Source organism: Schistocerca piceifrons, chromosome 9 (genome assembly GCF_021461385.2).
Source record: "Schistocerca piceifrons isolate TAMUIC-IGC-003096 chromosome 9, iqSchPice1.1, whole genome shotgun sequence".
NCBI classification, from domain to species: Eukaryota; Metazoa; Arthropoda; class Insecta; order Orthoptera; family Acrididae; genus Schistocerca; species Schistocerca piceifrons.
This window is the reverse complement of record NC_060146.1, coordinates 157125359-157197447: the sequence shown is the minus strand read 5'-3', so window position 1 is coordinate 157197447 and position 72089 is coordinate 157125359. Positions and strand designations below refer to the sequence as shown.

General features: G+C 41.7%; 1 long non-coding RNA gene across 1 annotated transcript; it reads left to right on the top strand.

Moving 5' to 3' along the window:
* The first annotated feature begins 36236 nt into the window (after nt 1-36236).
* On the top strand, nt 36237-51617 carry LOC124717370. Its single transcript, XR_007005745.1, has 3 exons — nt 36237-36373; nt 42244-42306; nt 51350-51617. It is a non-coding gene; the product is annotated as an uncharacterized LOC124717370 (long non-coding RNA).
* Nucleotides 51618-72089: the final 20472 nt, after the last annotated feature.

Genomic DNA, 72089 nt, shown 5'->3' with positions numbered 1-72089 from the left:
TGTACGGCCAGTGTAGGAGATCGCTCCCCACACCATGATGCCGGGTGTTGGCCCTGTGTGCCTCGGTCGTATGCAGTCCTGATTGTGGCGCTCACCTGCACGGCGCCAAACACGCATACGACCATCATTGGCACCAAGGCAGAAGCGACTCTCATCGCTGAAGACGACACGTCTCCATTCGTCCCTCCATTCACGCCTGTCGCGACACCACTGGAGGCGGGCTGCACGATGTTGGGGCGTGAGCGGAAGACGGCCTAACGGTGTGCGGGACCGTAGCCCAGCTTCATGGAGACGGTTGCGAATGGTCCTCGCCGATACCCCAGGAGCAACAGTGTCCCTAATTTGCTGGGAAGTGGCGGTGCGGTCCCCTACGGCACTGCGTAGGATCCTACGGTCTTGGCGTGCATCCGTGCGTCGCTGCGGTCCGGTCCCAGGTCGACGGGCTCGTGCACCTTCCGCCGACCACTGGCGACAACATCGATGTACTGTGGAGACCTCACGCCCCACGTGTTGAGCAATTCGGCGGTACGTCCACCCGGCCTCCCGCATGCCCACTATAAGCCCTCGCTCAAAGTCCGTCAACTGCACATACGGTTCACGTCCACGCTGTCGCGGCATACTACCAGTGTTAAAGACTGCGATGGAGCTCCGTATGCCACGGCAAACTGGCTGACACTGACGGCGGCGGTGCACAAATGCTGCGCAGCTAGCGCCATTCGACGGCCAACACCGCGGTTCCTGGTGTGTCCGCTGTGCTGTGCGTGTGATCATTGCTTGTACAGCCCTCTCGCAGTGTCCGGAGCAAGTATGGTGGGTCTGACACACCGGTGTCAATGTGTTCTTTTTTCCATTTCCAGGAGTGTATAATTTACGTAACCGTAAAGATGCGCATCTAGCGCGAAGGCTAATACATCGATTGCGCAGTCAAATAAACATTGTAACAGAATCTGAAATGAGCATTCCGCTTCGACCTAAATAAAAAATATGACGGTAAAAACCTTTGTAGATCTTCAGATTTTATCGTACTTTTTGTAACGTGAAAGCGTAAAAAAGGTCGTCTTTAAGACATAAAAGTGAGCGGTCTTGCCAGCGTGCAGAAAAATTATTAATTAATAAAATTCAAGTAATTTATGTTCGATACTGTAAACCGCAAGTTATTGTTATGAAGGTGTTGAACGGTGCAAGAATTGTCTCGAAGGAAGGAGAAAAGTAATGAATGTAATTTGTGATAAAGACGTGAACCAAGAAGCGAGCACAGGACAGGCTGAAATCTGATCGGACCAACACAATCAGAAAATTACGTATGTAAGTTATACTGCTTATACGAGGGTTATTCCAAAAGTAAGGTCCGATTGATTGCCAAATTGAAACCACAGTGAACATCAGAAATGTTTTACTTGTAACAATTAGCTACACCTTTCAGCTACTTCTCTACGTAGTCGCCGTTCTGACTTAGACTTTTGTCATAGCGTTGTACCAACTTTTCAATAGCCTCATCATAGAAGGCAGCCGCCAGTGCTTTCCGCCAATTCTCCACGCTGGCCTACACCTCGTTGTCTGTGTCAAAATGTTGTCTTCAAAGACAGCGGTTCATGTGACCAGAGATGAAACTCAGGGGGAGACAATTGCGGACTGTATTGTGGATAATCTCACATTTCCATTTGAAAACGATGCAGGAGCATCTTCATTGCCCCTGCAGAATGCGGCTGAGAATTGTCGTGAAGACGAAACAGCACGACAGTTATGTAATGTTGGCTGCATAGCTTCAGGCGAAATTTCTCACCAGGCCCTCGTACTTGGCGGCAGACACTATTTTCTAGACATCTTTACGCACTCACTGCGAGCTCAGAAATGAGAAGAGCGACGTGATGCTAACTGGGGTTATACTAGAGACACTACCCAACACATCTGTGCAAAGCTTTATCGGATTTTCATAGTCGTTTCCATTTCGCGACCGATCGGACCTTACTTTTGGAATAACCCTCGTAAATAAGCCCTAATTGCTTATGAGAACTATTTGAATATATTTAGTGTTTACCAGATTTCTTATTCTATTCTTTCCCTTTTTTTACTTCCATGTCATATTATTTTAATAAATGTCAAACAGCCTTTACTACAGCAGAGTTTACTGCAGAATCCTGGCCGTAGACATAAGGCCGCTCCTTGTCTTCTATACAACTCATAGCCGCCCCATTTATTAATGATTTCATTTGCAAATGTAATTTTTTTTATTGTTCATTGTTAAAAATCCCTTAGGTAATAACAATTCATACTGATTACGTAAAGGAATCCGGGTTGTTTTTTCCCAAATAATACAAGTCTATGTGTAACCAAAGCTAGCCTCCTTCCGACAGCGATCAGGAGCCGACCAGAAGACGGACGAGCTCTTTCGTGTTTCTTGTGGCAAAGCTGTGCCAAACTAGGAACACTTCATTCTAGTATGAAACACAATAGTCAGATTAAAATTGAATAAATTGAAATACATTTAATTTAATTTATTTTTTTCTTTTATCATACTAGATGTACTAGACTAAATGAGGACTTTTGAAGCAATTTGCCGGAGTAGCTGAATGTGTTACTCAGGAACCGTGTGCTCAAGATGAATGTTTTCATAATTAACTCCAACAGCAAGCTTAAGTTTCGAGTTTCAAGTGGCTGAATGCTTTGATGTAATCTGTCGTTCAAGGGGCTAATATCACGCTGATAAGTTCTAGTGATATATACACACAGCAGTGGACTATATAACTACCTCATAGCGCGTGCTTGATTCCCAGCTTGCGTTTAACTGCGAGCAAGTGAGAAGAGCCACTAAGAAAAACGCGAAAGATAAGAGCATTTGTATGTAAGAACTACGATAGAGTAATTGATACTGAGGACAGCCGTACAGAGTTGTGTGAATATCAAGTTTGAATACTTGTTAAGGCAATCTGTTTAAATTATGGGCCCGGGAACACCGCCGAATGGTGTTAGTAATCAGCATAATCGGTCCGCAAATGGATAAAGAGTAATTAAAGGTAAAAAAAAATGTATTTCTGTGCACCATACAAGATTTTGTTGCTGGTGCATCAATAAATTACACGGACAACCCACCATATGGGACAGCGTGGAAGAAGTGTGAAAATAAGGGGACACCTATTTTTGGTTAGTTGCCGACACTCGAAGTTTCCTAGAAATTGATGGTCGAAGTTTTCTCGTCGCTTGATCAAGTCAGTCACGCAGCGTGAAACCTAGTCAGCTGTATACCCTGGGTCCAAATGCAAAATAAATGGCTCTGAGCACTATGGGACTTAACATCTGAGGTCATCAGTCCCCTAGAACTTAGAACTACTTAAACCTAACTAACCTAAGGACATCACACACATCCATTTGTTTTTTATTTCAGTCTTTGATCACAAATGAATTCTTTAGACCATGACCGGTTTCAGTCCGTAATGACCATCCTCAGATCTATAATATACAAATATATACACCTAGTGAGCAGTGTGTCTTTCAACATGATACAGCAATACGTATCACAATATACTATAAGACAACCAGGGAGATGTACAGAAAATACGGTAAAACGTACCTTTTTCACACCATGTCCTAAAGTGATAAGGCCATAATGGCATCTCCCTGGTTGTATGATAGTATATTGTGATACGTATTGCTGTATTATGTTGAAAGACACACTGCTCATTAGGTGCATATATTTGTATTTTATAGATCTGAGGATGGTAATTACGGACTGAAACCGGTCATCGTCTAAAGAATCCATATTGTGATCAAAGACTGAAATAAAAACCATTTGACAGTACTTGATCACTGTTTGTATACGCGACCATGTCGCAGTTGGTGACACACATCCATGCCCGAGGTAGGATTCGAACCTGCGACCGTTGCGGTCGCGCGGTTCCAGACTGAAGCGCCTAGAACCGCTCAGCCACACCGGCCGGCTGGTCCAAATGCAATTTTATGTTTTTTTTCTTTATCATTTGCTGTCACGGAAGAATGTGATATAAGCATTTTTGTGAAGAAGAACTAGTTTTATCATCACAAATCTTATATAATCTTATATAATTACCAGTGAATGTATATGAGAAACATGTACATTCTAATACTTCACTCTTTGCATTGAGTTTATATTTTGTACTTCAGGACACCCAGTGCATTCTCCACGGTGATAACTGTCACAAAGCATAAAAATTCGGAGCACCACGGTCAACGTGCCAAGACAAATATGCCACAGTGACATTTTTCAGTGTTAATATCGTTGGGAAAAGGAAGCCCATCAACGACGCAAAGTACCGCGAGGTCTAGAGATAATTTAGCGGAAAACCACGCATATCGAAGCGTTTTGTCGAAAGCTGACGCCAGCAACTGATGATGGCTCAAGTGGCGTATTTTGAGTGCACAGCTTCCACTTGTGATTTCCCTCTGTTGTGCGATGAGAGCAGGGCGCTTCTGTAATTGGCGAACGTAATTCTTCACCTGTCGGTAGAAGTAAACGCGGGAGAGAAGACAGACCGGCGGAATCACTTATGTTGAACACGTAGCTATTCAGATTTCATCTACAATGAGTCTACCGTGTAAGGAGGGATCGCTTTGCTCGCCACACGAGTTAATAATGTACGCAAATGGCTCAGTTTTTACGTAAGGTTGCAAAACGTTGTCCAGAAACTGATGATACGTTTTGTTTTGTGAACCTTCCATATTTCGTTGCTGTTGCGCAGGTACACATTCAATGTCTAGCTGGTTTACGTCTTGTCGGACACGAGAACTAAATTTACCCCAGACTACTTGTACACATTAAAAAACAGTTGGTAAGAGTCTTCCGGAAAGTGATAGTCCGTATGGGGCAGTGTGCGAGTGCGGCAGATGATTGATCTGGCGGAAAAATATTTCTGTAACTATCCAGCCTCGAAACTTTCTATTACTAGAGATGTGGTACATTCGGTTTGAAGCGTATTTATAACAAAATCAAGGGCTGCGTTCCACAGTTATGATGCGGTTTGGAGTTGAAACAGCCTTGCCGTTTCCAGTCATTTGTCAAACCTACGCTTGTCTTTGGTGCTGACCTATCCGGTGCCGTGATGCTGCAGAGCTCAGAGTTTCTCCCTGGAAGAATTCGTCCATTGTTGCCGGCCTCTTCAAAGCGATCGAGCTCCCACCAACTGACGAATAGGGTTTAACATACCGTCGACAGCTCAATCATCAGAGACGGAGCACAAGCCCGAACTGCAAAAGGACGGGGAAGGAAATCTTCATTTACCAAACAAAAATCGCCAAACACCAGTATGTTTTGAGAAGTTATTTTTTTTAGACGACCAATTTCGGCATCTCATTAATGCCTCCTTCTGGCCCCTACATGTTAAAAACAAGTACACGTGTAGTGTATGTCAAGGTGTACAACAGCTGACATTACAGAAAATGAAGCATAACAATAAAAGTCCTTGAAACCTACAAAATTCAATCTGCAACGTTAAGAAGACTCCTTGTGTGCATAAAGCACAACAAAGCAGAATATGTACACGTACTGATTAGCATCGAAACTACGAGAGGTATTCGGAAAATTAGTTAAGATGGGCCGCAAAATGGAAACCACTATGAAAATCAAAAATGTTTTATTTGTAGCAGTTAGCTACAACTTTCAGCTACCTATCTACATAGCTGTCACTTCGACTTAGATCTTTGTCGTAGCATTGTACCAACTTTCAATGCCCTTGTCATAGAAGACAGCCGCCAGTGCATTCTGCCAATACCCTACATTGGTCTGCAGCTCGTTGTCGATGCCAAAATGTTGTCTTCATACCCAGTAGTTCATGTTAGCAGAGATGAAACTCAGAGGGAGCCAATTGGGGGTGTATTGTGAGTGATCAAACACTTCCCACTGAAAACGCTGCAGGAGCATCTTCATTGCCCATGCAGAATGTGGCTGATAATTGTCTTGAAGAAGGAAACGCATGACACTTATGTTATGTGGGTTGCATAGCTCCAGGCGAAATTTCTCACCAGGTCCACGTACATGGCGAGGGACACTGTTTTCTTGGCATTTTTATGAGTTCACTGTGCGTTGAGAATCGAAAAGAGCGGCGTGACGAGATCGACGAGCGTACTACAGACACTGCCAAACACATCTGTGCAAACCTTCATCAGATTTTCACAGTGGTTTTCATTTCGCGACCCATCTAAACTTACTTTCTGAATAACTCCTGAAATTATTTTGACATCACAGAGTTGTAACAGAACATGCCAAATATTATAAAAAACCAAAAACAGACAATACAGAAAATCAGAAGCACAAAAGAATAAAGTTTGTCTAGTTCTTTATATTTTAATTACTTTGGTGTATTTATTTATTTTGTATAAAAAACCTACATAATTCTTATAGACGAGAAACATCCTATTTCAGGAAAATCTGTTGTCACTTAAAGTTCAATGTCGTGACATAACCTATGAAGTACACTGTAGTGTGCATATCTGTCGCCTAAACATTATTGCTACTGGTGATATATCAGAATTAGTTGTCACAACATCAAAAACACTACCGAAAATTTGACCAGCTGCTGTCTCGTATTCACAATGGATCAACAGAGAGAAAATTTGTGTTCTGCCTTACAGCAGGTCTGGTCATGGGCAAAACCTCGTCACAGAGATCCAATGCATGAGCGTCTAGGGAAGTTCAAAATGGCTCTGAGCACTATGGGACTCAACTGCTCTGGTCATCAGTCCCCTAGAACTACTTAAACCTAACTAACCTAAGGACATCACACACATCCATGCCCGAGGCAGGATTCGAACCTGCGACCGTAGCAGTCGCACGGTTCCGGACTGCGCGCCTAGAACCGCGAGACCACTGCGGCCGGCGTCTAGGGAAGTGATTCCAGTGGTGGTTTCCCATTGCCTTCCACTGATAGATGATGAAATGATATCGAAGACAACACAACACCCAGTCCCTGAGTGGAGAAAATCTCCGAGCCAGCTGGGAATCCAATCCGGGCCTGTTGGCATGACAGACTGCCACTCTGACCACTCAGTTATTGGGGTGGACAACAGAGATAGAGAGCGAAGGAAACAGGCCATGCCTTTCCAGTGGAACCATCCCAGCATTCACCTGCAGCGAATGATGGTGGATGGGGAAGAACAGTCCAATGAAGTATTGCGAGCATCTCTTGGGTGTGCAGCACAACCAACAGAGACGTCGAGTTGAGGAGCGAAGTGTTTGACTGGATCAGACGGTTGCCTAGTACGAGAGTGTCTGTGCGTTCCAACACTGCAGGAGTCAAAGCTGTGTGAGACCGGCTGCTAAGCCGGAGATCGGACAGGTTTGCGTGATCTTGATGCGATGATGACAGATGCCTCGGCCAATGACTCTTCGTGCTTTTGTTTACTACCAGGTCTCAGTAGACATACTACAAGTACGTAGGAATATCCATGATGATCTGGTTTTCTGCCAAAAGAACCTCAAAGATACCTCTCTGCTCGGAATGCACCTCCATTACAGATGCCAGTTTGAAAGCTTGGTACAACACAGCCACCTATTAGAACTTCATGTAACTAAAGGGGCTGAAGCGGAAATATTCCACGATGACCCAAAAGAAATTCTGCTTTTTCCATCCAAAATTGAGAGAGAAAAAAGTTTTCTTGGTAGCATCAGGCCACTCGGGGTTCACGCCTCTATGAGAGGTAGTGAATGCCCCATGTCCACCCCTGACACCTAACGGTGAGGTGCGTTCACTTTTGTTCTGATATCCACCATCTGTCAGGAAATGTATGACTTTGTTAGCTGCTGTCTCGTTGCTCCCCCTCATCCCCTGGTTGCTCCTCGCCTCTCCAACCCCCGCACTTTGCCACGCCTTCACCATTGTGTTCCCCCTACCCTTCACCTTTACACCCTTCATTTCCTTTCCCAAGGTGGCTTTCGTCGACTCCCACTCTTGGATGATGCCCTCTCTCCCTCCATTTAACCCTCCTAACATCTCTGATCCTCACCTCCACCTCCCTTCCTTTGCCCTTCCCACCTTCCATCCTGGTTTTTCCTCACCTACCCTCTCTCTGCCTCCCTTCTCTCCCCTGAGTCCTTTTTGCTCTCCCCTCCACTGCCTTTCCTCCTCCTTCTCGCGTCCGCCCACCTCCCTTTTCTATGTCCCCTCCTTCCGTCTGTTCCCCTTTTTTTTTCTTTTCGTCTCCTCCCCCCCTTTTCCCCCCATAGGTCCAGGTCCTCCCTCCCCCCTCCCCCATCTGCCGCCATGTCACCTGTATAGTGCTGTTATTAGTGAGTGTTCAGTGTTGTGCGTTCCCTGTTCGCGTTGCGAACAGCCACCATACTGTCGCTAGTTGTGTTTTTATCTCGTGCGAACAGAAACCAGACTGTCGCCGTGTTTTTTTAATTGTGCATGTCTCCTTCCTGTGTGTCTTCATCCGCATCGTCAACGCCGTGTTTGTATTTTAAGTTCCGCAAGTTTCTGCCATTCAACTGTTATTAACAAAGTCACCATTTTACCGCCTTTTTATATTGTTTGTTCTCTCACCGTTGTTTAACTTCCTCTCGGCTGTAGAGCAGCGTATTAAGCCGCTGTCAGCCCGCGTCTCCCCAGGTGGGGGGAATCGAAAGTTAATAAAGAAAAAAAATCTCGTTGTTCACAAGTACAGGGCTAATATAAATGATTCATTCATTTTCAAAGTTCTATATTTTCCAAAGTATTACACGTAACAAATTTGATTGATGCATGAATAGAACGTACACTCACCGAGTTCGCATCGTACCCATCAGTTAGTACCTTGACAAAATTATGACAAAGCAAGACAGCAGTTTTTATGAGTTGGAAAATGTGAGATGTATGTCCGTTACAACAATGTGTCGTGAATTCACAAGGAATTTTGAAATAGAACCAACATGTTAAAACAGCGTTGTACATTGGTACTGACACAATTTAGGGACACTGGTTGTCTCTGTAAACAGAAAAGAACCGGTCGACCAAGTGAACCAGATGCAATCGTGGCAAAGGTAACGGAACTTTCTGTGAGTAGTCCAAAAAAAAAAATCAACGGTCCGCGCAAGGCACAAACTTGAAACACGCAACAGTGTGGAAGATTTTGCAACGGCGGTTACATTTCAAACCTTACCGTCTGCAGCTCGTGCAACAATTATTATATTTATTTAACCTGATCTGTTTACGGCCATCAAGGTCTCTCTTACATCGGACTAGGATTTCACACATGTAGTACCATTTTACATCATAGACACCTAAAAAATAACAATTTTAATAAAAAAGCATTAAAATTATCTGTCTGAAGTGGCAATGTGTGTAAATAATATTGGCAATGAACTAGTGAAGTTAATACTTGGAAGTATTTTACTACTGTAGCAGCTGTCCTAATAGTAACAGATGTGATAATAATGGTAGTAATAATAATGACAATAATATTGAAAACGATAGTGGCAGATACAAAAAGAATTTATAGCTGTACAAGATAGATGTTTTCTGATATAGCGAGTTCTGAGAAAGGAAATTTAAGGAGTCTACACCAGCTAAGAATACTTGAAAATGCAGATATGGATGGAAAGAAGGATGTACAAGGATAGACGAAAGATAATGGCCAGCGTCTTCAGTTTTACATCAAAATGCAAGAGGCACTTGCGGATGAACATTTCATCTCCATGCCGTTAAAATGTTCAAATGTGTGTGAATTCCTATGGGACCAAACTGCTAAGGTGATCGGTCCGTAGACTCACATACTACTTAAACTAACTTACGCTAAGAACACAATACACATCCATGCCCGAGGGAGGACTCGAACCTCCGGCGGGAGGGGCCGTGCAATCAGGGACATGGCACCTCTAACCGCGCGGCTTCCCAAGTTGTTACTCAGGGACGAAGCAACTTCCCATTTATCTTGAAAGTTTAATCGACACACTGTGAGAATGAGAGGCACTGAAAATCCTCACGAAATTCGGGCCATGAACGACATTCGCCGAATGTTAATATCTTTTGTGTAGTAATACTTGTTTTGGAAATAAAACCGCCTTTTCAGCCGGCTGGTGTCGCCGAGCGGTTTCTTGGCGCTTCAGTCTGGAACCGCGCGCCCGCTACGGTTGCAGGTTCGAATCCTGCCTCGGGCATGGATGTGTGTGATATCTATAGATTAGTTAGGTTTAAGTAGTTCCAAGTTCTAGGGGACTGATGACCTCATGTGTTAGGTCCCATAGTGCTCAGAACCATTTGAACCGCCTTTTCTTGCTCCACCTTAATTTATTTTCCCCAGACGCGTTTCGCCTTTTTATTATTCTAAGGCATCTTCATGGGGATCTAGAACGATACAGTTTTGTTTTCCTTAGATTATCAAACAGTTCACGTGGCGCCTTTTTATGTAAATAAGCAATTACTTACGGTTTGTTAGCACCTGCGTTTCCTCTCTGGTCTGGAGGTCGTACTACCACTTCATTTCCGAAACATAAGAACATTTTTATATTCCGAACTTTTTCTTTCATCCTGTTCACCACGTTTCTCCTTGTTTGTGGTGCGCTATTATTCTTTTGCCGCTAGTTTTAGCTATTTGTTCAAACACTGTGCTTTTAAAGACGTAAATATTGTGAGTCACAACGCAGTTTCAGTTTTTTCCTCACAGCTGTGTGGGCCGTTCCGACACTAACATCGATTTCCTGGACGAGTTTTCTTACTGACTTGTTCGGAATCGTGGACATTTTATCGGAAATATCGAATAGTTTATCCTCAGACAAAACGCTAGGACGACCACTTCTCGGTGCATCTGTCACTGAACCCGTACTTCGGAATTTGTGAATCAAATCTCGCACAGTATCGCGATGTGGGAGTGTTGTCTCCGGGAAAACTGAATTAAGTGGTTGACGAACTAAAACTGTGTATTTACCGCCAGCTTTGAATACTTGTTCGACTAAAAACTCACGTTCTTCAATGGTTAGCAATTTAACAGTGACAAAAACGAAATAAACGAACAAAGGAACTAAACTTAAACGTTCACGTCAACACGTAACGACACACACCAACGATACTACAGACGCTGGCTGAGATAAATGAAACAGTGGAATGTTGGGAGAGTCCACTTGAAGGGAAGTAACCCTGGCAGGCGAACAGTCATATGGCACGCGCGGCTAACAATCATATACCACTGCGGAGGGACTTTTTGAACACTCCGTACAAATTACTGAGAACGTTTAATTCGGGATAAAGTAAAAAAAAGGGACTGACGGATAATAGTGAAGGAGTTGCCTGCAGCAACTAGTCATTTACGAAGTTTTTGGATTCCGTTGAGTCTTCAATTTTTAGATCTGTCTTCTATCTTAAACTGCGCCACATATTACGCAACAGATGAGCAGATGAATAGTGACATATAGATGTGCGAGCAAATAATGGAAACTGATTAATAACTGCTGCTTGAACAATTAAAAAAAATGATTGGAAAGAATAATTGAAAGAAACTGGAAGGTAATTTATAAATCTGTACATGTATCCTGGGTGAACTTTAACTGGTACTAATATCAGCAGACCTTCAACGTCAATACATTTAAGATTAATATTCAGATTTTGAGTTACGTATTGCTTCACATTAGTTCCACTGTGCATAGTGCTGATTAAGACAACGCCGATACAGGATATCCCCTTCGCTGCTCGCGCAAATTCCTCTTGTCTGCTTCGAAACTCCTGATGCAGGATTCTCGGCGCGAGCGAAATGATGAAACGTTAGGTGTGATTGATGTAAGTATATGAATAAACTTGGCCTTCCTAATATCTTTTGTAACACTCTTTAATATACGGTTGGAATGCACATTTTTAAACAGTGCTGGTACGATGGAGCTAGTCATACGTCCGACCGCTACCACTTACAGAAACAAACAGGTGAAGGTACTGAAATTCATTAATTGAAGAGCGTATCTCTTCTCTTTTTTGTATCAAAACGTTATCTTTGCCACAAAACAACTCGTTACTTTACCTTTGGCTTTATATATATTCTTTTATAATCTTTTAAAACACTTTTTAATATACCGTTGGAATGCACATTTTTAAACAGTACTGGTACGACAGAGCTAGTCATACGTCCTGCTGCTACCACTTATAGAAACAAACAGGTGAAGATACTGAAATTCATCAACTGAAGAGCGTATCTCTTATCTTTTTGTATCAAAACATTATCTTTGCCACAAAACAACTCGTTACTTATTTTGGATTATTCCCTTTTAAGAGAGCGATTGAACTCGAGTAGTCATGATTTCCTCTTGTTTCTTCCTTCTTCCCAAATTCTCTTCATATGTTCACTGTGCTCTCTCTTGCATTCTTCTGACCATCTTTTTCCCGTTCTGTTCTCCGTGTGTTCTTGTTTAAGTGGGTGTTTCTTTGTGATGTTTCTAAACTGTTCTCTATTGTTTAAGTTGTCCTGTGTGGTCCCCAGTTCTCTAATGTCCTCTTCTGTTTCAGTGATCCACTTTGTCTTGACTTTGCTCTTGTTTACTTTCTCAAAGATTTGCCTTGTGAGCCTGGTTTTATTCATCCTGCTGATATGTCCATAAAATTTCATCCTTCTCTTTCTAATGGTGTCTGTTATTGTTTCTATGTCTTTCTAAATCTCTGTAGTTGGCCTCTTCATCCAAATTCCTTCCCGATACATTGGTCCACATATTTTCCTGAGAATTTTTCTTTCCTGCTTTTCAGTCTCTCTAATGTTCGTATGACCATGAATCACTGCAGTTTCTGCAGCATAAATTGCTTCTGGTAGGACTACTGTATTGTAATACCTTAGTTTCACATTGGCAGAAATAGATTTCTTATTATAGTGATTCCAAGTGAACTTATATGCTTTTTGTAATCTGGAGATTCTACCTTTATTGGCTATTCAGTCCTGATAGTTGGATTACCTCTCCCAGATATCCGAAGTGGTCAGCTTGTGCCACTTTCCCATAATGAGTAGTAATGGGGGGATTATCTACAGGTTTGTTTTCCATATACGGTGTATTCTCGTAGGAGATTTGTAGTCCAGTTTTTTTTTAGATTTTGCGTAGTTTTTCCAATGCAAATTTGGCTTCCTCTCTATTGTTCGTTAGAATGGCAAGATCGTTCACGAAAGCCAGACACTTCACTGATTCTCTGCTCTTTTTTAATCTCAAGCTGAATTCCTTTTATTTCCTTTTCCCGTGTCCTCACAATTTTTTCCAGAACCAATATAAATATATAAAGATAAGAACGTAGAAAGAAAAATAATAATAATATGATTCATCATACAGAGCAAACCGCTACAATGAATGGTGTTACTACAGAGTCTGGCAAAAAGACCTCTCGTATTTCAAAAGACAGTTACAAACATCCAGAGAAAGATACAGAGAAAATACTTTTATTTGTAAACAACAAATACTATGTCATTTTACATTAGTTGATCTTAAAACTTTTGTCCGGTAAATGACGTCCTCCATTGTTGACACATTTTGAATCCTTTCCCCGAAGCCGTCCATAGTTTTTCGTGGAATGGCAGCCACTTTCTGGGTAGTTGCCTTGCAGAGTGGTGGGGCGATTTTTGTGCACTTGAGCCTTTAGTTGTCCCCAAAGAAATAAAATCACTAGGTGATAAATAAGATGACCTTGGGGCCAGGCGATGTCTCCTCGAGAACAGATAAGACTTTGAGGAAACAAATCCTTCAAAATTTCTAGAGAATGCCGAGAAGTGTGACCGGTGGCTCTGTATTGTTGGAATCAAATTTCTCCCTCTATAGCCCCTCCCGCAGCAACTAATCTCTTGGCCTTGAAATCCATGATTCGGCCCCGGCCGTCCAAATTGTGTCCCCTGATGCTCTTTTATAGGAATTTTTCGATTCCTTTCCTGATGTCTTCTCTGATTCTTCTCCAGAAGTGTCCAGTTTTGAAGTGCACATTGAACTACTTCCCTCGGTGGTCCTGAAGTTTCACCACCAGTGCCTTTTGCTCTACAGGACTCCCTACACAAAAAACTGAGTCACCTCAAGGAGGCAGGAGTTCTGACACCAGTTCACCAGAGTCGCTGGGCTTCAGCCATTGTCATCCTTGGAAAACCAAATGAGTCCCTCCGGGTAAGTGGTGATTTTAAGGCCACCGTCAATGCCCAGTCTGTCATTGACTCTTATCCAATCCTGAAGGTCAATGATATTCTATCCAAGTTGGTAGTTTGAAAGATCTTTGTCAAGACTGATCTTCAGGAAGCATACCTGCAGCTGCCAGTTGATGCTCTCTCTCAATAGATCCTTGTCATCTATACTCCCTTTGGGCTCTTCCAGCACAACCACCTGCTCTTTGGGATCGCCAGCAGTCCAGCCATCTTTTAATGCTTTCTGGAGTCTGTGACTAAGGAGGTCCCCAGTACCGCCGATTACTTAGATGACACCTTAGTCGCAGGGACCTCGGCCCGAGACTTAGCGTGGAATCTTCGGCAACTTATTGAGGTTCTGCAGGCTGCGGGGCTGTGGTGCAACAGAACCAAATGTCAATAATTTTTGCCACTAGTGACCTATCTCGGCCATGTCTTGAGCACTGATGTGTTTGCCCAACACTGCAATACCTCGAGGCCATTCAGCGGCTCCTGATGCCGACTAATATCTCTCAATTCAAATCCATCTTGGGTCACCTCAACTGTTATCGGTGTTTCCTACCACATGCTGCAGCTCTGGCGGAGCCTCTGCATCGCCTGCTTTGCAAGAGTGTTCCCTGGGCCTGGTCGTCGGAATGTGATCGAGCTTTCCAGTGTCTCAAATCTGCTCTTCTCGCTCCACTGTGCCTTGTCTCATACGACCCTACCAAACCTCTTATTTTGGCTGCTGATCCGTCGGATTATGGGCTGGGCACTGTGTTGTCTCTTATCATCGACGGTGTTGAGCGCCCAGTGGCTTTCACCTCGAAAACCCTATCACATGCACAACGCAACTATAGCGGCTTCAAGAAGAAGGCCTTAGGCATTATCTTTGGATTCAAGAAGTTCTACGATTTCATCTACTGCAGCCGGTTCATGCTCTACACGGACCACAAGCCCTTGGTCTCCGTGTTCGATGCCACATCCGCCATCCCTGCATCCCTGCCCAGACCGCTCGTCGCCTGCAGTGTTGGGCTTTGTTGTACACCTATGTCATCCATTACCAGGCCATGATGCTCCATGCCAATGACAGTATTCTTTCTCGACTTCCTGTGGGGGCAGATTCTGACTTCGATACTGATCTGGTTGCTTGTCTTCATCTGGATGCCGCAGCCTCCTCCACTGTTGTCGCACTGCGCCTGGAAGCCCGGCTTGTTGCACAGAACACGGCCTTGGACCTGGTTCTCTGGACGATTCTGCGCCATGTTCAACTCGAGTGGCTCTCTGATCGTCGTCAGGTATTGGACCAGGAGGTTTGGGCTTATTGGCCTCAACGCAATGACTTCTCCATCCGCGACAGGGTTCTTCTACATCTACATCGACATCCACACTCCGCAAGCCACCTGACGGTGTGTGGCGGAGGGTACCCTGAGTACCTCTATCGGTTCTCCCTTCTATTCCAGTCTCGTATTGTTCGTGGAAAGAAGGATTGTCGGTATGCTTCTGTGTGGGCTCTAATCTCTCTGATTTTATCCTCATGGTCTCTTCGCGAGATATACGTAGGCGGGAGCAATATACTGCTTGACTCCTTGGTGAAGGTATGTTCTCGAAACTTTAACAAAAGCCCGTACCGAGCTACTGAGCGTCTCTCCTGCAGAGTCTTCCACTGGAGTTTATCTATCATCTCCGTAACGCTTTCGCGATTACTAAATGATCCTGTAACGAAGCGCGCTGCTCTCCGTTGGATCTTCTCTCTCTCTTCTATCAACCCTATCTGGTACGGATCCCGCAATGCTGAGCAGTATTCAAGCAGTGGGTGAACAAGCGTACTGTAACCTACTTTCTTTGTTTTCGGATTGCATTTCCTTAGGATTCTTCCAATGAATCTCAGTCTGGCATCAACTTTATATGATCATTCCATTTTAAATCATTCCTAATGCGTTCTCCCAGATAATTTATGGAATTAACTGCTTCCAGTTGCTGACCTGCTATTTTGTAGCTAAATGATAAGGGGTCTATCTTTCTATCTATTCGCAGCACATTACACTTGTCTACATTGAGATTCAATTGCCATTCCCTGCACCATGCGTCAATTCGCTGCAGATCCTCCTACATTCAATTTTGAATTGTTACAACCTCTCGATATACCACAGCATCATCCGCAAAAAGCCTCAGTGAACTTCCGATGTCATCCACAAGGTCATTTATGTATATAGTGAATAGCAACGGTCCTATGACACTCCCCTGCGGCACACCTGAAATCACTTTTACTTCGGAAGACTTCTCTCCATTGAGAATGACATGCTACGTTCTGTTATCGAGGAACTCTTAAATCCAATCACACAATTCGTCTGATAGTCCATATGCTCTTACTTTGTTCATTAAATGACTGTTGGGAACTGTATCGAACGCCTTGCGGAAGTCAAGAAACACGGCATCTACCTGTGAACCCGTGTCTATGGCCCTCTGAGTCTCGTGGACGAATAGCGCGAGCTGGGTTTCACACGACCGTCTTTTTCGAAACCCATGCTGATTCCTACAGAGTAGATTCCTAGTCTCCAGAAACGTCATCATACTCGAACATAATACGTGTTCCAAAATTCTACAACTGATCGACGTTAGAGATATAGATCTATAGTTCTGCACATCTGTTCGACGTCCCTTCTTGAAAACGGGGATGACCTGTGCCCTTTTTCCAATCCTTTGTAACGCTACGCTCTTCTAGAGACCTACGGTACACCGCTGCAAGAAGGGCGGCAAGTTCCTTCGCGTACTCTGTGTAAAATCGAACTGGTATCCCATCAGGTCCAGCGGCCTTTCCTCTTTTGAGCGATTTTAATTGTTTCTCTATCCCTCTGTCATCTATTTCGATATCTACCATTTTGTCATCTGTACGACAATCTAGAGAAGGAACTACAGTGCAGTCTTCCTCTGTGAAACAGCTTTGGAAAAAGACATTTAGTATTTCGGCCTTTAGTCTGTCATCCTCTGTTTCAGTACCATTTTGGTCACAGAGTGTCTGGACATTTTGTTTTGATCCACCTACTGTTTTGACATAAGACCAAAATTTCTTAGGATTTTCTGCCAAGTCAGTACATAGAACTTTACTTTCGAATTCATTGAACGCCTCTCACATAGCCCTCCTCACACTACATTTCGCTTCGCGTAATTTTTGTTTGTCTGCAAGGCTTTGGCTATATTTATGTTTGCTGTGAAGTTCCCTTTGCTTCCGCAGCAGTTTTCTAACTCGGTTGTTATACCACGGTGGCTCTTTTCCATCTCTTACGATCTTGCTTGGCACTACTCATCTAACGCATATTGTACGATGGTTTTGAACTTTGTCCACTGATCCTCAACACTATTTGTACTTGAGACAAAACTTTGGTGTTGAGCCGTCAGGTACTCTGTAATCTGCTTTTTGTCATCTTTTGCTAAACATAAAAATCTTCCTATCTTTTTTAATATTTCTACTTATGGCTGAAATCATCGATGCCGTAACCGCTTTATGATCGCTAATTCCCTGTTCTGCGTTAACTGTTTCAAATAGTTCGGGTCTGTTTGTCACCAGAAGGTCTGATATGTTATCGCCACGAGTCGGTTCTCTGTTTAACTGGTCAAGGTAGTTTTCAGATAAAGCACTTAAAAAAATTTCACTGGATTCTTTGTCCCTGCCAACCGTTATGAACGTTTGAGTCTCCCAGTCTATATCCGGCAAATTAAAATCTCCACCCAGAACTATAACATGGTGGGGAAATCTACTCGAAATATTTTCCAAATTATCCTTCAGGTGCTCAGCCACAACAGCTGCTGAGCCAGGAGGCCTATAGAGACATCCAATTACCATGTCTGGGCCTGCTTTAACCGTGACCTTCACCCAAATCCTTTCACATTTCGGATCTTCGTCAATTTCCTTCGATACTATTGCACTACTGTTCTTCCTCTCTTAGGGGATGCTGATCGTTGGCGTGTCGTAATACTGTCCTCCCTCTGTCAGTGGGTCCTCATGTTCCTGCATGTCAGGCACTGGCGGATCGTCCTGATGAAGCGCCTCGCCCACCAACATGTCTATTGGTGGGGCATGGACAGCTTCAGCAGTCGGCGCCGCCATGACGTCTGCTGCCATGGCCTGCGACCACTGCCCCATTGTCCCGGCTCCATCTGGATTTTGCGAGTCCATTCCTAGGGTCCTACTGGTTCATTTTGTGGATGCCGGCAGTGTTTTTCCGTATGTTGCACCATGTCTTCAACGACCGCCACTCACACCATTCAAGCCCTCTCTCGTATTTTCGCCATTGAGGGTCTACCGGAGGCGATTGTGACGGTAATGACCCACAGTTCACGTCAGCAGAGTTTACTTCCTTCTGTGCTGCGTCGGGCATCCAGCTGTTCCATACGGCACCATCCCATCCCGCATCCAATGGGTTGGCTGAAAGGTTTGTGTGCACGTTTGAGTCACAGATGGCCAAACTGTGTCAGCATCACTCCCAGGCAGCTACCCTCGACCTCTTCCTGTGTAATTATCGTTCTTCTGATCCCGCAGGGTCCTCTCTGGTGGAGAAGCTGCATGGCCGCCCTCATCGGACACCCTTGTTGCTTCTGTTTCCTGCTTCTCCTCATCTGGCTGCTCCTGTCTCGGTGCAGCTGTGATGGAAACCGGTATGAGGAGCAAACTGTAGATAACCACATGGCATTCAAACTACACATTCAAAAGAAGATTTGTTGAAGAAGAGAGACTAAATGATCTCAAAGTGTGGTATACACCACTTCTAACAAACACCGAACAACGCGCTCCAGTACGCGGCCGCCAAATACATCGCTGGCCGCACTTCTCTGGGCGGCCCGCTGCTTCCATCGCTGGCCGTCTTCACACGCACGCTCCCTTACGTGGCCGAGAAATACATCGCTGGCCGCACTTCTCCGGGCTGCTCGCGGCTACCATCGCTGGCCGCCTTTTCGCGCGCGCGTTTGTCAGCACACAGCAATTGGCTACGCCAGGAAACATTGCGATTGGTTTTCCCTGGAAAACAGCGACCCCAGCCGACGGCTCCATTAACTAGCAAGCCTTATATAAACCCGGCCGACGCCGCAAACGACAGTTCTCATCGGGAAATGCAGTACGCCGTGTTGCAGCTGCTTGTGGATGACTCGCCGCACCACTCGAGGTTACCTGGCTGCTCGGCGGAAATCTAGCGACTTCACTTGGAGAGACTGAACTGGGAATAATTACGGGACATGCACCCCACTATGCACATTTGGACATTGGTATAACCAAACTTTAAATATGCATTACTTCTGAGTGTGAGCCTGGGTAGACGCTTGGCTAACTTAATTGTTAAAAAGTGATTTGTGATTTAATAAACCAGACTGATCGAGGTTATTGTGTTATTCCTGGTTATAACACAAAGCAGCTCTGTCTTGTGTAAACTGGCAGCAGAAAATTGCAGAGTTAGTAGGCAGTGATTCTTTCTTATGTCTGTTCCAAACCTTAAAAGCAATATTTGATGTCATGTTTCTGGTGAGACCAGTGAAGAATCCTGTGGACAAATCACAAGGCAGGCAGAAAGTTATCAATGTGAATCAATGGTACACACCTGAGCTCAATAAATTGAAGTGTATTGTAACAATGTGCAAGGACCGAATGAAATCAGATTTAGACATTCCAGCTAAAGAATTACATCACCACAACTACCTAAAAGCCAAAAAAGCTTATAGGAAGGCAGTAGAGGAAGCAAAAAAGAAATATAATGATACATACATTAAGAGGCCCAAAATCCTTGTAAATCTGCCTGGAATCTTGTAAATGAGAACAGAAAGAAGACTACCTCCTGCTTAAATTCATGTAGCCCAGATGACTTCAATGAATATTTTGTCAGAATAGTGGAAAAGACAGTGAGTGAAATTCTACACTCTGACCTAGATCCGACTGCAAACATAAGAAATGCAGACAGTTGCAGTATTCAAAACTGGAAGAAAGTACACCCTGAAGACATGATAAAAATTGTGAACTCCTACAAATACTCAGGAAGTGTAGACATCTATGGCACGTCCTGCACACTGCTAAAGAAAATTATTGCAGAATTAGCTCAGTCACTAGCCATAGCAATAAACAAATGTCTATCTTCTGGTGTCTTCCCAGACTTCCTTAAACTGGCGTGCACATTACCAATATATAAGAAGGGGGATCCATGCGAGGTGTCCAGCTTCAGACCAATCTCAGTGGTACCAGTACTAGAAAAAGTTACAGAGTCTGTGATGCACTACCAGGTACTGAATTACTTTGAGGAAAACAACTTATTCCAAAACACACAGCATGGATTCCGCAAAGAGAGATCAACAGTGACATCCACACTGGACTTATTAAAAATGATTCGACACAGTTTTGAAGAGAGAGAGAGAGTGTGGCACTGACACTCTGTGACCTCAGCAAAGCCTTTGACTGCATCTCACACACAACACTAATAGCCAAGTTAAGATACTATGGTGTAGGAGGTGTTGTTCTAGCAACACTGCAATCTTGTTTGGAAAACCGAAAGCAGGTAGTATCAGTGCACAGAGCAACTTCTCTTGAACAAAAACTGGAACATGGAGTGCCCCAAGGATCAGTCTTAGGACCTCTCCTATTCCTCATATATGTCAATGATACGAGCTGTAATAGTCAAATGTTGCAGTTTGCAGATGACACTACCCTTAATGCCTAAGGACATACAGCCGCAGAAGCTCTTGGTGCATCAAATTTGATGTTTGAAGAAATAAAAGAATGGTTCATCATAAATAAAATGAAGATCAATGAAGAAAAAACCCAACATTTGATATGCAGTCTAACCAACATTGAAGAGCAAGAAAACATGGAGACTGTCAGACCACTGGGCTTCAAGATTGACAGCAAACTCTCCATGAATGATCACACTGCATATGTATGCACCAAACTTTCTCATGTGATATACTTCCCGAGGAAACTGAAGAGGATAATAACTGACCAGTTTCTCACAATAGTCTACCATGCACTCTTCCACAGCCACATTAGCTATGGACTGTTGTTGTGGGGACACTCCTCAGGCTGCAAAGATGTGTTGCTATTACAAAAAAAAAGCCATCAGGATCATATCCTCTAGCAAAAGACTGGACCACTGTAAGCGTATTTTCACCAGGCTAGGCATAATGACTGTTTTTAGCCAGTATGCGTTTTTCTGCCTCATTTATATAAAAGAAAATCAAAGGAATTTTAGCACAAGACAAGAAATACATAATCTTGACACTCGCTGTAAGAGGAACATTGAAGTGCCAAGGTGTCACCTATCAAGTACGCAAGACAGCTTTCCAACAGTCACCCTAAAAATGTACAATCAACTGCCTCCAGAAGTGAAATCCCTGCCACCTGAATTGGAAAAAAATTGCTCAGGACTTGAAACAACATCCACTATATTCCTTGGAAGAGTTTTTCAACAGTGGTTCTAGTGAATTGACAAAATAATAAACATTGTTATGTTTTATATACAATTTTGCCTAAATTTAATCTTTTTATGTTCTCAGTTAACTGCACATTTAATTTTGTGTTTTACTTAAAGTACATAATTTGCCAAAACGAAACTTTATGTGTTTGATTTACATGGTTTTGTAAACATTTTACTTTATGGTATTTTCATTTGCTGCTATGAAGTTTTACTTTCCTGTTTAGTTATATTTCATTTTCTCTATGTTCTATGTGTTTTTGTGCACTGCATAAATATTTTCTTTTATTTGTAATATAAATTTTGTATATGGTGTTGTATAAATGTTAGTTGATAAACATTGTATTTTTGACACAGTCTGTCCAGCCATGAATGGTAAACGACGAAGATATAGTAATTTTCTCTGCAGGATTCAGTCTGGGCGTCGTTATTTCCCAAGGCCAGCCCCCACTGGGTTCCCACCAAGATCTCCACACTTCTCGGCTGCACCATGGCAACTGTTGTCCTTGACGATGGTTCCCTCTGTCGGAAGCACTTCAACCAGCACCGTCGTGGGCTGGGCCCCGCGCTGCCATTGTCTCCGGCACTGTGCCTTCAGTCTGATGTCTTCCAGGAAGCTGCAGGCTCCTCGGACATCCCTTCGCTGCCATCGCTGCAGTCGCAGCTGCTGGCTTTCGCACAGACCCTGTGGGTGGGCCTCTCGCCTATGGATATCGATGAGGCTCCTCCCGCCACCAACACCTCTGCTGCCGCCCGTGGTCTCGTTCCACTGGCAGAACGTGGGACCAATGTCGAGATGTGCCTTCACCTCGCACCTGGGAGGAGTGGAGGGAAGGATTGCTGCAGACACCACAAACACCTACTGCAGTGGCAACTCCGATGACAGACCAGTGATGCAGGTTGCTAGCTCTGCTGTGAAGTCTGGCCAATGCAAAAGTGTTTATCAGCAAGTTTCACAGTTGACAACAAACCCATAGGTACAGCCAATGTCCATAAGAGGGCATCAACCAACAGCAGAGGAAGGGGGTGCGATGATCAATGAACTATTTCCCGGCTATCACATGTGTGCAAATAGTCCCGGAAATATCCTTCTGCCCAGGGGACAGATAAGCCAGCACCCAGCCATTCAGTGGGCCGTTCTCGAACCGCCGAGTGCGGTGAAGATTGGCCGTTACAGCAGTGTGCCATCCTCTCTTCCACAGCAATTGTGATACGTCATTTCCATTATGTTACACTATCTACCAGCTGCTAACAGACGACTTCGATGTGAAACAGTTGTATGGGTATAGAGTTGAAGGGAACTCTGATTGTAGGAATTATTAGTTATTTGATTTATCTGCAACAGGGGTCCATATTGTTTTGTTTGATTTGAAGAGTGTGTTACTGTTGGTGGTGTATTGAAGTCTCCATAATAAATAAGTTGGCAAAAATAGTTGGTTTTTGCCCTGTAGATTTAGCATAGAGAAACAAGATGTAATACTTAGGAACTGTGCTTAACAACAGACTAACCTGTAACAGTGATGAATACATAGCAGTTATATTGTCAATGGTGGTACGGCTTTGGAGGACACTGAGAGCCTGTATGACTTCAAAATATGTAAGAAGGGCATATTTTACATTTTTTTCCGCCTTTGTTAAGGTATGGATTTGTACTTGGGGAAACAGTGAAAATGGAAGCTATGTTATAGCAGAAACAACTTACAGGAGTACAGCTGGTGATGTCACTGAAATTTTATGCACCCTGAGAAACTCACGTTTCACATTACATTCTTGAAATTTGGAACGCAATGGGTAGATAGCAGTCCATCGGAAGTCTTTATTCATTAAATATAAGTTCTTAACACTAATTAACTTATATGTTTCCACCATTTTAATGCACCTGCATGTAACTACAGCACATAATTGTAATCAAACAAAAACACAAGGATAATATCAGAATCTGTACATCTCTTGTGTCACCACACAACACTGTAGAAAAAAAAAGCATTAGCTATGTTTATATAGCAGTTCAAGTGTTTAACAGATTTTAAAATTACACCAAGTGTAACCTTGTCAAATTGTTTAATGAAAATCTGGACAGTTTCTTATTACAAAATCATTTTTGCTCGCGGGTAGATGAATTAGAAAATTTCCTTAAAATTACACCAAGTGTAACCTTGTCAAATTGTTTAATGAAAATCTGGACAGTTTCTTATTACAAAATCATTTTTGCTCGCGGGTAGATGAATTAGAAAATTTCCTTCATATTCCCAGTTTTAGTCTCGCTTTGTAATAATATATTTATGACTGATATGGAAATCCTTGAATGGAATACTTATACATAAAATAAAGGAAAGGCATTCACTCACCTATAGCTGACTGATGTTTGGCACATAGAAACACATACCAGAAAACAGTGTTACTTGGACTTTTGAGCTCTTGCCCTTCCTCTAGTAAAAGTGCACACATTCACATTCACACACATACACAAACACACACACACACACACACACACACACAAGTGCACAAACCCACGATTGTGGTGGGACCGACTGTTGATAATCAATTATTGAGAGCAGTTGCTGGGTAGATGGAGATGGAAAGGGGGATAGGAAAAGATCACAAAGTGAGGAGGGGTAGTGGCATATTTGTGAGGCAGGTATTTTGACAGATGACTCAGTGGCTGCAAAACAAGACAGAAGGAGTAGAGAGTGTATAACGAATAGAGAAAGGTAGGGAGTGTAGTGGGACGCAAAATTGAAGCGTCACCCATCCACCAGTGTCAGCCCAGTTTGCAGGTGAATATCAGTTTAATTTAGTGTTTTGTTTATGTATTTTGTAATATTTGTATTGTTTGTGAATTATCTAAAGTTTTGTATTTATTTTTTGTTTCATGTATGGAGAGGGCGGTGCAACGAACGGAGACAGCATCTTCACTGCTGGGACCAGAGAGAAAATTGCTGGCCACTATACGTCGCGGGTTGACAGCCAAACAGCAACAGAAGATCCTGAAACCGAGTTGTTGCGTCGTGCTTCTAAAAACTGAAAAAATAAGAATTTGTAATGTTTCTACAACAATGACGTAATGGAAAGTTTAATCATGTTGTAAATGTTCAGTCCTATCTTGTATCTTGTCAAGGCTCATGTTCACGTCTATATGTAGTATATGTGAAGATAATAAACTAGTGTATACTACAAAAGTTTAAATACGTGTTCCAAGAATTTATTTATGAAGAATTATATTAAGGAAGAAGTATTACTGATTTATTTGACAAGATTATTAATTTTTGACAACGTTCATCACGAGTTTCAGTCTTAAAAGTTTATTCAATGTGGTTTTAATATTTATTAAAGCAGATAACTTGCATTAATATAATTTCTGAGAAACAAATGACAAAATCATTTATACAAAACTTACGTCATTACACTACAGGAGGAGAAGAAAGGAGAGGAAGATTGAGATAGGGATGTGGGAGAGAGAGGTGAAAAAATGAGGGAGAAAGGATGGAGGGGGGGGAGAGAGAGAGAGAGAGAGAGAGAGAGAGAGAGAGAGAATGGTTCCAATGGCTCTGAACACTATGGGAATTAACATCTGTGGTCATCAGTCCCCTAGACGTAGAACTACTTAAACCTAACTAACCTAGGGAAATCACACACATCCATGCCCGAGGCAGGATTCGAAACTGCGACCGTAGCAGTAGTGCAGCTCTGGACTGAAGTGCCTAGAACCGCTCGGCCACAGCGGCTGACAGAGAGAGAGAGAGAGAGAGAAACTTATGACTTCAACAGCTGCTTCACTATGTGAGTCATTTGGATGCTCCCTTCCAGCACAAATTTCTCAGAACAGTGCAGATGGAAATTCTCTCTCCAGCATGTCCCACACTCTCGCAATCACACAGTCACCTCCACTGAATTAATTCCCACTGCCTCACCTTACCTTTACCCTTCTCTCTTCTGTCCACCCTACCACTCCTCCACCTGCCCTCATGTTGACTTTTTCTCTCTTTCTCCTTTTGCACCCCTCTCTCTTTCTCTCTCCCCTCCCTTTCTGCCCCTTCATTTCTACCTTCCTCTCCTTTCTTTCCTTTCTGTCCCCTTTCCCTCTCTGTACCTTCTATATGCTCTATCCTCTGAACTACTCTCATCTCATTGCGCAGTTACTCAGTCATCTGTCAACAGACCTGCCTCAAACTGCTTCCTCACCTTGTGCTTTCTACCCTATCCCCTCCCCATCTTCTTCTACCTAGGCAAATGCTCTCAAAATCAGTAATAAGCAGTTTCACTGTGGCAACTTGTGTGTGTGTGTGTGAGAGGTTGCCTTTCTTATATCTCGTGTACTAATATATTTACGTACTCACTCATTCACTGTATTCGTAGATCTCATCAAGGAACCTTTAGGGATGTGAAATGAGGGAAGGTATACATTAACAAAAGACTAAGGAATCATAGAAACTTAAGTATACTATATTAACAATAAACTATCACTGTGTTGCTTAGTCCTAGTCTTGATATTAAATTGGTATTTTTCAGAGAAAAGACTTTTCCATATGTGAGTTAGACTTATGCACTCCATTCTGTCTTCAGGCCACGAGGGGCCTACCGGGACCATCTGACCGCCTCTCATCCTCCGAGGAAGATGCGGATAGGAGGGGCGTGGCATCAGCACACCGCTCTCCCAGTCATTATGATGGTATTCTTGACCGAAGCCGCTACTATTTGGTCGAGTAGCTCCTCAATTGGCATCACAAGGCTGAGTAAAAAATGACAACAGCGCGTGCCGGCTGTATGGTCACCCACCCAAGTGCCGACCACGCCCGACAGTGCTTAACTTCGGTGATCTCACGGGAACCGGTGTATCCACTGCGGCAAGGCTGTTTCCGAGTTAGACTTATAATCCACATAAAATAAAGTACACAGAATTTAAGTGCATAGTAGCACTTTTTATTTTAAGTAACGTAATCATAAATGACAACAGGTAAATCACGTACTGGGAATCACTTCCTGCTTTGGCTTATGAAGGGGGTTGGGAACTGTAGATGAAGTCTGCACTCGGAGTCTCTGGATGTGATGAGGACTGTGGCATTGGTGGGGTGTCTTGTAGTGGTGAAGGAGGGACCCACACCAGCTGGCCTCACTCAATAGATACCTTTGCGGCTTTTGACATTTTGCATGATCTTCACAATGTGGTCTCCTCGTCAAAACACCAGAACGGGATGGTGTATGGTGGCTGGAGTGGTAACTTGATGGCATCTGTGCAGAGAATGATGTGAATACACTTTCTGACAACTCAGTGGAGAAAACTGGGGCAAAGCAAGCCGGTGTCAGATCTCGGCTATGTGGTTCAAAAAATGGTTCAAATGGCTCTGAGCACTATGGGACTAGACTTAGAACTACTAGACTTAGAACTTTAAACCTAACTGACCTAAGGACATCGCACACATCTATGCCCGAGGCAGGATTCAAACCTGCGACCGTAGCGGTCTCGCGGTTCCAGACTGAAACGCCTAGAACCGCTCGGCCACTCCGGCCGGCAGCTATGCCCAAATAGCACAGTAAGCCGGTTTCAAACTTGTTTCCAGATGTAAAGTTCAAGATATAAGCTTGATCAAAGCTGGAATATTCAGGCCTGTTAGTTGGATTCAAGCTTGAAACAAACATCAAAGTTGGCAGAGTTCAAGCTATATTTCAAGCTTGACTTATCAAGTTTGGCTCCAGCTGTATCTACACACGTGGAATACAGCCTGGCATTTACAGCTTGTTTTAAGCTACATAATTATTAATTTGAATTTATTGAACCTAATTAATTAAATAAATACCAGAATGCAAATGGTGTGAAAAAATTATCAAGACATGTATGTTTAATTTTTTTTATTTTCAAAGTGTTTAAAATTGTTTTATTTTAAAATTTAATTATTCTGAAGCCCCTCTGGCCCCAGCAGACAGACCAGAGCAGGATCAAATATCGCTGACTTCTGCCGCTATAATGATCCTGCAAAAGGTAAAAGAAAATGTTAGCCATACCTAAACATAAAAAATGTAAAAAGTTTAAACTGATCAACCTAAATATAATTTATGCCCCAGATTAGCAAAATAACTTCAAACTCACTGTTGCAGTAAAAATCATTAACTAGTATAAATGTCACTGAGTAAGCAGCTGCTTCTGGTGACTTCATTCCAAAGAGTTTTTAAAGTAATTTGAAATAACTTTTTGTTTGAAATTTTTAAAGTAAAGATGATATTTGGGTAATTTTGCGATGACTTCATGAAGAAGGCACATATCACTATTTCTAACAGTTTCAGGGCCATTTAAATTGAATTATAAAGAAACAATTATTTGAAATCATATACACCTCATACTGTAAGCTTATAAGGAAACTATGGCTTAGAAAAATGTAGACATTTTATTCTATCCACAATTATTTTTTGGTGAGTAAAACTGAATCAAAATGAAATAAAAGATGAAATCGAAATAAATTTAAGAAATTACCAGTTCAGTGGAACTGAAATGTAAAAGAACAAAAAATGTTCTCCTTGTCATATTTTAATATTGCCTTTTTTTAGATTTCAGCCACATTACAAATAACAATAAAATTAAAAAGTACCTGTAGGCCTTGCAGTATTATTTCACCTAGGGAACAACAAAATTAAGAGCAGATGAAGAGCAGTCAAAGCTACGTAAATAAAAAAGACTGACACCTATGTAGTGACTGGTTCTTGAGCACTTTTTCCCGTTCACCATGTCATTACTATTTGTATTCGAAAAGACACTTTTCAGACTTCACGATTATTCATTCATGGTGTGACACACGCGAGTACTTACAAGTAAACAAATGTAATAGGGCGATATATATAAAAAGGCGAGATTTTAAAAAGGTAAAATAACATTAAGTTTTAATTTATTGGTGCTGAACAACTTGTAACTTCTTAGCTGGTAATCCATTTCACTTTCATCCAGGCTCAATTTTTCTACGTAAAAGAATATGATATTCTTTACGTTATGTAATGATATTTAACATTTGTAATATTAACGTACCACTAGAGAAAAATGCACCAACGTACCTGTAATACACTATATATCTTCTTCAGACCCAGTGTAGCAGTAAGGCAGGGGACGCCACCCACTTTCCGAACTATTTTCCAGTATAAAACAAACTTGTCAACAATCATTAACGCGCGTCACAAAAGTAAAATGGCCGTAAACCTAGCAGAGTCAGTGCAAGGCTTATAAATGCTTGTGGCGCTTCCCGTGGACATCTATGGAAGCTATGCTGCGCGCGCATCTGCTGTACAGCCTTCCAGGGAAATTACAGTTTATTTCAAGCTTGGGAAAATTATTTTAATTCAAGCTAAATTTTTACAGCTTGATGTAAACTGAGTAACAGGTTGATTTCTCAATCTTGAATTTTCAACTGAACCTAAACTCAATATCCACCTTGAAATAAGCTGTGTAACAGGTTGATTTTTCAATCTTGAATTTTCAACTGAACCTAAACTCAATATCCACCTTGAAATAAGCTTGAGTGCTAGCTGGGTGTGGTCTCAGGGCTATTGTGCCACCTGTGGCTATGGTGCAGCTGTAAGATCCCTTGCTTCCCACAGAGCATTTGTGCTAATGGTGCTCCCATTTATGACTGGTACAGTGTGTGAAGGCCTGAAAGGGCAATTTATAGCAGTACCACATGAGAGCTATCTTTACAGTTCAATGCCATCTTGCTATCGTCCCACTGTTGGCAAGATGGTAGCTCACAGTATGACAACACTGAATAATGCGTGGGTTAGACAATTTTCATAAGAAAACAGATTTTAATTAGTGTTGGTAATCTATGCTATCCAAGTGGTGGCCCAGAATAATTCACCAGAACCATTAACATTTTCAAATTGGGTTTACCACCATCTCCTGGTTTAGTAGGAAGATCAAATGCAAGGTAGTGTGTGGTCAGCATTGTTGTTTGTGATTGTTGAACTGACACGGAAATGATCACTGTTTTAGTGTTTGTTTCTTTTCATTGCTCTGTGTTCACTTTTTGGATTGCAGGAAGGGACCAAAACCTTGATTTCTTGAAATCTCAGCACTAATGACAACGAACTATTTGTGTCTGTCTTCCAATGTTATTTTGCCATATATTACTCATTTCTTCATTGTCAGTATCTCCAAATGTGTGGGAAGAGCTTAGACTCCATACAATATCACATATCAATTACCCAACAGGTGTCACAGTTGGCAACAGAATTGCAAATTTCTGTCAGATACCGACGGCAGTCACACAGGATTGAGTGGAATCAATGGAGCGTTCCCTCTGAGCCGTGCCTCCAACGGCTCTAGACTACAATTGGCCTCTGCCACCGCAATATAGGATGCAGGCAGCAGCCACACAGTCCACTTGCACTCAGAGCCACATTACTACATGACATTATGCAGATGCCGCCTAGTTGCAGCTCCAATACCATTGTTTGTGCTTAGTTCAGACATCCTGAACCTTGTTGCTGTTGTATGAGCTGGACTCTTATTTCTTGCCACATTATTTGTAATGAGTCTTTGTACATTTCAAGAAGTATAAATTAAGCAAATTGACTGTTCACTGTGTTAACTTGTTCTTTAATCATTTCTGCTCCTGTCCAGCTTTCCTATGATGATGGGTGCTGCACCACTCAATAGACCATCTCTCCTTACCACTGTGTATGAAGTCATATAGAACACTCCACATAAAATAAGGTACATGGAACTTTTTATTTTGAGTAACAGTCATATACTTTTATTAACAACAAGAGACAATTCTAAACTGAGAGATGAGTCAATAAAATGAGTACAGTATGGCTGACGTTTGGCTGAAATTGATCAAATTGTTTGGCGTGACAGACTGATCTGTAGGGTAGCATCAGGTCTAGGTTAGGTTGAAATGTGATAAGTCGATTGTGAGTTGTAGAAGCCAATAAATGTGCATGCCAGAAAATGGTTGTGGCAGCAGAGTGACCTGTAGTGTAGCCTAATGTTTATGTTTGTTCCCTATTTAAACAGTCAATTCCAGCCAAACATCAGTTATACTGTACTCATTTTGGTTGCTCCTCACTGATGGTAACTTTATAATAACCATTGTACCGGACGTAAAATGCACTGGCGGATTGATTATTCCCACACGTACAGAGTCATATTTATAGCAAATTATTATTTGTTGTACAGCTTCATAACAAACACTCTGCATGCCACACAGCTAACAGAAGTTTTCAGTCCCTGACTAGATATTCAGATAACTTGTAGAAAGAGTGGCTGTTGCGTAAGTTTTTAATTTTATTTTGAAAAGGAAGTAAAAATTATTTTTGTGTGTCCTTTGATGTGACTGTGTATATCAGAGTTCACTTGAAATGGGTTTTTAATATTGGCAGCAAAAACCATTAAGTAGTAAATGTATTGGGCAGTGAGTGTAAGAATTCCAAGATCTTTGAAAACTCTTCTGCAAGATGTACAGTTAACCACTTTACACCGTATGCTTACTGTTCGCTTCTGTGCAATAAACACATTGTTTATTTTGTGTAGCCTGTTCCAGAAAATAATTTCAGAAGACAATAGGCATGTCCATCTATGGAAATGAAAATGTATAATTAATTAAAAGGGAACCAGCTAATGCAGGTAAATTTAGGCTCTCAGTTAGTTAGTTACATGTTCCAATGATCATTTTGCATTACAAGTTGTAATGATGTGGAATGAGTCATTTTACACTCCGGGCACAAAAACGTGCAGTAAGAATTATATGTGGTGTGAACTCAAGAACATCCTGCAGAAGCCTGTTTAGGGAACTAGGGATACTAACTACAGCTTCCCAATATATTTATTCCTTAATGAAATTTGTCATTAAAAATATATCACTTTTTCAAACCAATAGCTCAATTCATGGAATCAATACTAGAAATAAGAATAATCTTCACAAGGATTTAAAGTCACTTAGTCTTGTACAAAAAGGTGTGCATTATTCAGGAACACACATTTTCAATAACTTGCCAGCAGCCATAAAAAGCTTAACAACCAATGAAATTCAGTTTAAGAGAAGCCTAAAGGATTTATTGGTGGCCAACTCCTTCTACTCCATTGATGAATTTCTGAGGAAAACCAACTGATTTGTATATAAGTACAACATATCTTCTGCACAATTTCAGTGCAGTAATGTGTTCACTGAAAATTTGTGTGTGTGTGTGTGTGTGTGTGTGTGTGTGTGTGTGTGTGTGTGTGTGTAAGTATAATCTAACTTCTGCACCATTTCAGTGCAGTAATGTGTTCATTGTAAATAAGTATTACAGTAGTTGTATTACATGTTTCTTACCTTATAAATAAATAAAAAACTTTTTTATTTTAAATTCAGTGCAATAGTATTTGTAAAATGACTCTTAGTGTTCATCAAAAAATGACGATCATTCCACTTGGGACCTGTGGAATGGTACATTAGCTTATTTGTTTTAGTTTAAATATTTGTCATGTATTGTTGTTTTTCTGACATGTTCCACATCCTGGAGGACCTCCTCACTACGGATCAATTGGAATGAAAGTAAATCTAATCTAATCTAAAAACACCACAAATTAATTTGTATGTGTGGTTACATTCTGAACATTTCTAAGGGCTATTTTCTTTTGATGAAGCTACATTAGTCACTGATACTGAAATGCTGTTACTTGGTGGATGAATTCATGCAGGATGAACTGGTTATTTGAGCTGGATACAAACTGTTGTGTCTAGGAATCCTGCCTATTCGGTTCACTAGACAATCAATCAGACAACTCGTATTAATGAGTTTTATTACAACAAAACAATAAAATACTTAACTTTGATGGATGTGTCACTAGCAAGGGGTAACACACAAAATAATTTAGTCTTCTTCAGAATAGTCCAATACAACTCTGTGCTACAAAGAGATTCCTAACGAAGTGGCTAAGGCTGACACTGCTATTGAAGTGGCTATCATTGTCACTGCTATCCAAGTGGGCCGCCACCAGTCAGGCATGGCGCTTATGCCTTCTTCGCATAGGGGACACTGCTGTCATGTTGTCGTCCTGGAAGTGAGGTCGGTTAGCGTGCGATTGGCTGACTTCTCATAGCCTTCTCTTTCCTTTCATTTCTGACTGGCATGCTGGCACTGACTTTACGCCATAACACAAACTGTTACACATTCCACTAAATATACAGTGTGTTTCAAAGTTGTTGTGAAAAATGTCTGGGTATGATAGCTCATGTCATTTTGTTAGAGACAATATGTTCACTGACTCTTCCAGACAGTCATCCAGTCACCTGCTCCACAAGAAGGGCAGTATGCCCAGCAAAACAAAACCCCTGATTCATTTCTAAAATATCTTTCTTCACATCCATTCTCGTGGTTTTGTTATTGAAAATCACTGTCAAATTACTGGGGTAGTACGCTGCACACCTGGTTAGTAGACGTAGTTAGTTCTGGGAAATATCATAGTCCCAGGGGCAGCAGGTACCAGAGAATGCCCAGTGTTGCTGGGAAATGTCAGCGAACATTTTGCCTCTAACAAAAGCTATTCCCCATGACACGATCTACCAATCTTAAACGTTTGTCAAAGGAATTTGAAACACTCTACCTTGTCTTTACGTCAACACAGTGGATGATGTTTTCTAAGGCTGTAAGGCACTGAACTCAACTTCTGAAAAATTTCCATATTAAGAAATACTGATTCCTTAGTTCAAGTGTACTGACAGAGCCTATTGCTTGTACTTATGACACGTGACAAATAAGCAATCTGAATCATGAAAATGAGTAAACAAATTAGATGTTTACCATGTGAAACAACATCCTTTATGGCACAAGTTAAGTAAAGAAAATGCTGTTTCTTTGATAATATACACAAATAAAATAAGTAAATAAGTTTGTACTGTACTGATCATAGAAAAATATGTAGGGCTTTCAAATGGAATATTACGTAGGCTCAGTTGTAGGGAATGCAGGTGACAGACTTAAATTCGTTGGTAGGATACTAGGAAAATACAATCAATAGCTATGCAAAAGTGATTGTTTACAAATCTTTCATATGACACACCACAGAATACTGCTCAATTGTGTCAGATCCAGGGGATATTGATCATGTATGAAGAAGTGTAGTAAAAGTGGTCACAGGTCTGTTTGATTCACGGGACAGCATTTCGGAAATGTTGAGAAATCAGGTTTTTTTTCTGTATTGAGATTTCATTCCTCTGCCCCAAATGGGCAGGGGAAGGCTGGTAGTGGCACAATCCGCTGCTCTTCAGCCAAGAATAAAATTTTACATATAAGGCGATAAAAAAGGGGGACATAGAACAGAGTAAGGGGAGATAATGGAGGTAAAAATACACTGACATGGAGATGTTCATGGGGGGACAATTAAAAAAGCCGACATAAAGTTAAAAAACACAGTTGGCGATTCATGGAACACAAAAAAGATACTGAAGTCACACGCACAGGTTAAAAGTTGGCCACAGTATTAAAAACACTCAAGAACGACACACTTTAAACCCACTTGGAGCACACATGATGGAGAATAAAACTGCCAGGTGGAACCTGCTGGGGGAGAGGCCTGAGAGGATGGAAAAGGAGGGGAGAGCAAGGTGCAGCAGGGGAGGGGGTGGGATGAAAATAGTAGGGGGCGTCAGTGGGTGCACTAAGAGGCAGGAGACAGGTGGGGCAGGAGAGGAAGAGGAAAGACAAGGCAGGAGGGAGTGCAGAGATACTGAAGGGAAGCACAAGAGATGGAGGGAGAGTAGGAGGGGAAAGCTGCTCAGGAGGGAGGGGGAGGAAAGGGAGCCCTGAGGAGGAGGCAGGAGGAAGATGGGGTTAGAGTTGGTAGGAAGGGTAGATGTCAGGGCGAAGCTCATCATCTGGGAGGGGTAGATGGTGAAAGTTGTGTTGGGAAAGGAGGCGGAGGATGTGGAGATGGAGAGAGGGTGGGATACAATGGTAAAGGCGCGGCAACGGGCTGGGGGTGGAGAGGAAGAGAGACACCAGGGTGTGAGGGGGATCAAGGTGGCGGACAATATATAGTGGGTGGATGTGTTCTGTGTTCAAGGAAAAGGAGAAGGTGGGGGAAGGAGATGAGGTTGTAGAGGATGTGCATGGGGGACAGAAGGCAGATGCGGAAGATGAGGTGGACTGCATGGCGTTTGAGAATTTCGAGTGATTTATAGAACCGAGAGGGGTGGAAATCAAAGAAATGCTGGCATAACAGAGGATGGGACGGATCAAGGATTTGTAGATGTGAAGGATGGTGGAATGATGCAGACCCCATGTCCAGTCAGATAGGAGTTTCAGGAGGTAGAGTCTGTTGTGAGCTTTGTGTTGGATGGTAAGGAGATGGGGAGACCAGGTGAGGTGGTGGTCGAGGGAGAGGCCAAGGTATTTGAGGGTAGGAGTGAGGTGGATAGGACGGCCATAAATGGTGAGGTAGAAATTATGGAGACGGAAAGAGCTGCGGCCTATGACGATCGCCTGGGTCTTGGAGGGATTGATATGGAGAAACCACTGGTTGCACCAAGGTGGGTTTGGAGGGTACGTTGGGACCATTGGAGCGTAGGATATAAGGCTAGCAAGGCGGTGTCATCAGCAAATTGGACGAGAGGAGCAGGCTGGGGAGGTTTGGGCATATCAGCAGTGTACTAGAGGAGAGGGGAAAGGACGGAGTCTTGGGGTACGCCAGCAGAGGAATATAAAGTACGGGATTTGGAATTGTGGATAGTCACATAGGAGGGACGACGGGAGAAATCAGGATTGGCCGACGCCATTTACAGCACGGAAGTCTACTTAAAAAGATTCAGGAACCTTTATTAATTGAAGAATCCAGAGATATATACACGCGCAAACTAAGTTGACACTCGGCGCAGCGGCTTAAGGGCATTCTCCGTTTGTAGTCGCTCCCATAAGCTACGTACTACGTCGAGTGTGGACTGAGTTTGCGCGAATATTACATTAGCTTCGTAAGTACCAATGCCGAAGGGACCCCACAAAGGCAAGATTAGTCTAACAACAGTGCGCACAGAGTCATTTATGCTATCATTCTTTCCATGTCCCACACACGGAAAAGAAGCGAAAAAGCGTTTCACATTTCTTGTAACTCCCGTCAGCCATTGTGCCGAGTGTCAATTTACCTTGCACGTACAAGTAGGGCAGTGAGATGTATCCTCTGCCATGCACTTCACCATGGTTAGCAGAGTATCGGTGTGGATTTATGTCGTGTTATACCCTGAAGAGAAGCAACAATTTAGTCCCCTGACGTCATAAAACTACAGTACTCAAAGAGACGTAAAATATTCTCTGCCTTGTGGTAGAACTATAACAAACGCGTGTAAACCGCCCCAATAACAACAAAGCGTCTCCAGTAAGTAGTATAATAAACGCATCCCCCCGTTGGCTTCGTGTGAGTATGCTTGTTAACTTTCTTTCCTACTATTATATGACTTCGTTTTTCTTTCAAAATTGATTAGTTCAAACTTTGGCGCACATGGCCATCGATATGTGTCTGTTTTTCATCCTGCAGTTGTACCATCTTGTCATCAAAGCGACCTTCAATTGTGGAAACTAATGCGAATTTTATTGTTTCAGTCTTGTGTAGTAACAGCATATAAACACAATACTCATTTCTTAACAAATTATTAGTGACACTGTAAAAATACAGCATCACTGCACCACATATTCCAATTTCACTGACTTTGACGGTTGGCACTACCCTCGTATTAAACACAAATAAAATGTAAAGTCTGTCTGCTGTTGTTGATGTTTACACGGACAGGCTAAGAAAGTTAGAAAATAATAATGCATTTTTTGGTTAAGTGCTCCAGATGTGCGTTTCAAAACAGTTGCCAATGAATATTGTGACTCTACGATAATAAATGTTGAATGAGTCGTTGGAAGTTGCGTTCTTCGATACGATGGTACGAAAAAATCAAACTCTAGACTAACGGATGTCGGTTAGAGACAAATTAAATTTTTAGTGAACGAAGGAAACAGTATTTTCAGCTTTGACCCAATATAAATAAATACCGCAAAGTGATATCCGCTCGCGTAGACTTAAAAAAAAATCTGACAAATTTATGTTCACCTCCTATGATTCTGATGTAAGCTGGCTGTATGTTGGAAAGTTTAATATAAAACTGGCCATCATGCCTTTGTAAGTGTACATACCAAGCAGTTCTCTGACCTTGTTAGTTACCATTTGCCTGAAGGTTGGTCCAGATATTTGAAACAGTCGTTTTTGTATATATTGTACATAATTTGCGTTATTTACATTGCCAACTTACCTTGATCAGTAGTTGCATATAAGGATACACAAGTGTCAACTGCATATATCTTTTTTGGTTGCCTGATTTGAGGTATTTACATCATTTGTATAAAACAGTATGAGACCTTTCTTTGCATGTGATACTAAAGCGATTTTGTAATTGGAGTTAGCTGACATCAGTCTTCCAGTCTATGTTCCACTCCGTAGGTGTGACCCAAACCACTTGTTTGTGAATCACTTATGTATCAAATGCATTCAGTTCTAGCAATGGCATTATTTTCTGGGGATCAAAGGCACAAAACATGAACACAGTTTTCAAACTGCAGAAAAAGGCCATAGGCATAATAACTAATCATAGTATTTGGGCTGATTTTAGAGAGCGATTTAAAAAACAATTACTGCTCCAAGTGGTTACATCTACCATTCCCTTGTGCATGTCTGGGAAAACATTTGCAAGTATTTCGCTAATAGCATTGTACATAATCGTGGCATAAGGTCCAGTTTGGTCTTGCATTTACTACGGAAAACCAAACAGAAACCCGAAACAGTACAATTTGTCAGAGATAAAGTTGTAGCCTATAATAAACTGTCCAAAGACAGAAAAAATTACCAAAACACATCTATTGAAAAAGGCAACTCAAACATACTTCATAAGTAATGCATAGGCCCTACTACACAATCAGAGATCATTTCGAGGACTAAGAGTAGGAGTTTATAATGGGACGACAACAACAACCTGTTACATTACAATATATGATCACAGTGCAATGCTCTTATGAGAAAATCACTCATTAGAGGAGGGAGGGGATTGCAGTAGTGGTGGTGGATTCTGACTCAGTTTTCCAGAGGGACTGAAGGCAGGACATGAAGGTGTGCAAATTCATGGTCCTGGCATAACTAGTGGACGCCCGTAGAATGTGCAGCAATGTATGGCAAAAGTGCATTTTATGTTATAAGTTATGTAGAGCAACTGTTTACAATCAAAATAACATTGTGCAATAGATAACAACTGAATGAGGTAGTACAGTTATTGAGACTCTGATTTCCTAGTCTGGAGGGTAAGGTTTGCTCTGTCTGGCCATCCTGATTTATGTTTGCTGTGGATTCCTTAAATCATTTCAGGCAAATGGTGGAATGGATCCTTCAGCAAGGCCATGGCTGACCACCAATCCTATCCTCGTTCAAAGATACTTATATATTCTATGTGCATGTATAGTCAAGCTATTTATTTTTGTTGCATTGTAATGACAAATCATTTATCATTGTGAGATGGACTCTGAATGAATGAATGAATGAATGAATGAATAAATAAAATGGGACCACAGTTAAGAGATAAAGCTGTTGCATTAATATCTTGTCATTTTGTAGATTTCTAATTATATGTTCAGTGTAGCACATTGTTGCTGTTTCTGTGCTTTTACCTGCTTCAGAGCCATGTTGACTACTGTTCAGTGGCTTATAATCCTTTAGATATTATTGATTTGGTGCTTTATTAGTTTCTTTAATACTTATTTATTTTTGTTTTATTTATTTATTCATCTCGAGTTTATCTCACAATGATACAGAATTCATCATAATAATACAACAAAAATAAGCAGCTCACATATACATACACATAAAATATACAGGCTAAGTATGTTTGATGATAACAGGACAGGTGCTCAGTCTGGCCTTGCTGAGAGGTATCATCCTGTCATTTGTCTGAAATGATTTAAGAGAACAACGGAAAACCTAAATCTTGATGGCTGGGCAGAGTGAACTCCATTCTCTCAAACATGAGGTCAGTGTCTTAACAGCTGCAATCCCTCATTTGATTGGTCCCACGTTTACAATGTTGTTTTGGCTATACACGATTTACATGAAATAACTTGTAATGTGAAACATAGTTTTGCACTGCATACTTCACGGACATCTGCTGCTGACTCGTGCACCATGAATGTGGTGCTATGCTTCTTGCACACCCTTCAGTCTATTTGGGAACTGACTTGAGGGCCTTAACCATCCTGCTATGCCCATGCATGCCTCCATGTCTTTCCTTCAGTCCATATGGAAAACTGAGAAATTGAGCTTGGGAGAATGACAAGACCAAACATTATTGGCACGCACTATAGATCTTGACACATGATTTTCTTGCAAAAGCGCTACATTATGATCATATACAGGGTGGTCCATTGATCGTGACCGGGCCAAATATCTCACGAAATAAGCTTCAAACGAAAAAACTACAAAGAAAGAAACTTGTCTAGCTTGAAGTGGGAAACATGATGGTGCTGTGGTTGGCCTGCTAGATGGTGCTGCCGTAGGTCAAATGGATATCAAGTGGTTTTTTTTAAATAGGAACCCCCATTTTTTATTACATATTCATGTAGTATGTAAAGAAATATGAATGTTATACTTGGACCACTTTTTTTGCTTTGTGATAGATGGCACTGTAATAGTCACAAACGTATAAGTATGTGGTATCACGTAACATTCTTGTCTTTAGATATTTGATATTTGCCTTGTGAGTGTTCTTTAGCACCACCCAGAGGACATGTGTGACTTATGGAATGTCATGGACATGAACAGCCAGTGCTCCCAATTTTTTCCTTTTCCTTTTTTAGTAAATTCATAATATTTACTGATGACATAATTTGTGGATAGAGGCCCCAAACACATCCATGCTGTATACAGCCAGTAGAATAGTGGAATGGGATTGCAACTGATTCATGAGTAGCAGCTTAACATTTAATCTTACAAAAACTCTTTTTGTGCAGTATGAAAAAAATAAATAAATAAATAAAATAAAAATAATAATAAAAAAACTAAATGTGACTCCCAGGTATACACTAGACGAGGTGCAATGTGTGTGAAGTTTCTAGGCATCCAGGTGGATAATACATTGAGGTGGCACCAGCTCAATGATAAAGGCTTAGTTCTGCCTCAGAAATCCCCCTCAATGTGCTGATTTGCAGGCATTCTTACTAGCATGCATTCACTCAGTACTGTCCCGCGGTGTAATGTCTCGGGTGAAAGAGCGAAGTTCTATGGGCAAATGAGCAGCAGGAATATCGTGTAAAATTAATAATCAAACACAAAGCAGACGTATCTTCAGGGCCTAGTGATTATTATATTTGTTTGGTAATACATTACAAGATGTAAGATACATGCAAAATACCCACAGACTTCAAGAAGAATATGATAATTCCAAATGTGAAGAAAGCAGATGTGAATATTGCTAAACTATCAGTTTAATAAGACCTGGTTTCAAACCACAAACAAAAATTCTTTACAGAAGAATGGAAAAACTGGTAGAAGCTGACCTTGGAGAAGATCAGTTTGGATTCTGGAGAAATGTAGAAACATGGGAGGCAATGCTCACTCTATGAATTCTTTTAGAAGATGGGTTAAGGAAAGGGTTATGTTTATAGCATTTGTAGACTTGGAAAAGCTTTTGACAGTATTGACTGGAATACCCTCTTTGACATTCTGAAGGTAATAGGGATAAAATGCAGGTAGCAAAAGGCTATTTACAACTTGTACAGACACCAGATGGCAGTTATGAGTCAAGGAGTATGAAAGGGAAGCAGTGGTTGAGAAGGGAGTGAGACAGAGTTGTAGCCTATTGCCGATGTTATTCAGTCAGTACATTGAGCAAGCAGTAAAGGAAACTGGAAAAAAATTGAATTAAAGTCCATGGAGAGAAAATAAAAATTTTGAGGTTTGCTGAGGACATGGTAATTCTGTCAGAGAAAATAAAGGATTTGAAAGAGCAGTTGAACAGAATGGGCAGGGTCTTGAAAGAAAGATATAGGAGGAACATAAACAAAAGAAAAACAAAGATAATGGAATGTTGTTGAATTAAATCAGAAGATGCTGAAGAAATTATATTAGGAAACAAGACTCTGAAAGTAGTAGATGAGTTTTGCTATTTGGGCTGCAAAAATAACTGATGATCGTCGAAGTAGGGAGGATATAAAATGTAGACTGGAAATGGCAAGAAAAGCGTTTCTGAAGTAGAGAGATTTGTTAACACCGAGTACAGATTTGATGTCAGGAAGTATTTTGTGAAAGTAATTGTACAGAGTGTAGCCCTGTATGGAAGTAAGGGGGGGGGGGGGGGAGGGATGTGTTAGTAAACATTATAGACGGAGACCAAGAGATGAATACAGTAAGCAGAATCAATAGATTGTAGGTTATAGTAGTTATTCAGAGATGAAGAAGTTTGCACAGTGTAGAGTGAAAGAAGAAGAAGAAGAAGAACAACAACAACATTACACCACATTGGCATTTGTTGCTAATAATAATGCTTTTTTTAGGATAAACTCTGCGATTCTCTACAATGATAGTACAGGTAAAAAAAATAATTTACCAATACACTATGCCTCCCTCTTCAGGATGCAGAATGGAGTTTTATACTCTGGTGTAAAAGTCTGTAGCAGTTTGCTGGTAGATATAAGCCTGGAAATGTAACTCCCAGAAATTCAAAAACTGAGTACAAGAATACCATATTAGCCATCCCTCCTACAATTTAACAGAATGCTTGTACTCAGGAATGTAAATTGCATGCAACTGTAATATTTGTATTACATAGACTGTGACAGTGCCAGAATATAGACAATATAGACAACTGATTTTGATCTGTGTAAAGTAAATTCCTGGTTTGAAATATTACATAAAACCAGCAGCTAAATGGTGTAATGGGAGGAGCAGACATTGTTTTCAAAATAGGCATTTTTTTCTCCTAATATAGATATATAAAGTAATCTAGAGGTAATTCTTACAGCTGTCACTGTGAATAGATTGGAGCTAGCCATAATTTGTTGTTAGTATGTTTTATAGAAGTGAACTGCAGTTGCTGCTTGTACCTGTTGATGTGTAAATTGAGTTATTACACATCGTTGAAGCCTCTGTTTCATATTTTTTGTTTTTTTTTCCGCGAAAACACTGTGAAGTTTAGCAAGATCAGCCATTGCCTGCAGGGGAAACAACTATTAAAAATAACTTTTTGAAAACATCCACAATTCACACTTAGTATTTTTTGATTTACCAGTTTCGCTCTTCAAATGAACAAGAGCATCATCAGAACACTGACTGACAGCACTAAAGATTAAACTGGCTATACTACAATACTTAAACTTCTGTTGTAGTACAGTAGTGAATGATGTCATTGACAATGCCAAAGATTAAATTTATGATTAAATTAATTTAATTTTTGGTACTGTGAATGTCATTATACATACATACTACTGTACTTTGAATGCAAATTTAACTGTTATACACATCCATTTTAATCTTTAGTGTTGTTATCCAAACTTTAATGTAAAGTTCAGTGCTGTCAGAAAACCTTAAACTGTGTATTCTGATGATTCTCTTGTTCATTTGAAGAGTGTAACTGGTAAATAAAAAATAGTAAATGAAACTAATGGTTGTTTTCAATATCTTAATGTGTGAAGTGAATGAATAAGTAATACTTCTTTCTGCTGACCTTCAGTCTTATCTCTCATGATGTGCAAATGGGTCTGACATGTTGTCTCCCTACAGGAATCAACAGAGGAGGAAGTGATGCACACGCTGTCTGGTGAAATAGACATCAAAGAGGAGGCAGTAAGTATTATTAATGGAAACACTTATTGTGGCTTTTCATTTATGCATTTATTTTTGTGCATCCATCGTGAAAACAAAGTTGTTACCAACACATGTTATGAGCCCTCACTAGTGAAGTTACACAGGACTTACACTAGCCTGTTGCTGCTGCTTTGATTGCAGTATATATTACCCACTTACCTATTCAACTCCTGGATTTCAATTTAACATTTTTTAATTATCAGATAAACTCATTTTGTTCCCTAATTTATCCACCTCTCTTCTGCAGATTTTTCCTGACAGTATGCCTTGTGATATGTGTGACCAGTAACACCTAAAAATTGTTGGTGTGTATCCAGGGTTAAATTCTGGAAAGGGAGGATCAGACTTTGTTACTTTCTCTCTGCTCTTCTTCTCTGGAGAAGGGATGCTTGCATCTCATTGACAGCGGCGTAATCATTTGTGGCAGCGCCTTTGTTCTGCAGTGACAGCTGTAGGAAACACAGTGGCCTAACTGGGGGTGTGCATATTTGAAAATGCATCCAACCAGATAGTGGCTGATACCATGCATATAACAAATGTAGCCGCCCACCTCTGAATTGCATCGGTGTCTTCCTTTAATCCAACCTGGGGGGGGGGATCCCAAACACTCAAACATTACTCAAGAGTAGGTCACTCTAGTGTTCTATACACTGTCTTATTTATGGATGAGCTACAGTTCCCAAAATTTTCCCAATAAAATGAAGTTGAGCATTCACCTTCCCTACTATCAACCTGATGTTCTCATTTCATTTCATATTGTTTTGCAACATTATGCCTAGATTTTTAATTGGAGTGATTGTGTCCAGCTGCACCCTACTAATGCTATATTCCTACTCATCCACATTAACTTACATTTTGCTATGTTTAGAGCAAGCTGCCATTCATCATACAAACTAGAAATTTTGTCTGAGTCATCTTGTATTTTGTCTAAGTCATCTTGTATATTTGTACAATCACTCAATGATGACACCTTCCTCTACATAACAGCATCATCAGTCAGCTGCCATAAATTGCTCCTCACCCTGTGTGTCAGGTCATATAAAAACAAAGATGATGTGACTTACCAAACGAAAGCGCTGGCACATCGATAGACACACAAACAAACACAAATATACACACAAAATTCTAGCTTTCGCAACCAACGGTTGCTTCGTCAGGAAAGAGGGAAGGAGAGGGAAAGACGAAAGGATGTGCGTTTTAAAGGAGAGGGTAAGGAGTCATTCCAATCCCGGGAGCGGAAAGACTTACCTTAGGGGGAAAAAAGGACGGGTATACACTCGCATACACACACACACACACACACACACACACACACACACCACACACACACACACACACACACACACAGACACATTATATATATATAAAGAATAAAAGCAGTCTGGTCACACTTTGCTGGAACACTCCCGGCAATACCCCTGTCTATGATGAACACTCACGGCCAAGGACCACTTACCAGGTCCTGTTACTTAGAAAGTCTCTGATCCACCCATATACCTGGGAACCTAAACCGTATGCTCTAACCTTCATCAACAATCTCCATTGGGCAAATGGTTTCTGGAAATCTAGGAGCATGGAATCTGCCTGTTGCCCTCCATTTGTGTTTTGTAGGATATCATGTCAGAAAAGGGCAAGCTAAGTTTTGCATGAGTACATGAGCAGCGGCTGTGATCCAGATGAAGATGAAACGGGGCTTCCGGAACAGCTGATGGGCATCTAGTGACTGTGATCCTGGTGATGACACGAGATGGCATTCTCTGATAGTTTGCAGTGCTGGTAGGCATTGTGGTGCGAAGTGTAGCTCAAGGATCGCCTGTCATCAGTCTGTAGCGTGTAGCTGAACTGGTCACTGAGAGGCTGAACGGCAACTGAAGTACCCGTCAGCAGAGAAGTGCAGGCACAGCGTCATGTGAACATGTGACGACATGGATGAGAATAGGTGCCTGTGACTGCAGCACTGTTTACCATGACCTGCGCACCAGTTACTGCACACCTTGTGCCTCCAGAATGTGTGGTGGTTCTGGAGACTCAGCAGTACATAGCTCAGTGACTCTTCTGTTCACAAATGACCTCCTTAGGAAAGGCACTGGTCGTACCTGGCCTGCAACACATGTCCACGAGTGTGGTGGCCAGAGATGCAGGTGCCTAGCCCTACATATATTACACTTCTGCTCCTCAAGGAGGATGCTGCAACCATCTCAGAGACATGCAACACACTGGGGAGAAGGCACCAGAAAGCATCAGAGCAGACAGGAACAAAATAACTTGACAATTAGTCAGTGAACATGGAACATGCCTGACAAAAGAAGCATGCTGCATTCGTGAAGGTGATGGCAACTGGCCACCATAGATTGTGAGAGGGAGGACTGGGCATAGGCAGTGTAAGCAGCAGAGATTTCAAAAAGGTGCAACCCAGGATCAGAGAACTCACGACAAGATTGGTGATGTCATAGTGGCAGTCGGGTAGATGTGGGGATGGCTGGCTGGACATGGAGGAGGCAGCACTGGCAGTAGTTGTGGTGAATTGACTGCCACTCAAAGTGGTGTTTAACCGAATGGTGCCCAAAGTTGTTGATTGCTAAATTCTTCCAACATGGGTTGTAAATAATGTGAGACTTTGTACGGTTTCTTGTATACAGATGGCTCCTTCCCAGTCGGAATTCTATGCCGCACCAAAAGTGTACTTGGCAATGGTCCAGGCAGATTAAATAATCCCGCATATTTCTCCTATAACTTCTCCAAATCCACTCTATCATGCCCTTTGATATGTGACACCTTTCCCCTTAGTGCAGTTAAATCGTGACTGTCCTGGCTGCTGGCAATCTACATCAAAATCCTTTCTAATTCACCTTCAAACATTTCTGAGTTAGCTGTCAGTGTACCTTTTGATAGCCTCACCTTCTCTGAACCAAAATTATCAATACTGATGGGCAATACCCAGTCACCTGCGCATAGGATGAACTGTCATACAAAATGTTGCACCTGGTCCAGTTCTTTGTTCTCTGGCAAGGGCTCTACCACACCAACAGTATCACCACCTACGTTCATTAAGATCAGCCTTACTGCACTCTTTGATATTGTATCCTATGAACTGAGTCTAAGAGACTGCGTACACAGTTTAATTGGTTTACCCGACATCCAAGGTGTTCCTTGCAACAGTTTGGTTCTTCCAGCAGTAAAACTGAGTTGGAACAACATCCCAACAATGCTGTTGTCAGCAAAGGACTTGGAAGAGCAGTTGAACGATTAGGGCAGTGTCTTGAAAAGAGGATATAAGATGAACATCAACAAAAGCAAAACGAGGATAATAGAATGCAGTCGAAATAAGTCGGGTGATGCTGAGGGAATTAGATTAGGAAATGAGACACTTAAAGTAGTAAAGGAGTTTTGCTATTTGGGGAGCAAAATAACTGATGATGGACGAAGTAGAGAGGATGTAAAATGTAGACTAGCAATGGCAAGGAAAGCGTTTCTGAAGAAGAGAAATTTGTTAACATCGAGTATAGATTTAAGTGTCAGGGAGTCGTTTTTGAAAGTATTTGTATGGAGTGTAGCCATGTATGGAAGTGAAACATGGACGATAAGAGAATAGAATAGAATAGAAGCTTTCAAAATGTGGTGCTACAGAAGAATGCTGAAGATTAGATGGTTAGATCACATAACTAATGAGGAGGTATTGAATAGAATTGGGGAGAAGAGGAGTTTGTGGCACAACTTGACATGAAGAAGGAACCGGTTGGTAGGACATGTTCTGAAGCATCAGGGGATCACAAATTTAACATTGGAGGGCAGCATGGAGGGTAAAAATCGTAGAGTGAGACCAAGAGATGAATACACTAAGCAGATTCAGAAGAATGTAGGTTGCAGTAAGTACTGGGAGATGAAGAAGCTTGCACAGGAGAGAGTAGCATGGAGAGCTGCATCAAACCAGTCACAGGACTGAAGACCACAACAACAACAACAACAGCTACATATAGTATCCAACAATAACTTACATGACCTCCCCTTTATATAGCCAAATAGACAGATGCCTGTCACTGATTTTGCATGACGGTGTCCCATAGTTGAACTTACTGGAAGCATTGCACAGTGGTCTCACTGGCCTCTGTTCTGTTTAACGCAGGGGCATGAGTGTTACCTGCACATCTGTCATTGTGGCTTCCCACAAAACTACCAAACATGGCATGGAGAGCCACACCTATAACATACAATCTCTGAATTTAACACTAATCAATCCTTCCTAGCTACTGAATCAATCTCAGTTAAAACTACTGCAGTAGCCATTGCTTCATCCAAGGTCTTCTGGACTCCACACACACTTTTTGTGACATTTCAGATGGCAAACCCCGCAAAAACGCATCAAAGGCCCATTGTCATGCCTCCTGAAAAAATGGTATTATTGACATGATCATCCTTAGTTAACTCATAGTATTAATATTGATTCCTGTGAGATGATCCACAGAAGCATCTATTGATTCTCCTAGCTTTATGGCTGTACCGTTAAGTTGTTCACAATAATGCCTTGAGGCATTCTCCCTCCTGAACAGCCCACAAACCCTCCCTGAAAATCTGAGAAGAACAGTACATCTTGAAATTTCTCATTGGACATTACACATGTTTTATCATCCATTACCAATTTTTAAGAAGTACACTTAACAACTGTTCTTCACTCCAGTTATCTAATTTTGTGGCCATGTGTGAACTATCAATAAAGACAATAACATTTGCCCCAGACTTATTTGAAAATGGTGTCGCCAGAGAGGAAGTACTAGCATCAAGGATGGGGAGATACATACTCGAAGCTTACCCTTACCTTCTGTAACACTTCAAATGTTTTACTTCTCTACTCAGAGCTCCATTATCAACTCTGATCTTTGCTACTTCATCCAGCAAATCTCGAATCACTCCTCAGGTTGTTAGTTTCTCACCAGCAGACATTTTGTTCATCACTACCACCACGAGTGTATTATATACTCACATATAAATGAAAGGAAAGGAAAAAAAAAAACAATCTGACAGGACCAAATAAAATTTAATGTTGGTACTCACTTGAGAACTTCCACTGCTTGCCACTGTTGCTGCATTTTCTTCCCTTCTGCACAGGTTTGAGTGTGGAACAGACTCCATGAAGCCATGGACCCAGGTTGTCAGTGGTGTGGACAGTGTTTACGTGGAATGGACTGAGTCATTGACTGGCATTGGCTATATTCAGCTAGTTGGAGACCATTTGCAGCCATTCATAGATTTCATGTTCCCAAATGACATGGAATTTTTGTGGATGACAATGTGCCATGTCATTAAGCCACTGTGATTGGTTTGAAGAACATTTTGAACAATTTGAGCAAATGATTTGACCACCCAAATCACTCGATGAGGATCCCATTGAACATTAATGGAACATAATTGAGAGGACAGTTCATGCACAAAATCCTAATTATGGACAGCTATAGATGCAACACAGCTCAGTATTTCTGCAGGGGACTTCCAATGACTTGTTGAGTCCATGCCATGTTGAGTTGCTGCACTATGCTGGGCAAAATGAGGGCCAATGCAATATTGAGAGGTACCCACAGTGTAATCTCCATTTAATGACCATTTCCAGCTCCAGCAGGTGTTCTGACACCAATATTGTAACACATATCTGAAACACACTGACTGTGGATGATGGGAGATGGTCCTCGGATCTGAGCGAACTGGAACCCTCTCGGGGGATACTGCCTTCTCGTAGGCACATATAGTGCCAGTCACGAGGGTTTGCATGCCTCTGTAATACCGAAGGTTATGCCGGTGGTAGCATAGCTACTGGCAGGGTCACCAGAGCTTCACAGGCCTCAGTGGAGAGGTCTGACGAGTGTCCCACAACTTAGGAAAGGCAAGGCTGTGTTTTTCCCAGGGACTTCTACCAGCAGTGGCCGGGTATGACTATGGTGACCCCAGGTTTCCTGGGCTGGGGCTGTCCAGTGCCACCAGACCTCTTTTACTGTAAACTCTGGGCATACTTCAGGGACCATCATTAGGCATTGCTGTGTCTCAGAGAATGAGGGCCTCGGTGTCACCGCCTGGACCAAGAGGAAGGTACACACCTCTATAAAAAGCCTTTCAGCCTGGAGGTGTCCTACTTGCTGATGAGGTGAATGGCTGTTGACATAAAACAGTCTCTAATGGACAAACGCGGGCACCCTCATTGCCGCACCCCCCCCCCCCCTTCCCACCCCTCCCCTCCCTGCCCCACCTCTGTAAATTAACATCAACTCCTAATGGGGCAGTTGTAACATCAGGTAATACATACACCTGTTCAACAAAGAGAGCTCAGTTGGTCAGTCCACCTGATGTCTCAGTATTATAGGAACAAGGCACCAGTGTGCCATAACACTTTCATCATAATCAAGAGTGCACAGGGAACTTTTGAGAATGTCACCCCTTTCCATATTTACAATGCATTCGAGGATATTGCTGGATCTTTAAAAAGTGTTAAAGAGCTACATGATGGAACACTTCTAGTTGATATTGCCACACCAAAACAAGTATCTAAGCTTCTGGAAGCCAAGGCCTTAGGTGAATATCATGTTGTGTCTGAGTTGCATAATACTCTTAATTTCTGTAAAGATATGGCTACGTGCTCCAACAAAGTGAGATGGACCCTGAGTAGTTATATGAAGAATTTAAAAATGTGTGTCACAAAAAAACTAAAGCATTTATTCTAATGTTGAACACTCCAGAATTACCCAAACACATTCTTGCAGGCTATAGCCATCTTAAGATTCGACCATTTGCTCCCAACCAAATATGGTGCTTCAGGTGTCAAAGATTTGGTCATACCACAGTGGCAAGTAACAGGACAGCTACATGGGGAAATTATGGAGGCTCAGCTAAGGAATCAGGTGATTCTTGTACACTCCCTCCAAAGTGTATAAAGTGCTCCAGGGATCACCCTGTGTGGCCAGGAAGCATGGGGTTTATAATGAGGAAAGGAAGATTCAGGAGTTGAAAGTTATGAGATATGTACCCTATGGTGAAGCTAAAAAAAAGCTTTCAAAGCTATGCAACCTCCAGTCTTTGCTATTTCTTTTGCACAGGACCTTAAGAAGTCAGCCAACAAGTGTTTCATAAGACAGTTGAGATGAGGAAGCTCCGCTTCTTCTTGTCTAATGAAAAGGTCTACAATCTTTCATTTTCCATGTGGCGATTGTGATCAGCTTTCTCTATGGCCAGAGACACTGCTCCAGGATCTAATCAGATTCATCATCTCATACTCCATCATATTTGTCCTGGAGCTGAAGGCAGACTCCTATCTTGTTTCAGTCAGATCTTGTTTGATGAGTAGTACCCCACAACTTGGAAGGAGGCAGTATTAATTCCATTATGGAAACCAGGCAAGGATCATGACAGTTATCAGAGTTTAACCCTTACCAGTTGTACGAGTAGAACTCTAGAGCCCATTGTCAGCAGCCACCATGTCTGACTCCTCAAATGCTCAGGTCACCTGTGCTGTTCACAGAGTGGTTATCAGCTGTTCTGTTCTGCTCATGACAACTTAATTCTGCTGACGATGGCAGTACTGGATCCCTTTTTACGCAGAAACCATTTGGTTGGTGTGTTTTCTGGCCTTAAGAGAGGATATGACAGTATTTGAAAGTACAACATTCTTCATCAACTTTATGAATGGGGACTACGTGCATATCTGCTGCTTCTTGTCCAACCCTTCCATGAGAACTGATGCTTTTGATATTGCGTTGGTGATGCCTTGTCTGATTACTATGTTCAGGAGAACATGGTTCCACAAGACAGTGTACACAGTGTCATATTGTTGAAGTCACTGTCATTGGCATTTCCTACACAGTCAGGAGTCCTGTTAAATGCTGTTTCGCTGTCTGTTTGTGGATGACTTCACAATCTTCAGCTCTTCATTTATTCTTACAATGACAACAAGGCAACTACAGCTGACCATCTGGAGGCTGGAAGCTTGGGCCAATGGATCTGGTTTTAGGTTCTCTCCAGAGAAAACTACATCTGTACTTGTTGAAGTTTTAACCAACCAGAGCTCACAATGGGAGACAATATTTTACATTTTAAGGATGCTGTGCACTTTTTAGGTGTACTGTTTACCTAAAAATTAACCTGGCTTCTGCTGCTGGAAGGCCTGCGAACAGAGGGTTTCAAATCATTGAATATTTTCAAATGTCTCAATGGAAAGGCATGGGGAGCCATCAGATCATGCCTCTGGCAGTTTTATAGGGCATTTGTTGGATCACAGTTAGATTATGCAATGTGGCTCATGGATGAACCCATATTTCCTACCTCAAGATGTTAGATGCTGATTACCATGACGACATTCAGATATCAAGTGGAGCCTGTCAAACCAGCCCAGTTCAGTCTTTACATACAGAGGCAAGTGCACCAACACTCTGGATTTGGCAGAGCCTCCTCCTGGCTCCACAGGCCATGAAAATCTGAGTGTTTCTTCAGTATTTGGCATTTTGTGGAGCAATCCTCCCCAATTTTGAGTTGCTGTTCAGGAATCAGCCCCATGCGCCTGAGCCATCTGTGATACCTGCTACTGACTATTTCAAGAATCTGGATATATGAGATCTCTGAATACATGGCTATCGATGGTACAGATTGCCATTTTGGCATCTTCAGAGACAAACTTGGCACAGTACCGGAATGGCTTGAGTGCCATTTGGTCAGGTACATTGCCACATCCGCGAGACATTCCTGGCTGCTGGTATGCAGGAGGATCGATTTCAGAACCACCACCTCTGCTGACATTGTTGTGGTAGGAGGAGTGATGACTGGTCATGTGGTTCCAACCCTTGGACACCAGGGCTGATCGTGCAGTTCAGTGACCAGTGCCCGCTGTCTGGCAGTGGTCTCATTACTGTTCTGGGCTCTGTCTTCTATTCCAAGTTCTCTTATAACTTTGTCCCATTGTATTATGTACTGAATGGTATAATTAACTACTTTCATGTCTGTATTTTCCATTGAGTGTCTGTATGATCTCACATTGTTTTCTTACCTGTAGATATTGACTGACTCCTACTGGCGACCACTTGAAGAATTTGAACAAATTGACATTAAAGAAGACAGTGTTGTAAGTATATGTGTATGTAAAGACTTAACGTGTTATTGATTAAGCTAAATTAAGTTATTAATGAAAGACTGTTCCATTTGATGATGTATCCCATATTTAGATCTTTGACTTGTTTCGGACTTCACATCGGAGCCATTTTCAAGCGGATCCGAAGTGCACGTGCCCTCTCTGTGTGGCAGTACTGCAAGATACAAGTCACTCAAAGTTTCTCGGTCAATGTGTATTCTCCCTGGTGTTCTCTGATGTGATTTCATTGATTATCCTATAAAAGAATGCAACAGTTTGACAGAGAAACTTTGAGTGACTTAAATGTTGCAGTACTGCCACACAGAGAGTGCATGCATTTCAGATGCACTGATGTCCTGGGTGAAGACCTACATGAAGAATCCATCAGCAGCTGGAATTACTTTTCATTAATTGAATCTACAAAAAGTTCCTTTACTTTACACCTATGGCAAAAAAAAAAAAAAAAAAAAAAAAAGAGGGGGGGGGGGGGGAGAGAGAGAGAGAGAGAGAGAGAGAGAGAGAGAGAGAGAGAGAGAGAGAGAGAGAGAGAGAGAGGAGAAGAAGAAGAAGAATTGTGACCACAGACGTAAAGTAAAGGAAATTTATTCTATATACATGTCACTGTTTTATTCGCGACAGTGTCGCAGCTTGTGGAATTGAATCTAAAGTTGCGAAACAACAGACATTTCTAAACATGGAAAACTGGTAAATTAATGAAATACATGTTATCTTTTAAAGGAATGGGAAACTCCTGATGGTTTTGATGTGTGTGACCCACTACATGTTCAGAAAGAGGTAAGTAAAGTCTTATTTAAATTATTCCCTTCTATGTAATGTCAATATAACTCTCATTATTAATAATGTAAGCAGATTGTCACTAGTCATAATTGGCTGTTTGTATATTCTTTACAGAAATAGCCTGCAGTTGTTTCTTCTGCCTGTTAATGTATAAATTGTATTGGTTCACATCACTGAAGGCCCTCTTTAGTTGACGAAGGGACTAACGGAACACGGTGTCTGAATAGCTGGATGAATATCGTGCTGTACTCCATTTTGTAATGCCTCATGATCCGACAACAACCTTTTCACTTTGCGCAGGTGCAACACCTTGAATGATTGACTGATTTGGCCTCGTAACTGTAACCAGTATGGCCTTTCTCTGGTGGTACGGTGCTGAAAGCAAGGGGAAACAATGGCCATTATTTTTCCAAACTGTGTACAGTTCTTCTATAGTGTTAACCCTCAAGCAAACACATCTATGTATAAAGTGCGCCAACCACAAATGACATTGTCTTGTAACATTCAATTATTGTTTTACGGTTTTAAGCCACTACATATTCCTTCATTATTTCTTCAGCTAACACAGTGATAAGTTGTATTGTCATATGTCCAAATGTGCAGCAGTATTACAAAAAAAGGAGCAGCGAGCTAGATGACAAAAAATTTACGATCCATGCAAGAAAATGCCCCAGATTCTGACCTAACAGCACAATCCCACTCTGAGATAATTAATAATCAAACAAGTGTTTGGCAGGGGTCTGATGCAACTGCACTGTTTAACACTCTGAGTGAGTAATTTCTATGGTGTAACACTTGTGTACAGCAACACAATGGTACAATGGAAGTTTATTTTATTATTGTTTAATTAACCAGATTTAGCTTATGTAAGTTTATTTTATCATTGTTTAGTTAAGCTAAGATTAAGCTGTGCATATGCTCATACACTATGTGATCAAAAGTATCCGAACACCCCCAAAAACATACATTTTTCATATTAGGTGCGTTGTGCTGCCACCTACTGCCAGGTTCTCTATATCAATGACCTCAGTAGTCATTAGACATCATGAGAGAGCAGAATGGGGCACTCTGCAGAACTCATGGACTTTGAACGTGGTCAGGTGATTGGGTGTCACTTGCGTCACACATCCGTATGTGAGATTTCCACACTCCTAAATATACCTAGATCGCCTGTTTCCAATGTGGTAGTGAAGCGGAAATGTGAAGGGACATGCACAGCACAAAAGCGTACAGGCCAACCTTGTCTGTTGACTGACAGAGACCACCGACAGCTGAAGAGGGTCGTAATGTGTTATAGGCAGATATCTATACAGACAATCACAAAGAAATTCCAAACTGCATCAGGATCCACTGCAAGTACTATGACATTTAGGTGGGAGATGACAAAACTTGTATTTCATGGCCGGGCCACTGCTCATAAGCCACACATCATACCAGTAAATGACAAACGATACCTTGCTTGGTGTAAGGAGAGTAAACATTGGACGATTGAACAGTAGAAAAACATTGTGTCGAGTGATAAATCACAGTACACAGTGTGGCGATCTGAAGGCAGTGTGTGGGTATGGCAAATGCCCAACGAACATCATCTGCCAGCGTGTGTAGTGCCAACAGTAAAATTCGGAGGAGCTGGTATTATGATGTGGTCATGTTTTTCATGGAGGGGGTTTGCACCTCTTGTTGTTTTGCATGGCACTATCACATTACAGGCCTCCATTCATGTTTTAAACACCTTCTTGCTTCCCACTGTTGAAGAGCAATTCAGGGATGGCAATTGCATCTTTCAACACGATTGAGCACATGTTCATAATGTTTTGGTGGAGTGCTTGCATGACAATAAAATCCCTGTAATGGACTGACCTGTGCAGAGTTCTGACCTGAATCATATATAACACCTTTGGGATGTTTTGGAATGCCGACTTTGTGCCAGGCCTCACTGACTGACATTGATACCTCTCCTCAGTGCAGCAGTCTGTGAAGAATGGCTTGCCATTCCCTAAGAAATCTTCCAGCACCTGATTGAACGTATGCCTGCGAGAGTGGAGGCTGTCATCAAGACTAAGGGTGGGCCAACACCGTATTGAACTCCAGCATTGCCAGTGGAGGGCGCCACAAACTTGAGTCATTTTCAGCCAGATGTCTGGATACTTTTGATCACATAGTGTACAAGTTTTCCTTGGTAACATAAAAACAGCTATCCTTTACATGTGTACAAAGTATGCTACATGCCAATTCATGTTATGAAAATCGGTGCACCTACTCGAGGGTTAAATGATGATGGCATCCTCTTGGGTAATATAGTCCAGAGATGTGGGAACCGTGCAGGGGTGTAATGTTACTAGTGAAAAGCAAATCTGGTATTCTGTGGGATGGAATGTGGAGTGTTAACCCTTAACTGGGTAGATAGGTTATACAAATTAAAAAGGGAAATGGATAGGTTGACTATAAATATATTGGGTTTAATAAAATTTGGTGGCAGGAGGAACATGACTCCTGGTCAGATGCGTACAGATTCATAAATAAAAAATAAAATATGGGTAATGCAGGCTTAGAGCTAATAATGAATAATAAAATAGGAATGAGTAAGCTTCTGATAGTAGGAGAAAGAAGAGAAGGAAAATTGTTAGAGAGCGTGGACTGCAGCAAAGGAATGAAAGAGGATCTTGCTTGGTAGCATCTATGCACAGAACATAATTTAATAATTGCTAACACTTGGTTTAAGCATCATGTAAGAAGGTTTTATATATCGAAGAGACCTGAATACTGAGAAGTTTTGGACTGATTATATAACTGTAAGACAGAGATTCCAGGACTAGATTTTAAACTGTAAGGCATGTATGGTGGCATATGTGGTCTATGAAGTTACAGAGGTGGGACTTGGGTAATGCAGTATCTGTGGCTGTCAGGTTGGGTGCACTTTAAAACACACGACACCATTCACGCTTCCGCATTTGCTACAGCCACCAACACAGCTTGAGGGCAGTGCCACAAATGCTTATGCTGCTGCCGATGACACGCAAGTATCTCCCTTCTGGAGCTCCAGTGGCAGGTTAACTGAAGTTCAAACATCGATGCACAGAACCTATTTTGTGTGTTTGCCATTTCATAACATTTACAGACTTTCATAGCGATCAGGTTTCATCATCTATGGACATTAACGGATTGTAAATCTTTGTATCTGTACATATGTCAACATTCAAATCTACTGTTAGCAACAGACACTGCAACTACAGCAAACAAAATTATGTATTACTTTTATTTTTATGTTAGATGTAAAATAAATTAATGTCTGAATTCTAAGTCCACAAACCGCATCTGATCCTTGTTGCTGTATCCACTAAAGAACTATAAAGTAGGTGAAGAGAGTTTCAACAGGTAAATTGAAAGAACTAGAAATTATTGAATGTTTCATGGGAGAATTCAACAAAGTTTGGCTGAAACAGAGGAAGACAGTGCAATAGAAGATAAATGGGTATCTTCAAGAGATTAAGTAATGAAGGGTGCTGAGAATCAAATAAAAAAAGGAAAGGGTCCATTATAAATCCTTGGATAAGAAGGAGACACTGAATTTATTTGTTGAAAGGAGAAAATATAAAAATGCAGCACATGAAGTAGAGATCTCTAAAACATGAGCTTGGCCAAAGTGCAAAGAGGCTAAACAGAACTTGCTAGAAGACAAATGCAAGTCAGTAGAAGCATGCAAAACTAGAGAAAAGTTAGGTAACTGGCAATAGGAAAATTAGTGAGACCTTTGAAGGAAAGGGCAGCAACTATGTGATGATGATGATGATGATGATGATGATGATGAGCTCAGGTGGGAAGTCATTGTTAAGTAAAGAAGGGAGAGGTGTAAGGTGGATGGAATATATAGAGGGCTGTAAAAAGAAATTTGCAGGCAATATTATAGAAAAACGAAGTAGATGACAATAAGATGAGAGAAGAAGTTGATAAAGCACTGAAAGATCTAAGCCCAAACAAAGCGCTGAGAGTAGATGATGTTCTCTCAGAATTATTGAGACCCTTGCTAGAGCCAGCTATAACGAAATTATTCCACATGGTGTGCAAGATACATGAGACTTGCAAAACACCCTCACACTTCAAGAAGAATATAATAATTTCAATTCCACAGAAGGCAGATACCGATAGATATATTACTAAAACAGTGAATTTAATAACTTGCAGTGGCAGAATATTGACATGAATTATTTAGAGAAGAATGGAGAAACTTGTAGAGGCAAGCTTGGGAAAGATCAGTTTGGAATTCTGGAGAACTGTTGGAATACAGAAATCAGTACTGACCCTACTTTAGCAAAGGATCTTGCCTGGAACATGAGTAAATTCTAATCTCATGTAAAAAAACTTTTCACCTGTAACTGGTCTATTTCTTGAGATACTTATCTGAAAAGATCTAAATTGGGCTTCACACTCCCGTCTCATGGTATTTAGTTTCTTGATGGCAAGAACCCACAAAGCTGAAAGCCTGTAGTCATCGCCTCTGTTGAAAATACATTTGTTCTTAGAGATCTCAACTGCTTTGTAGTCTTTCCATTTATAAATAACTAGTCATTTATCTACAGCTACACCATGTATGTGTTTGACACATATATTGAACACACCTCCTACTCCTCATCTCTTCTTCCCACCTCAATCTTTCTGTCTCCTCCTCCCCACTATGTCTCTTCATTTCCTCCTTCCAATCTCTTTGTCAATTTCCTCCACACCCTCTCTCTGACCATAACTTCCTTCTCCTTCCCTCTGACCATATTCTCCTCTCCTCTCTCTTTCTCTCTCTGCCTCCCCCTCTTTATTTTCCACTTATCCACTATGCCTTCCACCTGCCTCATGTGCCTCTCATCACTCTGTCCATCCCCTCCTCCATCCTCCTCAACCTGTCTGCAACCTTGTGTATTGACACACGTAGCCCCTGCAGCACCATTCAATAAAGCAGGCTGATACTACTACTGCAACACACTTGTCATGCAGGACAGCCTTTGTGTGGGGGCTGGAAAGTCATTTCTTGCCCCCAATGCGTATGCTGTCTGACAAAACAGGCTTATTTGCCAGGCCGATACTGTTCCCACACAAGATGCCCATTGTGCAGGGTGGCCTATACATCAAGGGCTTGCTAGGAGGTTATTAACCCCACAGTGCTGATACTCCTGGGGGCTGCTGCTCCTGTACCAAATTCCATTGAAATCGATCCAGGAGTTGGGGAGGAGATCCTGTACATACATGCAAGTCATATACTCTGCTTTATATAACTAGCTTTTTTCTCACAGCTTCTTCCACATATATGTCCCACACAATACTGCCCACATCTCCCTTCCCTGCTTCCGCCTCTTCCTCTGTCACTTGTTCCACCCCATCCTTCTACCTGTATCTGTCTCCTTCCCCCCCTCCTCTCTCTCTCTCTCTCTCTCTCTCTCTCTCTGTTCATCTGCTCCTCCTCCTCCTCCTCTGCCCCCCTCGTCCCCCTCTCTCTTACCTCCTGTCCTCCCCCTCTCTCTGTACACTGCCCCTCCCCCTCTCTGTCCATACCCTCCTCACCCCTCATACTATCTCCTCCTCTGCCTCACTCTGACCATCACCTCCCACTCTCTCTGTACATCTCTCTCTCTCTCTTTGAGTGCCCACCAGAACCCTCTCTCTGTTCATCTCCAGCCCCTCTCCATGGTATCCATCTTCTCCTCCCCACACTCTGTTTTTATCCTCCTCTCTGACTGTATTTTTCTCCTCATCCCCTTGTCTCTGTCCCTACACTTCCTCCCTCTTCTCTTGGCTCTCTATCCGCCTGTCAGTCCCTCCATCCAGGCTGATGCTATTGCAACATAACATGCCTGTCATACAGGGTAGCCTATATGTTGGGGGCTGGTTAATTGCTTATTGCCCCTGACATATAGGCTGCCATGCAGATCACGTCAATAAAGCAGGCCCGTAAAACTTCAACACAGCATGTCTGTTGTGCGGGGCTGCATACATATTGGGGGCTATAAAACAGTTTCTTTCCCCTGGAATGTAGGCGGCCCTACAAAACAGAGTGATCAGGCAGCTGGTAGACTTCCTAAACAACATGTCACTCATGAAGAGACAGCCTACACACCAGGGACTGGAAAAACACGTTTCATGTTTATGTCTCATCTGTGCTCCTGTTGGAGCTAAGAGGTTGTAAACCCCACAGCACTGACACTAGTGAAGTTTGCTGTTCCGGTGTCACATTTGGTTGAAATTTATCCAGGAATATCGGAAGAGATTCTGGACACACACACACACACACACACACACACACACACACACACGCTTGCACTTTCTCTCTCTGCTTTATGAGAATGTAATAACAACTAGCCTTTCCCCAGCAGCTTTGCATGCATACATGTATATTACATACGAGGGCAGTTCAATAAGTAATGCAACACATTTTTTTTCTGAAACAGGGGTTGTTTTATTCAGCATTGAAATACACCAGGTTATTCCCCAATCTTTTAGCTACACAACACTATTTTTCAACGTAATCTCCATTCAATGCTATGGCCTTACGGCACCTTGAAATGAGGGCCTGTTTGCCTGCACGGTACCATTCCACTGGTCGATGTCGGAGCCAACGTCGTACTGCATCAATAACTTCTTCATCATCCGCATAGTGCCTCCCACGGATTGTGTCCTTCATTGGGCCAAACATATGGAAATTCGACGGTGCGAGATCGGGGCTGTAGGGTGCATGAGGAAGAACAGTCCACTGAAGTTTTGTGAGCTCCTCTCAGGTGCGAAGACTTGTGTGAGGTCTTGCGTTGTCATGAAGAAGGAGAAGTTCGTTCAGATTTTTGTGCCTACGAACACGCTGAAGTCGTTTCTTCTATTTCTGAAGAGTAGCACAGTACACTTCAGAGTTGATCGTTTGACCATGGGGAAGGACATCGAACAGAATAACCCCTGAGGTATGGCTTTAAACTTTTTCTTGGTAGGGGAGTGGGTGTGGCCCCACTCCATTGATTGCCGTTTTGTTTCAGGTTCGAAGTGATGAACCCATGTTTCATCGCCTGTAACAATCTTTGACAAGAAATTGTCACCCTCAGCCACATGACGAGCAAGCAATTCCGCACAGATGGTTCTCCTTTGCTCTTTATGGTGTTCGGTTAGACAACGAGGGACCCAGTGGGAACAAACCTTTGAATATCCCAACTGGTTAACAATTGTGACAGCACTACCAACAGAGATGTCAAGTTGAGCACTGAGTTGTTTGATGGTGATCCGTCGATCATCTCGAACGAGTGTGTTCACACGCTCCTCCATTGCAGGAGTCACAGCTGTGCACGGCCGGCCCGCACGCGGGAAATCAGTCAGTCTTGCTTGACCTTGCGGCGATGATGACACACGCTTTGCCCAACGACTCACCGTGCTTTTGTCCACTGCCAGATCACCGTAGACATTCTGCAAGCGCCTATGAATATCTGAGATGCCCTGGTTTTCCGCCAAAAGAAACTCGATCACTGCCCGCTGTTTGCAATGCACATCCGTTACAGACGCCATTTTAACAGCTCCGTACAGCGCTGCCACCTGTCGGAAGTCAATGAAACTATACGAGATGAAGCGGGAATGTTTGAAAATATTCCACAAGAAATTTCCGGTTTTTTCAACCAAAATTGGCCGAGAAAAAAAATGTGTTGCATTACTTATTGAACTGCCCTCGTATAATGCACACATCACTTCCTCCGCCACACTCTTGGTCCATTTTCTCCTGTCCCCTATCTGCTAACTCCTCGTAACCTCACTTACTGCCCACCTATGCTCATTTTACCGTCCACCGTCCACCTCTTCCTGTCCTTCTCCGTCTTCGTCTCCCTCCATTCCATCCATAATGTAGGTAGCGAGGTAGAGAAGAGCAATTAATGGCCAGAGCGAATGGGTTGGAGCTCGACCTGCAGAAGTGTTCAATACATATTATACACATCTCCTCTTCCTCCCCCTCTCTGCCCACCTCCTTCTCTCCACAACCTCCAGCACGGCATTTTCCTCTCTGTGACCATTGCCTCTCCCCTATCACTGTGCGTCTCCTCCTCTTCTCTTCTCGTGGTCCATTTCCTCCCCACTCCCCTCTCAGTTCGTTCCCCTCTCTTCCCAGCCTATATGGTAGGGGCTGGGGAACTCTTGTGTCCCTCTGATGTGTAGACTGCATTGCAAAGCAGGTCAGTAAGGCGAGTCGATACTATTCCCACACCATCTGCCAGTCATGCAAAGCAGCCAATATTCCTGGGGCTGGAAAAAAAACACTTTTTGCTTTGCTCCTAATGGATCTAGGAGGTTATAAACCACACAGAGCTGATACTCATAAGGCCTGCTGTTTCTTTGACATACTTCATTGAAGTTGATCTAGGGGTTTGAGAGGAGATCCCAGACATGCACACCTCTGCCGACTTTGCCCGTGTGTGTGTTCGCCAAATGCCAGCCTGCTGTCCCTTTCTATCCATCTCTTGTTTGTACGGTGTATATGCATAGGCCACCTTCAGAGCTTACTTATTCCAACATGTATTTGGTCAGAAAATCATTTTACCTGTGCTCTCTGCATTGCAACCACTGGACTGTAGACTGCAGTGCAGACAGTAGGAATTAATGAAAGATTTAATTGCCATAGAGATAGCATATATGGAGGGACAACATCAGTAATGCAGGCATTAAAATGCAGTACAAGTAATTGTAAGGGTTCATTTATTTACAGTAAGATTTCCTTGTGTACAGTATTCTTCATTACCCCTCTTGGTGCAAAGATGAATACATTGCACAGTGAGCTCACTCTACATCATGTGGCATATAGTGTCCATGTGAGAAACACTGTGGTGATAGCTCATCTCCACAGTAATGAATCATCTGTCCTTGAGCCTTGTGTATCATTATTACAAATGTTAGTCATACTATAAATTGAAGTTTGTGATATGTGAAGTTGGCATTAGGGGTATTGTTGGTATGAAAACAGTTTTTTCCTCCCCCTTTCCTGTTGAGAAGATAGCAGCCTCAATCACATCAGCCAGCATTTGTCTCACACACATAGCTGTGTTCCATTGCAAAGGTGTGGGGCATCAAGGTCTCTAAGTAATGTTATTGATGCACTGATTTTCAATGCAAGGTAGTATGGCAGCACACCAGCAGGATCAAGAAAACTCGGAAACTCTGTGGGAAACTTTACAGCATCCTTGGCTTCAGCCACTGTATCAGTAGACATACATTCAGTAACCTCTCCCACTAATAGAAGTAGTACTGTTCTGTTGATATCATACACAGTGTCATTTCCAGGCCCATGAATGGCCTGTTTTTTTAACCTCACCATACTGTAACAGTTATTTGCTTTATCTGGACAGACGAATGCAGTTTATGAGCTCCACAATGGAAGATATCACAGTGCGAAATTCATGTCAGGTGTACGTTGTCAGTTATGTCGACAGGAACTCGTCCTTCACCAATAGCTAATAATTGTTCTGAGAACACTTGTGCACTATAATCCATTACATATAATCTCATGTTTAGTTTCATCAATAATTTCTGCACCTGGCTCTATAAATATGAAAGTCTTACAAATGCATCATTTATAGGAGTAGAGTTTTCGACGACCAGCAACATCTGATGAAAGCCTCCACACAGGAACACCACCCATCATTTTGTGGTTACACCTAACATCTCTCAAAGTTAAGTCCAGCACTCATTAGCATTCTTGTGTGTCATTGAGTCCTCATCCCACTATTACTTTGTATATCTGCAGTAATGCCACATGACGGCTGGCGTTACTTACATTGCACGATGGATATTCTTGTTGTGCTGTGTCAGGTGGTAAATTGGGTGTGGAGTGGATTGTCTTTCCTCCTCCTCTTAAGGTTGCATGTTGGCAACAGCAAGTGAAACCTCTCTGTTGCCCATACTTCAGGCAGAATTAAAATTAGTAGGAATGTTTTTGGTGTGCCTCCTGGTGCATTGAGGAAATAATGCCATGCAATCCGTAATAATGCCATAGACCTGCTTCTGCCCATTATTAAATTGCGGTCTCTTGGCTACAACAAAAGCATGCAAATTGTTGATGTTGTAATGTGTAATGTGTATGCATTCTGCCTTCACCAAATGTTGGTTGCATTATGGAGCTGGCAGGCCAAGTTAATGTTTTATTGCATTTGGCCAGATATTCGTCCTCTAGGATAATAGCATTTTGTTTCAAAAAGTATGGTCGAAGCATAACAGTGTCTATATGACCGTCTCTGAGAAAAGCTGCAAGTATGTCCTCATTCATCGCCTCTTTATATTTCTGCCATAGTACGATTGGACTGCTTGGTGCTGGTCATTAGTATTATAGCAAAAAAAGTCCTTATGGAATCTGGCATGGAGACCAACTTGGACAGTGCATTGTGTTATCCCAGTGATTGTCTCCTTCAGTTAATCCCAACTTACGACATGCGTCTCGATACATTGAGCACATTCTGCCATTGACTGTTTGCAAGTCCATGAAACTATTTGGTCTGCAAAGAATGTGAAGAAACAGTCTGAGGAACTAACATTCAACATTATTTGGGTACACTGCGTACACTCTTGCTAATGCATCACTCTTGACATCATCATTTTCTGGCACATGTGTACCAAATTTTCTCCTGTGGATAAGTTTCTCTGATGTGTGCCACTTGTAATACTTACATAGTGTCAAATACACTGTTAATATTTTGTGTGGAGGGTTATTGACATTGTGGGAACAGTTTCTTTCGTGTCCATTTTCCAAATGCATGGGGAGATGTATGGCCAAAGGATGACGTTCATCAGTGGGAATCCTTAGATGCGCAAAAATGCCTCGTTGTTTCTGATGTCATACCCGTCTAGTACTGCATCATTTCATCAGTGTTACACTCATTGCAAACATCAAATACAGCCATGTTATTCCCATTATTAATATATTTACTTACGTATTTTATTGACTTAAACCTGGTGCAGTGCTGCTTGACATTGATGTGTGCACTGAACATTTTTGTTAGGATTAGGGAATATAGCACAATACTGGTTGTTAATTTCCACTTGTATGTGGCTGCATGTGTATGTAGTCGATGTGAACCTTCTGTCGTCTCGTTATTGGCATATGTAGAGTGGATACCCATCACATCCATTTATCGCTTCCTTTATCAATGGTTGCAGATATTTTTTGGTGCACTGTTCATCCATCAACTCAGGTGAATAAGGTCTGATGTGTCACGTGAACTGTGGATCATATGCTTTGTTAACAAATCAAATAGGTTATGATTCTGTGTGGGTTCCGGTAACTCGGAGCATATGACATTATAGATTTATGTTGAATTTTGCACGTCAACCAGAGTGTGTTATGTGAGTGAGGTTGTCCTCACTTGTGCCACTTGACTTTGTGCATCCAAAATCAGATCAATCCAAAAATATGGCCCTTTTGTTAAAACTCCAAAAAGTCTCACATGTTTCTGCCTAAATACTCTCACAAGTATGTCATAATGCTCACTTGGAATTTGCCCATTGGTGAGTACGTTCCTCACCTCTAGCCATTGTGGACTGCAAGTGAATGTTGTGAATAAATCCAGTCTCCTGTATTTCCTCACTTAACTCGTCGCATCCTGGGTGTATTTATGTATTTGTCTAGGACTGACTGTGAATGTCGAAGGAAGTATCAGTACTGCACCGCTGTTTTTTACATTTGCGTCATAATGCAACAACATCTTTAAAGTGTACATATTCCTCAACATGTAATTGCTGTTGATTGAGATGGATGTATGGGAGGTGCTCATTCTCGATTTTTCTATATATGTCAACCACGAATGTATGGAACAGTTGCCAACAATTTAGTATGCGGTTGTACCTGTTCTCTCAAACCATTATACGGTATATGTAAAACTGCATAGCTGACACTTTTTTATTTGTTGATTGACCAGTTGATATAACCTCCATAATATTGAAGTGGTACCTGCCCCTACGATGAGGGAAAATCACTGGATATTGCTGGCTGTCATACAATCTATGAGTTTCCAAAATATGGCATAGAACAGTCCTGTGGTGCTATAGAATGATGTTACAGTGCTCAACACTGTTATTTGCGATTACCTTTGTTGTCTCAACTTCTTGAGGTGCGTTTCACCTGGATTCATGTTCACCTGATGGCTGTCGATCTGCATGTGTCACAACTTAGTAACCATCCATTGGTATTCATTTGAGAGTTATCATAAACTGATTGGTGTGATTGTTATACTGATGGAATGTGTTTTGAAACACCGACACTTCTTGTGCATGGAATGTATGCACACCTTGCATTTGTTTTCAGTTCACCGTTGCCTGGGAAGTATAATTGCAGGTAGTTTGGTTGATGGTTGTGTGATGGCAGTGGAGAACTGGCCTTGTAGTAGATCTGCCCCTGTACAGTAAATGTTGGAAAATTAGATTGGTTACAACCTATATGCCAAAAGACTTCATCTGAAAGTAAGTGCTGTACTTTCTAATGCTGTGCAGCAAATCTTTCGATTTTCATGTAGTACCTAATGTGTAATTAAGAAGCTCTGTTGGTAATTGTAGCATCCAGTCTAGTTTTATTTTCCCATTCATGCAGCGTAGGCCAGGAGTTTCTGCCAGAAACTTCTTCCTCTGGCAATCTACACACAGTGCATTTAGTTTTCCAATTTTAATGGATTAATACTTTGAGTAATTTTTATGGGAATTGTAGTGGAAGCCTTCCACTGATAAGGTGTGATGTGAATTGCACACTTGCGTATGTGGAAGGGGTTGGGAAACTGTTGTGTGCCCTGAATGTGTAGGCTGCACTGCAAAACAGGGTGGTAAGGCAGGCTGATGCTGTTCACATACAGTTGACCTGTCGTGAAGGGCAGCCTATCGCCAAGGGCTGGATAATATACTTTTTGCCCATATCTCTGCTGTTATTGAAGCTAGGAGGTTATAAACTCTGTAGTGCTGATACTGGTGATGCCAGCTGTTTCTGTGCTATATTTGGTGGAAATCAATCCAGAAGTTTGGGGGAAGATCACAGACCTACTCACATACTCTCTGTTTTATATATATATATAAAAGGCAGATGTATTCTTTGGCTTGAACTTGTAAGTTCTGGAGATCTATTCCCGTGGTCGCAGTCATTCTGATGTTCCTCAAATGTGGATGTCATACATTGTTTTAAACATTGTGCAACTTGAGCTATTTAATAAGTTTTTCACTGTCCTTAGAGTTATGCAGATATGAGGTGCTATCCAAAATTTGTGAGATGGTGCTACCGTCTGTTGAAAACCTTACCTTTGCACTAACAGTCACCATCACCCTTGAAGTAGTTCCCATCTGCACGTACACACCGATCCCAGTGCTTCTGCCGCTGGTCAAACATTTTCTGGAAGTCCTGTTCTTTGAGGATGTTTATCACCACCAGCGATGCTTCTTGAATCCTCTCTAGAGTGTTGAACCGATGGCCTTTCAACTTGAGTTTCAGTTTTGGGAATAGCGCGAAGGCGCAAGGTGCCAAATCTGGCGAGTACAGTGGGTGGGGTACAACCGCCATGTTGTTTTTTGCAAAAAGGTCCTGGTGAGCAAGGACATGTGACAGGGTGCATTGTCATGATGCAGCAGCCAGTTCTCTTGACGCCAAAGTTCGGGCCGTTGTCACTGCATATTTTCACGTAGCAATCGCAAAACGTCACAGTAGGTCACGGAATTCACTGTTTGATTGGGTTGAACGAATTCTTTGTGCACAATTCCCTTGGTATCAAAGAAAATTATGATCATGCTCTTCACTTTGCTTTTCACCTGTCTCGCTTTTTTGGGTCTTTGAGAGCCAGGGCTCTTCCACTGGGACGATGTTTGCTTTGTCTCTGGGTCATAACCATAAATCTGGCTCTTGTCGCTAGTGATAACCTGTGACAAGAAGGTTGGATCATCAGATGCGGTCTGACAAATGTCCGTGCACACTTCAACACACTGTGCCTTCTGATCGGCAGTCAAGATCCTTGGCACAAATTTTGCGGCAACACGATGCAGACCCAATTCATCAGTCAGCATTCGTTGACTTGTCCCATAACCAATACCCACTTCATCCACAAGGTCTCGAATGGCTCGACATCGATCCGCACGAACCAGTTGTTGAAGTTTGGTAACAATGTCTGGAGTTGTGTGGCTAATGGGCCTTCCAGTGTGAGCATCACCTAAGACGTCTGTACGGCCGGCTCTGAACCGAGTGTGCCACTCAAACACACGTGTACAGCTCATGCTCTGTCCCCCAAACACTTGCTGAATCATTGCAAGGGTCTCCGTAGCACTTTTCCCGAGATTCTCACAGAATTTGATACACACGCAGTGTTCTGTTCACGGATCCATCATAAAATTGCCACACGCCAAACACAGAGTGGACACGCAATACATCCTCCCAGCTGATTGCCACTCCACACACTGACTCAACTGATATGCAGCTCTCGCCACCTAGTGGCCTACTTTCCAGATGGCAGCACCAATTCTGAAAATTTTGGATCCCCCCTCATATATACTTAGCTGCAGCCTAATGTCAAGTGATGAACACACCTGCACATGCTCTGAGAAAATGTTTCTGGCTCATTGGTGAAGTAAAAACTTATATGGGTGCCGACCACAACAATCTGCCTTGTATCTGCAAAGTTTCAAGAAGCATAGTCTTTCTGCTGCCATCTCCTGGCATGTCACAGCCTGTACTCTCACACAGGCATTGGCAGCAGCAGGCACCACTAGTATAAAAAGAGTTAATGGTTGCCCCACTTTCTTGCTCACCAGCCATCACTGATCTGTGAGGTCTCTCTCAACTTGTTGTTACTGAAGTGGGCTGTCGTAGAGGAAACAGGGGAGAATACACTTGCATCTAGCAACAGTTCAGGTATTAAACCCAATGTATGTCCCCTAGACAGTGGGTAGTCGGTAAACACAATAATATAAAGGGCACATATTCTTCTGCTCTTAGGACAACACTTCATAAGTGTAGTGTTGGTGAGCTTGAGACCTAACTAGCAACAGATGTTATAATGAGAGCTGTCAGTCTCTCCTATCACCTCGGAACTAATAGAATATACATTCATAGTGGTTGAATTGTCTCGGCCTTGTATTGACTAGAAATAAGAAATTTGTTTTGCCAAGGAACTTAAATTTCATTCTGTATGTACAGATTTAATGTGTTATTGATGAAGTTATATTTACTTATTAACAAAAGGCTGCTCCAGTTGCTGATGTATATCTTATTTAGGTCCTTGACCTGCGTCAGACTCCACATCGAGGCCATTTACAAGTGCATCTGAAATGCATTGACTCTGCATGTGACGGTTCAGAGTACCTCCATCGGAATTTACCTTCTCTGGTGTAGCTTCATTGATTTGCCCCCAGAAGAGGATAACGCACTAACATAGAAACCTCGACTGGCTTAAATCTTGCAGTGCTGCCGCACAGAGAATGCATGTATCTCCGATCCTCTTTGATAATGTCCTGGATGTGAAGGCCAAAAGTGGTTGAAGACCTGAATGAAGACTACAACAGTGACTGGAGTGGCTTTTCATTAAATGACTGTACGGTTGTGGAATAACAACATTCTCTAAACATGGAGAATTTGATGAAGTAATTAAATACACATTATTTTTTTTATAGGAATGGGGAATTTTTGAAGATCTTGATGCCTGTGACTCACTACAGCTTAAGGAGGAGGTAAGGAAAGTCTTATTTAAATCATTATCTTCTGTGTAATCTAAATGTAATTCTCATTATTAGTATTGTAACAAGATTACGGGGAGACATATATGAAGTTGCAATGCTTCGGGGGAAAAAAAAGAACCAAAGTTTTCGAGGCAATGTAACTAAATTTGGCATAGTTGTTAAGGAATATTAAGTGGAAACACACATGCGTTTCCATGCTTATTGAAGTTATACGTTTTAATTGCAAACAGTTGGAACTTTTTCAACAAGGAGAGTGCAAATGTTTCTTTTTAAAACAATGTGTCAGAAAGAAATTAATATATTTTTGTACAATGTTTGATATACCATTATTACAAATATCTGTGGAACAAAATATTGATATCTTCTCTTGCTAGATTTTTAAAGCTCTCCAAATTTCTGTGAGAAAAAAATATACCAAATCTTAGGGCTTCTCTCTTACACAAATGCCTTACTACTGTAGTAAATGAAAATTCCTTCGAGAGTATGTTTCACTATAGTATTGACCAATTGCGCGCCAAATTTAAGTATTATAATGACAGTGGTTTGTGAGGAGAAGGTAAATAAAATTGCCAAAATGTGAGTTAGAGGAAACCTGAATCAAAAATTTGACCATGTTTGTATTAGGGCTTGCCTTATCTAGGTGAATCTGTGCTAACCATACACATTCTCCTCCACATCCTCAAGCAGTCTTTCCTTTGCATGTCCTCTTATGTTATCTTGATTTTCAGATTAAGTAACAATAATGTCAGCTGCATCAATTCTCCTGTAATCGATTTCCTTCAGTATTGACAATTTGAAAGTTCCAGGATGAAATCCTAGACTCTGTAAAGTCCATAGACTGCCGAGATTAGTACAGTGAAAAACTAAACAAGCATCACACGCTGCAATTTCAAAAGCAGTTGGGGAAACAAATGTCTTTGGGCATGGTTTTCAAGTCAGAGAGTTGTAAGTTTCATTAGAATTTTGAATTTTTCCATGTACGCACTTTAGTAGAAGTTCTGGATAGGCTAAACACCAAAATATTCCCTACTTTGTGACTGTGTAAACCCACAAGAAAACACCGCAGGAATAAATTATACGAGGAAATACAGAACAACAAAGGGGTGTGGCCTTGTGCAAGCTTTTGTTAATTACATTTTGATCACACTTATTAGTGGAATTGGAACCTAATATTAAGGAACTGAAATTTCAGTACCATGTTGTGATGAAGATCCAATAAAATTTTTTCTCACTTTTGGTTGCTTTCACATATTTACCCCCTTAACACTAGTCATAATTGGCTGTTTGTGTATGCTTTATGAAAGTAGCCTGAAGTGGTAGCTTCTGTCTGTTAATGTGCTCACATCACTGAAGACTCTCCTCCATTATAAGACAAGCAGGACCTGATGTGTGAGTGGATGAATATCTTGCTGTACTTTATTTTACAGTCCCTCATGAACCATATACCTAGCCAAGGTGAAGTGTCACTGCTGTACTATATGTGCAACATCAACAGAGGGGTCTCTGTGGAGTGGTTCCTGTAGAGGGCAGCAGCATTTTCAGTACTTGCAGGGTCAGTAGTCTGGATTATTGATCTGACCTTGTAACATTAGCAACTAAGGCCTTCCTGTGTTGGTATTGTACATGACTGAAAACAGTGGGAAATTACATCTGTTATTTTTTGTGAGGGCAAGAAGTTATTCTGTATGCTTAAATGTTAACAGCATCCTTGGGGGTAAAATATTTCGTAGGAGTAACAGCCCTCTCATTCGGATCCCTGGGCATGAACTACTTGTGACGATACCATTACTGGGGGGAAAGCAAAACTGGAATTATGCAGGTCAGTGTGCATGCTAGGCCCCTTAGTCAAGTGGCGAGTTAGAGAATTTAAAAAGAAAAATGGATAGGCTGAAGTTATATGTAGTGGAGATTACAGTAGTGCAGTGGGAGAAAGATTAGGATTTGTGATCAGGTGGATAAAGGTTTATAAAAACAAAATCAAGTAGGTGAGAGTATTTATGCTGGAAAGAGTTGATAAGCAGTTGTTAGCATCCTACTTTGACACTAAATTTACACAACTTAGTTACAATATAATGGACACAGAGGACTTATGGACAGTGTTTAAACTTATTGTATATCATGCTGTAGAGAAGTATGTGCCAAATAACTGGACTGAAGATGGAAAAAGCACAACATGGTTTAATAATAAAATTTGTAAAATGGTGAAGAAGCAGAGATTGTTGCACTCGTAGGCCAAAAAAGATCACAGAAATGTAAAAAGTTATTAAAAATTGGTGCGTCGGCATCAACGAGTCTTTAGTGGGAGTAATAAACAGTAAAAGTAAAGATGGAATTTTAAATTTTAGATTTACAAAATTGTTCATACAGGAGTGTTGGGAAGCAACCGAAAGAGTGGGAAACAAATAAATTGCAAGGTCCGAATGGAATCCCATTGTTGTTATACTGACAGTAGTCTGTAGCACTGGTTCCTTACTTAGCTCGCATTTATTGTGAATCTTTTGCCCATCGCAAAGTTCCAAGCAATCGGAAAAAAGCGCGTTTGTCTCCTGTACATAATAATCAAAAGAAGATGGACCCGTAAATTACAGACCTCTTAACATCAGTATGCTGCACAATTCTTGAACATACTCCAAGTTCCAATATAATAAATTTCTGTGAGACAGAAAAGCAACTGTCCACAAATCAGCGTGGATTTAGAAAGTATTGCTTGTGTGTGAAACTCGAGATGTCATGCAAACATGGATGAAGGGCAATAACTGGACTCCATATTCCTAGATTTCTGGAAAGCATTTCGTACGATGCCCCATTGCAAACCGTTAATGAAAGTCCAAGCATACAGGATAGGTTTGCAGATATGTGTGAGGCTTGAAGACTTTTCAACAGAGACAAGGGTCTTGTTGGTAGAGCCACATGGAAGTGTTATAGAACCTCTCTTGTTCCCTTGATACATAAATGATCTGACAGATGGGGTGAGCAGAATTTCGATTTGGTGTGAGGGATTGTAGCTTCCGTTAAATGTAGAAAAATGTAAATTAATGCAGGGGAATAGAAAAAAAAAAAAAAAAAAAAACAATCGTGTAATATTTGAATACAGTATAGCAATGTGCTGCTTGTCACAGCAACGTCAATTAAATATCTAGGCATAACCTCACAAAGCGATACGAAATGGAATTAGCATGTAAGGATGGTAGCACGGAAGGTGTGTGGTCAACTTTTATTTAGGAAAGTGTAGCTCATATATAAAAGACAACAATGGTTCAAACCCACATCCGGCTACCCTGGTTTAGGTTTTTCATGATTTCCCTAAATTGCTTCAGGCAAATGCCAGGATCATTCCGTTTAGAGGGCACAGCTGATTTCCTTCCCTAATCTGATGGGACCGATGACCTTGCTGTTTGGTCCCCTTCCCCAAATCAACCAATAAACCAATCTATAAAGGAGGATGCATACAAAACACTTGTGCAACCTGTTCCTATGTATTGCTTGAGCATTTCAGATCATCACCGGGTCAAATTAAATGAAGACTTTGAAGCAATTCAGATGCGTTACACTAGATTTGTTACTGGTAGGTTCAGCCAACATGTGTCTTATGGACTTGAAATCAAATAGGAATGGCTGGAGGAAAGACAACATTTTTTTGCTGAAACATTATTTGGAAAATTTAGAGAATAGGCAGTTGCAGCTGACTGCTGAACAATTGTACTGTGGCAAGTGTACTTTTTGCATAAGGGCGAAGATGATAGGATAAGAGAAATTAGGGCTTGCTTGGATGCATGTAGTGGTTTTTCCCTTTGCTCCATTTGTGAGTGGAATGGGAAGGGCAATGTGTAATGGTGGTACATGTTCCTACATTGCTCCAGAATCCACAAGTTTTTTCCATTCTTCTGTAAAGAATTCATGTTAGTGTTGTGCAACCATGACTTATTAAACTGACAGTTCAGTAATTTTCACATCTGTGCGCAGCTACTGTCTTTGGAATTGGAATTACTACATTCTTCTTGAAGGCTGAGATTATTTCATCTGTCTCATACATCTTGAACACCAGATGGAAGAGTTTTGCCATGGCTGGCTCTCCCAAGGCTATCAGGAGTTCTGATAGACTATCATCTACCTCGGGGTCATGTTTTGACTTAGATCTTGCAGAGCTCTGTCAAATTATTCTTCCAATATCATCTCC